Source organism: Pituophis catenifer, unplaced genomic scaffold (genome assembly GCF_029215685.1).
Source record: "Pituophis catenifer annectens isolate HBS135680 unplaced genomic scaffold, rPitCat1.0.hap2 SCAF_8, whole genome shotgun sequence".
NCBI classification, from domain to species: domain Eukaryota; kingdom Metazoa; phylum Chordata; class Lepidosauria; order Squamata; family Colubridae; genus Pituophis; species Pituophis catenifer.
The window spans coordinates 70,304,713-70,376,801 of NW_027256888.1; the positions used below are offsets into that span (position 1 = coordinate 70,304,713).

The following is a 72,089-nucleotide window of genomic DNA, read 5'->3' on the forward strand; positions in this document are numbered from 1 at the left end:
CTCTGCAAGCAGTTAAAAGCCTGGTAGACCAGTACCTCTGCTAAATCCTAAAGAATTGTCACATGACCATCAAGCTACGCCCACAGAACCGGTAGTAAAAAAAATTAGAACCCACGCCTGGGTTGTTTCCTTGTTATTTACACTTTCCCAAGCTGAAACTTGGCACTGACAACAGTACTCAAGTAACAACACCCATTCATTTTAATAAGATCAATAAGATAGTATGAATTTAAATTTGAAGAGGCATCTCAGGATAAATTGAAAAGTGTTTCTTCCATAAGATTAGGTGAGATGCCAAGTTTCTGCAAAGATAATTAACCCCCACAAAATTCACCTGGCAGCTCAGCAATATGAACTGTATGTGGGAGGCGAAATGGTATATTTGTCTGAAATGGTATAAGGTCTCCTGCTTGAGCAGGGGTTGGACTAGAAGACCTCCAAGGTCCCATCCAACTCTGTTATTCTGAATGTGAATGCTTGTGCACGATCCTATTTCATGTGATATGGAATTTCTCACACACACCCCTTTTTTATTTCTGCTTTCCTCTAGGTTCCAGCACCTGCTCAGGTAAGACCAATATTCTTCATTCAGTCATCTTTCAATTGTTAAGTTCTGAAGGCCATTTCAATGGGAGTCCCAAAGCCTGGTTGTCTTTTTTCTTTTAATTTTTTTTTTAAAGACAAACAAACATTTAATACATCAATCTTCCCTTCCCTGTGACGCCTCGGTGTTATCTTCTAGGCTTCTTCTCCATCTTCCATAAGTTTCCTCTATCTTCATATTCCTCCAAACCTTTCTAACATTTCATTTCTAAATCAATATTATAATCATCATTTGTGCACAATTATAGTATCAGTCATTTATATCTCTTTTCCAACCAACTATAAAAATAAATCCATGTTTTAAAATATTCTGATTCCTCCTTATCTTTAATCATCAAAGTTAATCTATTCATTTCTGCACAGCCTAAAAATTTTTTTATTACTTCTTCTTCCAACGGAATTTTCTCTGATTTCCAATTTTGAGCATACACAATTCTTGCAGCTGTTATTACATGTATAATCAAATATATAGTTTCCTTACTAATTTTTTTTAAAAAAATATTTTTAAAAAGCCTGGTTGTCTTTTTCAGAACAGTATGACAGTGTGACATCTAATTGTCAAAACACTACTGTGTATATTTTAAAAAATTAGATTTCTCAGGCAGCTGAGGACCATCTATTGGGGGGCGGGGGAGCAGGAGCATAGTATCTCCTGGCCCATATGCAGGGGTGAAATGCTCCTGGTTCAGACCGGATCACCCGATCTGGTAGCGACGGCAGCGGGTGGTTCAGAGAACCAGTAGCAAAAATCCCTGCGCCCCTCCCCACATGCCCAGCTGAGCCGCACGATCATCAGAGGCTTTTTTTTTTTTTTACTTTTAAAAGCATTTTTTCTACAACCTCTTCCACCGAAAAAATGCTTTTAAAAGTTTTTAAAAAAAAGCCTCTGATGATCACGTGGCTCAGCTGGGATCGTCAGAGGCTTTTCAAAGCATTTTTTTCTGCCACCTCTTCGGCCAAAGAGGTCGTAAAAAAATGCTTTGAAAAGCCTCTGACGATCCTAGCTGAGCCGCATGATCATCAGAGGCTTTTCAAAGCATTTTTTGGCAACCTCTTCAGCCGAAGAGGTTGTAGAAAAGATGCTTTGAAAAGTTAAAAAACAAAAGTTGGCCACGCCCACCCAGTCACATTACACCCACCCACCCACCCACCAAGCCACAGAACCCACAGAACCGGTAGTAACAAATTTTACATTTCACCCCTGCCCATATGCCAAAGTATCCTCAGAGATTTTTCTGTGCTAGAGATCCAGTTGTATAGGGTGGATCCAGGGGTATTTGCTGTACCAGCTAAGCTTGTCTGAAACTCTCTCATATATTACAGGATCCTTGCAGTGCCATTCAAAGCAGTGACTAGTTTGTGCTGTTATTATTGTTGTATTACGTTTATAGCTTGTCTACCCTGACAGGCCGAACCAAATTTCATGGGTGTGGGTGGGTGTGTCTTCCTTCTACAATGTAGTTATTGTGGCCCACCAGTGGCCAGCAGAGCTGGCAGCAGATTCGGACAGTGAGGAGATTGGGAAGGAACATGACAACCTTGCTTGGAGTTTCTCCGATTTGAGGCTAGTTTACAGCTAATCCTCGATTTACACTATTTAGATCATTCTAAATGTTACAATAGCACTGGAAAAAAAAAACTGATTTAGGACCATTTTTCACATTTACGACTGTTGCACCATCCCCATGGTTACACCATCAAAATTCAGATGCTTGGCCACTGACTCATAGTTATGACAGTTGCAGTGTCCCGATCACGTGTCATGTGATCATCTTTTGCAATCTTCTTCAAGTGGAGTCAATGGGGAAGCCAGATTCATTTAACAACCATGTTACTAACTTAACAATTGCAGCACTTCACTTAACCACTATGACAACAAAGGTCGTAAAATGGGGAAAACTCACATAACAAACATCTTGCTTAGCAACTTAGTTCAGTTGCGGTCGTATGTCGAGGACTACCTGTATTATGAATATAAGCAATACTCCCATTTTGGAAAATTCTAGATATCGATATAATTGCCATAGACCGAGACATCAATGGTTGAGTTTTCCATGCTTAAAGCCACTGAGCTGGGGGCACAGCCTTTACACACGAAAGGGACTTCGGACTATTAATTAAACCCTGTTATGGGAATTCAAAGTACTATACTGATTTTATGTTTCTTATCTTCCTTTGTCCTTCTGTCTCTTTTTAGTTTTATCCTGGATTTCCCGGAATGGCGGTAAGATCTGCATTCCAGCATACTCAGGTTACTAAGATGCAAGATTCTACTCAGACAATATCATATCATCCATTAGTTCAATGAGTAGGACCGACTTTTTAGTTAGGAATGAAAGATATCCAACAAAGATATGGAGAAAGGAAGGCATTTTTTTAAAAAAACAAAACCACGAGATAACTAAATTTCTAAAGTGCGTAAGTTTTAGGGCCTATATCCAGCCAAACAGCTGCACTGGAAGACCACCGGGAGCTACACTGGCTCCCGATGGTCTTCCGAGTGCGATTCAAGGTGTTGGTTACCACCTTTAAAGCGCTCCATGGCTTAGGACCAGGGTATATACGAGATCACCTTCTACCACGAATAGCCTACCACCGGCCAATACACTCCCACAGAGAGGGGCTCCTCAGGGTGCTGTCAGCCAAACAATGTTGACTGGCGACACGCAGGGGGAGAGCCTTCTCTGTGGGGGCACCAGCCCTCTGGAATGAGCTACCCCTAGAGGTTCGTATGATCCCCAACCTGCGTACCTTTCGCCGTGCCCTGAAGACTCTTTTATTCCAACCAGCCGGGCTGGCCTAACAGGAATTTTAAATGGGGTGTCTGTTAGCTTTTAATTTTGTGGGCCAAATTTTTATATATATTTTATATATTTTATATATTTTAATATTTTATATATTTGTTTTTAAATTGTTTTTAAATTTTGTAAGTATATGTGTAAATTTTGTATATGTGTTTTAAGATGGCTGTACACCGCCCTGAGTCTTTTGGGAGAAGGGCGGTATAGAAGTGTAATACAACCTAAACCTAAACCTAAAAAGACATTTGGTCCAACACTACAGAGCCTCATTTCCAGATTAATGGTAATCCTTTCAGACCACGTGGCCATTTGTCACATAGTGGGCCTTGACATCGTTTCCTGCTCTCCTAAATATACCTAGAGTTTGGTGAGAGCTGATTGGCCTTTTAAAAAATTATTTCTGGTGTCCTCAGGACCTCCAGATGGTTCAAATGCAGGGGTGAAATGCTCCCGGTTTGGACCGGTTCGCCCAATCCGGTAGCGATGGGGTGGCGGGTGGTTCGGAGAACCGGTAGCAAAAATCCCTCCCCCCCCCCATGCCCAGCTGAGCCGCACGATCATCAGAGGCTTTTTTTTTTACTTTTAAAAGCATTTTTTCTACAATCTCTTCGGCTGAAAAAATGCTTTTAAAAGTTAAAAAAAAAAAATCACCTGATGATCGTGCGGCTCAGCTGGGATCGTCAGAGGCTTTTAAAAGCATTTTTTTCTGCAACCTCTTAAGGTTGTAGAAAAAATGCTTTTAAAAGTAAAAAAAAAAAAAAAGTTGGCCATGCCCATCATCACATTAACGCCCCCTACCAAGCTATGCCCACAGAACCAGTAGTAACAAATTTTACATTTCACCACTATTCAAATGGTATGGCACCCTAATTCTTTCCTTAGTACTAGTCATATGTGTAAAACAGATGGAGGAGGTTTTCAGTGATATGATGAGGAAAGTATTTAATTAGAAGGGACTTTCACAAGGAGAAAACCATGAGAAATGCAAGGTACATAGTGGTTGAAAACAGCCACTCCCAGTGGAATGATCTGGAATGCAGATCAACCACATTAATTAATTTACTATTAAAGACTTGCTGAAATAATCTAATATTTACTCTGTTCCTAGGGTTTTCCACCTTTCCTAGGGGTAAGTAATTCATGTTATTTATTTATACATAAAACTCACCTTCTTGTCCTTATCCAGCTTAAACCGTGCTAGAAATGCAGATTCCTGACCATGTAATCATTCTACCCCATCTCCTACTCCACCTACTACTGAAGCAAGTGCTCTCCATGCAACTTTATCTTATGGTACAGATAGTCCTCTACTTATGCCCACAATTGGGTCAGTTGCCTAAGCAAGGTGATTGTTAAGTGAGCTCTGCCCAATTTTAGTATTTTTTTTTACCATTGCTTTTAAACACATACGGCAGTTGTTAAGTGAATCACATGGTTCTTATGTGGATCCAGCTTTGCCCATTGATTGTACTTGTTGGAAACCAACTAGGGAGGCTTCAAATGGCGATCACAGTTCTCCAGGATATTTCAACCGTCATAAACACGTGCTAATTGCCAAGCACTCAAATTTTAATCACATGACCGTGGGGATGTTGTGACGGTCATACGTGCAAGGACAGTCATAAATCACTTTTTCAGTGCTGTCGTAACTTTGGACACTGGCTGAATGAATAAACAGTTCTGGTAGCAGAATGACAATATCATCCCAGCATTACCCATTTTCAGTGGAAATTTGTATGCAGGAAAAGTGATGTCTGGAAGGCCAATAATTTTGCCCTTGTACCAACAGCCGAGACTTTTCTAGACCATGGCCAGACAGAGATTTGGAAAGGACCTAGGAGTGTGATGGTGAACCTATGGCACGCGTGCCACAGGTGGCACACGTAGCCATTTTGGTGGGCACCCAAGCTCAGCTCCGATGCGCATGCGCATGCCGGCCAGCTGATTTTCGGGCCTTCTGGGCCCACCAGAAGTAGGGAAACAGGCTGTTTCCTGCCTCCAGAGGATCTCAGGAGGTGGGTGGTGGGGAAGGCCCATTTTGCTCTCTCCCCAGCCTCCAGAGCCTTTCTAGGAGTTTGGGGAGGGCAAAAACCGCCTTCCTCACCCATCCCGCAGAGACCTGGCCTGTTTGCCAACTGGGGAAAGCAAAAAACGGGCCTACCGTGCCATCGTGTGCCATGAGGGGGGAGCGTGGAGGGGTCACGCACACATGCATGGGGGCAGGGTGCATAGGATTATAGGTATTGGCACACACGCACGTGAACCCCTCCCTGCTCCTGGCACGTGATGGCAAAAAGGTTAGCCATCACTGATTTAGGAGATCTTCTAGTCCAGCCCCCTGCTCAGGCAGGAAATAGGATGGGGTTAGAAGCTAGCAACGTATTCCTCTGAAAGTATGAAGCAAGAGAATTTTAGTACTAGTTCTGACTTAATGGCTATATGGACACTCTTGGCCTAGGAGCAATGATTGGTGCTTGGTTTTCCTTACCAACGCTCTGAGATAAGGAGGGGCATTCCTTGGGGGAGGGAAGGAGGTCTGGGAAATGAAAATGAGGGCAATGCCCCAATTTTGCAAACATCCTTTTAGTTCTTAGGGCACTTTTGTAGAATATTGTAATAATACAACCACTCACAGCTTAATTTCTAAAGTCTCAGACAGGAGAGGATTAGACCTGTAGACTATTAGGGCATGTAACCCGAGCTCTTGCTTAGTAACATTTCCATAGCGTCTTTCCATAAATGCAAAATGCAAACCGGCCTTCTCCAACCAGGTGTCTTCCCAAATGGCTTGGATGAGAAACCCTAACTGTCCCACAGAGCATCCCGGCTTGGGGAAAGCTAACCGCTTGGAAGATCTTCCTGGACCTCATCAGCTATGACCGTAGAATCCAGGTGAAGCTCTACCAGTCCCCCCTCCACCCCCCCACCTACCTACCATCTCAAATAGGGAGCTGTGGTTTCAGTTTTCAAAAAAAGACAGAGATTATTAGTAAGGATTGTGGTACATAAAGATAGGATGTTGTTTTACCTAAGACAAAGAGCAACTATTTAAGACAGTGAAAGATAATCTATATATTGACCTTATGAGAAATTTAAAAATACTTTTTTTTTCAACAGAAATAGAATCCTTATAGATTCTCTCGGTATGTATCAAATGCTTTTTGGTATTCTATTCTATTCTTTGGTTATTCTATTAAACGTTTGGGGCCCACAAGATTTGACACAAAACTTATAATTGGGGAAGGTGTCATTTTTATGACTCTACAGTATTTATCTTTTATCTATGAGTTATATCTACCTACCTACCTATTTACCTATCTACCTTATCTGTTTGTCTGTCTTCTGTCTGTCTGTCTGTCTGTCTGTCTATCTGTCTGTCTATCTATCTATCTATCTATCTATCTATCTATCTATCATCTATCATCTATCTATCTATCTATCTTTATCATCATCTATCAACCATAGTATTTTACCTTCACCAGGACAATACTTACATTTTTCAGAGACTTATTAGTGCATAACCAATTAGTAACATCCATGCCTAAATGACTGTTGTGAAGGCAATCAAAGCATATAGCATTAGATCCCAAGAATTTGCTTCAATACAGTACTCCACTGCATGTAAATATGTAATATGAAGATACTTTGAGTGGCCCCAGAAATTTTGTCCAACTCTAATTGTAGATGCCAGAAATCGAACCTGGTATCTTGTCCACGCTCCATATTGACTAGTACTCCTGCCATATAATGGCTAGGCTTGTAACCCACCCTGCTTCTTCACCTTCACCCCATTGCCTACCACTGCTTCTGTCAACTGCAGTGAAGTTATAGCTAAATGTCTGAGCGTTCAGTTCTCATAATCCATTAGTCAATTTTGGAATTTGAAGTCCAATCCATTTAAAAAACACTAGATCAGTGATGGCGAACCTTTTTGCCATCATGTGCCAACAGCGGGGGAGCGCGGGGGTGGTGGTGGTGGTCGCGCGCATGCCCACACCCATAATTCAATGCACCTTGCCCCCGCGCACCCCCTTATCTGTGGGCACGCGAGCACCCCCCCGCACTCCCCCTGCTTTTGTCACGCAATGGCACAGTGGGCCCAGTAGGCCCGTTTTTCACCCTCCTCAGGCTCCAGAGCCTTTCTAGGAGCCTGGGGAGGCCAAAAACGGCCTTCCCCACCCCCCTGGAGGCCCTCGTTTCCTGACTTCTGGAAGGCCCGAAAATCAGCTGGCCGGTGCGCTGGAGCTGAGCTAGGGCAATGCTCGCGTGCCCACAGCTATGGCTCCACGTGCCACCTGTGGCATCTGTGCCATAGGTTCGCCATCATGGCACTAGATGATGGAAGATTAGATTACAAGTAAAATTATTCGAGAATTGCTTATTCGTTGTACATATTATATGTATCATGTGTCACAGGGAAACTCTACCTGTAATTTGGAACTGTGTGCACAAAAACTACCTAGATGCGGCATTACAAAACTCAACAGTTCCTCAACTATAAAATCTTTTTTTTTATTATTTCTAAAGGTGACAATGCAATTGTGAGAGATCATCCAAGAAGACTTACCTATTTCTAATTTCCTGCTACAGTTGTCAAACCACAGCTTTAGTGCATTCTAAATGTCGTATTTACTCTAAATGTTTTTAAGAAACTCTTCATTTCATTGATAACAATGTACGTTTCTACGGTGAAGTTAGGTTCTGAATGATATGAAAAACCATCTAATATAAGGCAATGATAACTTTGGTAAAGTACTGTATTCTCTTGCTCATGCTTAAACTTACGGAGTTTTTAAAATAAACCATAAGCTTTGATTTGCCAATTTACCTGATTTCATTTTACTGAAATGACTCATAGTTTCCAAGCTAATATATTTTGTTGGGTTTATTGCACAAATGCATTACCTCTCTAATAAAAAAGTCACCTGAGTAAATTATACAAACCAGTGTACTACATCTACATGTTTCTGGAACTGAAATGAGCCTCATTTATTCTCTCTGACGCAAAGTTGCACAAGTTTAGTTTACATATTTTTACTGCTCCTGTTCATTGCATCATTGCACAGCAACTCACAAAAGCATAACTGCAACATAATGCCAAGTCAGTAAGGTGGAGAGATATTTTTATTTTCAAAAGGCACACATTTAAGCTGTTCAGTGAGCTGACAACTACAGAGATTTTTGGCAGATGTAAATATCTTTCAGCCATATTACGGGTGGACCACAAAAAACTCCATTTTATTCATTTATTTTCTGTACAAAACAGGTACACAACAGATAACACCCAATACTTCAGTAGAATTACGTGATTAAAAAGGGATAATGTAACCCACACTAAACATTTTTACGTTCCAATGATTTCAACCCAAGAATGTCAGAAAATGTGTGAAATCTTGCATCTTTAAATCATGCGCCAACAATGCCCTAAAAAAGCATTTTCTTCCCATTCTCCTACTACATTACCATCTGAAATGATAGGACTTGGTTTATACTTTAATGTTAGTCCCATCATGGCAACAAAAGTCAGTCTTCCTTCCAGTGAGCTCCTCGTTTCTCTGCTACTCGTCGGACAAAGTCAGAGTGGCTGGCATACAATGTAAGTTTTTCGCTAATATCCACCCATTTCACTTTCCCAGCGTCGTCTCCTGCTTCCAGGTGTAAATTCTTCATGGCTTCACCTATTAATATAAAGAGAGAGCAGAGGTGAAATCTACTTATGTTCCTTACCGGTTCAGAAGTGCATATGCCGCACGCGGGCGCTCGCTGTGCTCGCGCGTCACATGCATGCGCAGACCCACTGTGCATGTGTGAAACCCTCTGCGCATGTGCAAAATCTGTGCATGCACAGAGGGTAAAAAACACACTACTTCCTGGTTAAAACCAGGAAGTAACGACAACCGGGCAAGTGGGCGGAACCTTGTACCGCCATCGCTACCAGTTCTCCGAATGACCTGCCACAATCGCTACCGGATCGCCCGATCTGGTCCGAACCAGGAGCATTTCATGCCTGAGAGAGAGATTATGGAATTCATCTGATTTCTTGCCTCTTTCTATTCTACAAAATGGGCTGGCATTTCATTTCCTTCTCCTTCCAATCTGGACCAGCTTCTACCAAAAAGCATGAAACCAAAGCATTATGGCTGCTGAATTTTCTGTTGGGACTGAAATCTCTTAGAGCAGGGGTGAGGATGCTGGCTCAGGGATTCTGGGAGTTGAAACCCACAAGTCATAAAGGGGCCAGAATTCCCTACCTGTGTCTTAGAGCTAGTAGGGATTTTTTGATGATGGATTGCCTGTCAATTATCCCCCAAAATCGGACTCAGTACGAAGAGCCATAGCCCTGTGGTATAGCATATGCTTTGGAACAAGAGATCCTGAATTCAGTCTCTGACATCCTAACCTGGATTAGGGTCCTAGCTAAAATACAGGACAGTCACTACTTACAGCTACTTGTTTAGTGACCATTTGAAGTTACAACAGCATTGACAAAAATGACTTATGTGTTGTGATCCGCCAGCAGCCTGCGGAGCTGGCAGCAGAGTCGGACAGTGAGGAGGCTGGGGAGGAACATGGGTCAATCCTGGAGTCTGGGGAAGGCTCAGACGAGGGCTCTGCATCGGAGGCAGAGAAAGGGCCATCTGGGAGGTACGTGCTGCCTCTGAAGCCTCCAGAGTTGGACCTCAGCGAGGCAGAGGAACAGGGGGAGGCTGTTCCCAGTACGCGCATGCGCAGAGCTGCCAGAAGGCAAGAACAGCTAAAAACAAAAGGGACGACTCGGGAGTAGGGCTGGGAGATGATTGGCCTGTCCCATAAGACTTAAAAGAGGAGCAAAGGGATGTGGGCCTTTGCAGGAAGCAACGTTATTCTGTGCAGTTTTGAAGCTCTGTTTGATTCTGGACTCCGTGTGGCTTTGCCAATTAGGTCTTTGGCAGTGTGTCAAGGGAGATAAAGGTGGGTGATTATCCCAAAGGACTTCTTCCAAAGGACTCTTTAGAACTAGTTGAGACTCATCTGTGAATGAACAGAATTCACAGTTGTTGCAATAAAAGAGGTTTTTGGGACTATTTGTGTGTTTTAATGATTCAGGAAGCCTAGGTCAGAACATTATGACTGTTTTTCACATTTACAACTGTTGTAACGTCCTCATGGCCATGTAATCAAAATTCAGATGCTTGGCAACTGGCATGCATTTATGATGGTGGCAGTGTCCCGGGATCATGCCATAACCTTTTGCAACCTTCTGACAAGCAAAGTCAATGGGAAAGCCAGATTCATTTAACAAACATATTGCTAACTTAAAAACTGTAGTTGTTAAGTGAATAACAACGGTGGCAAGAAAGGTCATAAAATGGGGCTAAAATCCAGAATGGGACCACTCGCCATGGCCAATTCGCCATGGCCGATTCATCGCGGGGCGATCCAACAATTCAATTTAATTACTCAAAATAATTTTAAAAGTATTTCAATTTTTGTTATTCACGTTACATTTTGTCCCTCCTTTGGCACTCTTTTTTTAATGGTTCTGTTCCACCATTTCTTCAAGTTGGCCATGGCGAGTTGTCCTAGAACCCACAAAAGTCACTGTCTCATTTAGCCATGGAAATTTTGGGCTCAATGTTGGTTATAAGTCGAGGATTACCTGTATCAATATGGCCAATACAGATCTAGATGGAAGAAAGTCTTAACTTGAAGCAGAACTAGGCCAGAGGTGGGCAACTATGGCCCTTTTATGACTTGTGGACTTCCAATTCCCAGAATTCCTGAGCTAAAATGGCTGGCTCAGGAATTCTGGGAGTTGAAGTCTACAAGTCATAAAAGGGCCATATTTGCCTACCCCAGAACTAGGGCGAGAACTCTTTGTGTCTCAATCTAATATAAAACATGACATCAAAAGCCTGTTCCCTGAACTGTCTTACCATTAATAGAAAAATAGAACTAAGTCAGTACAGCGGTATTGTGTGATATTATAATCAACACTGCTGAATTACGGTCAAGGTTTTTATTACAAAGGCCTCGCTTCTCACCAGATTCATCATGATAGTTTATTGCTTCTGTTTCCATCCAAGCATTGTCAGTATTGCGAGGATCATCCACATACCCTTTATAAGCCTAAATTTTTTTTTAAAAAAAGCAAAATACAGAATCTTTAGGACAAGGTGTTACATTTTATTTACTGCCATATTTGCTTATTAATCAGATTTATATCCCACCAACCACATCATCTCGGCAACTCACAAATAAGAATAACAATATAATGATCTCTAATGAAAAAAAAAAAATCCGATATAGACAACATCTGGCATCAACCCGCATATACCTTCCGAAAAAACTCAGTTTTCAGCTGCTTCCAGAAGGTGGTTAATGTTGGAGCCAAATGAACTCCCTATGGGAGGCTATTCCAGAACAAGATATGGCTTCCAAAGTTTCCTAATCTGAAAATGCACAACAGCCAGTTTCTTCTGATAACATCAAAGTAGTTGGACTTGGGCTGATTCCAACAAAGTGCAGATAACCCGGCATCTAGTCATAATAGCTTTATACTTTAAATCACCAAATGATCCCGTGCCCAAAACTTCATGTTAGATGTTAAATAACTGAGGGGGCAAGTGGGAAACTGAGCCAAGCCAGGCTCTCCTTCATAACATCACAGACGGGAATAAAACCACTGTAAAACGGGGCGTCCAATTTCAAGCCAGTTTAACTATCTAAACCTGTCGTGCTGAGTGAGCTAAATGTTGCCATTTTACCTGCTATTCGGGGTTTATAAGCGGAGAAATAAACAAACGTCCCAGAGATTTGTTTATTTCTCTTGCTGAGGTCTCTCAGCAATCTTTCCATTTAATATTTAAAGAGCTTAAAAACACAAGAAGGATCACTTACCACAAAGTGATCCTGACTGAAGAGTCTATTCAGGTGTTTCTCCATCTCTTCTTTCTCAACCTTAGTTTTCTGCAAAGAGTTCAAGGCCTCTTCACTGAATTCTCGCTTCAGAGCAGCAGATAATCTCTCCCCTGGGTCTACCATTCCCTAAAGGAGGATCATAATCTGTTATGTAATGTTCAGGCAATAGCTATTGGGAAAGGATAGGTGGGGTGATGCTTTTATGTACTGTGAGATCAACACAAAGATAAGAACTCTCATAAACTGAACATCAAAGGCTAATGTGATAGATAGGTAATTAGCATCACTTGCAGAATGTTGACATGAGATACATGATGTTATTTCGAAGACTTTGTGGCAGTGGTGAAATCTAAAATTTGTTACTACCTGTTCTGTGGGCATGGCTTGGTGGTGGTGGGGGGGGGGGTAATGTGACTGGGTGGGCGTGGCCAATTTTTTTTTTTATTTATTTTTTTACTTTTAAAACCATTTTCAGCGAAGTGGTTGTAAAAAAATGCTTTCAAAAGGCTCTGACGATCCCAGCTGAGTTGCCTGATCGGCAGAGGCTTTTTTTCTTTTAAAAGCCTCTGCCGATCAGGCAATTGAGCTTGGATTGTCAGAGGCTTTTAAAAGAAAAAAAGCCTCTGCCGATCAGGCAACTCAGCTGGGATCATCAGAGGCTTTTAAAAGCATTTGACGATCCCAGCTGAGCTGCACAATCATCAAAGGCTTTTTTTTTTACTTTTAAAAGCATTTTTTCGGCCTAAGAGGTTGTAGAAAAAATGCTTTTAAATTTTTTTAAAAATAGCCTCTGATGATTGTGCAGCTCAGCTGGGCATTGGGGGGGGGGGGTGTAGGGATTTTTGCTACCAGTTCTCCGAACCACCCGCCTTCATCGCTACCGGATTGGGTCATCCGGTCCGAACCGGGAGCATTTCACCCCTGCTTTGTGGCTCCTCTGGGATGCCTATGTTCAGGAAATACTTTGATTAGTTACAGTATATATTTTCCCTTGCAGGACCGTCTATAGGTTTGTAGAAGAGGGTGATTTACATATTCGTTATTTATAACAAATTTATAATTGGAGGCTGATTATTCCAGAATGAAAGGGGGATGTTGTTTATTTGGTTTGAGAAATTGCACCTCTCTCTTCCAAACTGCAATTTCACAGGGCAGCTTGTGACTGTTTCTGACAAATGTCATTAAAACCATTAAACTCCTGCATCCTTGTTCGCAAATTATTACCACAAAGAGGATTGTCTTTTTGCAAATCACTTTTGCAAATTGTGCTGAGCTAATAAACAAACGGGAACACACGGAAACATATATTGTACACACATTTTTCAGACGTGCGGATATTTTTTTCTGAAAACAAATTAACTCGTCATTTTTCTTCTCACCCCAGGAATGGCCCATTCTCCACAGTCCTTCCTTTTGATTGCAATAAACTGTAAGATGTTTTTACCAGATACTGGATGAGCTGTTTTATTGCCACTGCCATCTCTTTTCCATCTGAAAGTTGCACCAAGAAGATTGTTAAGCCCTCAAAATTCAAGAAGAAATGCAGCATGTTGCAACTGAGAAAGAGCACATAGGTCCAGAGAGCACATGTTGACATAGTCTTCTACCCACCACAAGGTCAAATTCATTGCATAAAGTTGCAACTACAGCGTGTAAATAAAGGAAGAGTTGAAGAGGACAGAGGGGAGTGAATATATGATTCAAAGTTCATTCCCTTAACATTAAACCATGATTGGGAATTAGCACGTGTACAAATCCAGAACACTAGATTTGAACTGGCAGGAAACCTAAACCAGATATGATGTCAGTGTTGACACAATCATCATGCTAAAGGTGTCTAAAAGTTGAATCATGGCAACTGGACCAAACTTGGTTAATCTGAGACGTTTCGTTGCTCATCCAAGCAACTTCATCAGTCAGAGCAAAAATTAGTTAGGCAAAGAGTCAGAGAATTACTGGAAAGTGCCAATTTTTGCCACACCAACCTCAAGGGTCTCTCCACAAAATTAAAGCTTCAGGCTTTAAACCAGCCATATGAAATTTCATCACAAAGTACAGTTATAGTTTCAATTTCTTTTAAAAAAAACATTTTAAAGTAGAACTAAAAGTCCATGTTGGCAAAGGAATCATGATTTTTTTTTTACAGATAGAATATTTGTAGCTCAGGACTGAACAGATGCTCTGTGAGCGTGGTTGGTTTTTTTGCAGACACTTCATTACCCAACTAGATAGCATCATCAGTGCTAGTAAGGCAGTACGGTTTGCTCTCGTTTTATTTACTAATGGCTTGCCCTGTCAGTGTTGGTGGATCCTATAGTTTTACATGCTCCTTCTAAGACTGCAAAGAATGCTAGATCAGCATTAATATCAAGTTTAGTACTAGATGAACAATCAAGAAACAATTATCAAGCGCTAGGGAAATCAGGAGGTTCAGACTGTTCAAATGTGTATAAAGATTTGTGTATCAAGAGCCTTGATAGTACAGTGGTTTAGTGCACCCTGTCATTAACACAGCTGCCTGCAATTTCTGCTGGTTCAAATCTCTCCAAGGCTCAAGGTTGACTCAGCCTTCCATCCTTTCTAAGGTAGGTGAAATGAGGACCCAGTTTGTGGGGGCAATAAGCTGACTTTGTATAAAATATACAAAAGTATTAAGGCTATTGCTTAACGCATTGTAAACCGCCCTGAATCTCCGGAGAAGGGCGGCATATAAATCAAATTTAAAAAAAAAAAAAAAAAAAGATTTATTGCAAGCAGGGTGGATAAAAATCAATGATTTTTTTAAAAAAATCAGATTTTTTTTATTTAAATCGGATTTTTTTGATTTAAATCGGATTTTTTTTAATTAAATCAGATTTTTTTTATTTTTATTGAATTTATTTTAATAAAAACTTTTGGGGTAAAAATCTATCGTAAGATAGTTTTCTATTTAAGATACATAAATAATTTAGTTTATTCAGCATGAAATGGAGTTTAGTTATGTAGCACAAGGCTGTATATTCTGCAACACTGGGACTATCGGTGAGTCAACAGGGGGTCAAAGGAGTAGCAGAGATGACAGTTGCTCTTTAAAAATTATGATTTAAATCGAGTTGATTTAAATCAAGTCTTTTTACTAGTGATTTAAATCATGATTTAAATCGACTCAATTTAAATCAAATCCACCCTGATTGCAAGCTTAAGTTCTCCACAAAAATCTGACCTACTAATGGTCAAGGGAAATGAGAGGGTATTAAGAAGGCATTCAAGGTGGACTGGACTTAGATCTCTGGTAGGCACACAGGCACTCTTGACTGATTACGCACTTGACCCCTCCCTCAGGCTCAGCCTGGTCATCTCCTACAACAATATCACAATCAATCAAATTAGGTGAGAAATGAAACATCCTTGGTGGACATATATTGCCTGCATCGTGTTTTTTTACCTTGTTATTAAAGGATCAGCAGCATGATTGGGTCCCCATCGCCCCAGCAGACCTCGTCCCACTAATCCTGTCCTGCCGACAGGATTCCTGAAAATGACAAGAGGTCTAGCTGTAATCCAGTGCTATTCAAATTTGGCAATTTTAAGATGTGTGGACTTCCACCCCAGAATTCTCTAGCCGGGATAAAGAAAGCACAATGAAAATACAAATTAACAATGCTGACACACCATGATGGCCCAATTTCTCTAAGCTACAGAAAAAGAAACTAACTGCAGGCCAGGCTACAGATCTTCATGCATAAAGGCTAAATTCATATATCACGCTAAATTAAAATATGGATTCACTGATTGTCACTTTACATACTGATGAATACCTTAGTGGTATTTTGATTTATATGTGGTTTATGATGCCAGTGAGCTGTAGTTTATTCAATAATAATGTTGAGCCTGGATAGCTCAACAGACAGAGCTCTGTAATTTAAAACCAGCTGTCTGCAATTAAAGTAAGATCGAATCTCAGCAGACTAATGCATTGTAATTTAACTCCAGCTGTCTGCAATTAGTAAGTTTGAATCTTGCCAGGCTCAAGGTTGACTCAGCCTTCCATCCTTTCTAAGGTAGGTAAACTGAGGACCCAGTTTGTGGGGGCAATAAGCTGACTTTGTATAAATATACAAAAGTATGAAGGCTATTGCTTAACGTATTGTAAGCTGCCCTGAGTCTCTGGAGAAGGGCGGCATATAAATCAAAATTTAAAAAAATTTTTTTAAAAATCTACTTATTAAGCCATTGCTTAGTTTGAAGTGTCTACTTAGCTAAAGACTGCCACGTACCTGGGCCTCCCATTTTCCACGTCATATAAGCCACTGTGGCTTCTCCTTTCCACTTGCCCATCCTTCTCGTTGAACTTTGGGAAAAAGTTTTTGGCTCTTTTCAGAAGAGAAAGAAACGAAAACAGTGAAAAGATTAGATAAAATATCTCATGAAAGCTGTGAACATTGTTAATTCAAAACACAATTTTGAATGTATTGAAAAACATTTAATCCCAAATAAGCCTTTTGTCAGCTGAATGTTTCATTCCTCTTCGAAAATTTAGACCTATATTTAAAACCTCTTATCAGTTCTTCATTCTGTAATAGACTTCAGGCTTGCAGTAGTGATTGGCCTATGCAGTTCCTCAATGACACTTTTTACTACCATATATTTGTGAAATCTACTTCCATAATTTGATAACTATGTGCTACCTCTTTGGGAATATTTCTGTTGTTGATGGTATGTGGGTTAATGAATGCATGCTGGTTTGCATGCATTTCTAATTTTGCAGTTTTGGATGGAACTGAAAGCAGGATCAAGTTTGGTCTTACTCAAACAATCTTACACACCAAGGTGACTGTATCAGACCATTGTCTCTAAACAATTTGGCAGCCAGAATCTGGTAACAAAACACTTAGAGTAAACTAGTACAAATCTTTTACCACTGGTATATAACTCTGGTGTTGATTGGTAAAACAAACAGTTCTTTTTCTAAAAATTGTTGGAAATATAACTATCTGATTAGATTATTATTTTTTCCATGTTCGATGGCAATATGTAATATTTACAAATTGTTGCAAATGGTGATAATTTTGGCAAATTATTTATAAAATGATAAAAAAACCCTCTAAAACCTGAATTTCCTTTCCAACCTGCAATTTTCAAACTAAATGATATTACAGCCACACAAAGTAAAATGCATCTTTTGATATATGTTGTTTTGTTTTAATTGTAAATGTCCAGAGTTGTTAAGGAGTCAGATGACCTCAGAATCAGGGGTGAAATCCAGCAGGTTCTGAAAGATTCTAGAGACTGGTAGTGGAAATTTTGAGGAGTTCGGAGAACTGGCAGCGGAAATTTTGAGTAGTTTGGAGAACTGGCAAATGCCATCTCTGGCTGGGTCCAGAGTGGGGTGGGAATGGAGATTTTGCAATATCCTTCCCCCAGGAGTGGGGAGAGAATGGTGATTTTGCAGTATCCTTCCCCTGGAGTGGGGTGGGAATGGAGATTTTGCAGTATCCTTCCCCTGCCACACCCACCAAGCCACACCATGCCCACCAAGCCACACCACGCCCACCAAGCCATGCCTACAGAACTTTATTACAGAACTGGTAATAAAAAAAATTCAATTTCACCACTGCTCAGAATGGAATTAATTAAATAAGTATGACAAATTAGCTTTGCAAAGAAACTTTATTATTCTTATTATGAATAAAGTAGGATCAAATCATTCTGAAAAATAATGGAGAATTAACTTGCAGGAGTATGGCTTAAAGTCCCCCCAAAAAACTGTCCCAAAAAACCTCTGTAGAGTTTAGTTTTAAAACTAAACGAGACACAGAATTTTAATTCAAATTGGGATTGGGACTTCTATAGTTGAGTGACTCACCCAATTTCTGGGTCTGCCCACTTAGGACCCGAGAAAACACTTGGTGCCGTATAGTCCACAGGACTGTAGTTCTTCCAGTCGATCAACCAATCCACTTTATCATCGGGTACTTGTGTGCGTTCAACTTTTGATCCTGGATATGGGGACGTTCTGGCTTTCCTATGCAGATTTTCTTTTGGCCCCTTAGAGTCTGCCATTGTAGTTGTGCCTCTGTGGAACCAGTGGTGTGAAGATAGGCTGCAGAAATATAAGTACACTTAGATAGAGAGGGGGAAAAAAGGAAATCTATGATGCTTTGTTCTTTATACAATCTGATCTTCTATTAGGAAAATCTTGCCTGCTCATCTATTACACTTAGAATAAAGACAATATCTAGCACCATGATGGCGAACCTATGGCACGCATGCCACAGGTGGCACACGGAGCCATATTGTTGGGCACGTGAGCGTTGCCCAAGCTCAGCTCCAGCATGCATGTGCGCGCTGGCCAGCTGATTTTTGGGCCTTCTGGGCCCACTGGAAGTTGGCAAACGGGCTGTTTGTGGCCTCTGGAAGGCCTCCGGTGGGGTGGGGAAGGCTGTTTTCACCCTCCCCAGGCTCCTAGAAAGCCTCTGGAGTCTGGGGAGGGCAAAAAAAACGGGCCTACCATGACCGTTTTGGCTGTCACATGCCAAAAGTGGGAGGGAGCATGGGATCGCGCGTGCATGCATGGGGGGGCAAGGCACCTAGAATTATGGGTATGGGCACGCGCACACATGCCTACCCCACATTCCCCCAGCTTTTGGCACGCGATGGCAAAAAGATTAGCCATCACTGATCTAGCATTTAATGCAGGGGTCTTCACCATTCAGCTAGAAGCAGAGTGGCTTATGTAGGCACTTTTCTCCCATTTCCCCCCACAACATTTTTATGTACTGTAAGTTTGCCTTGAGAAAATGACTTTGCTCAAAATCAAAAAAACATGTGTGCTCCCAGGGCCAGTCAAACATCCTAACTGCAATGGTTCTCTGACACGGAGATTTGTACAGAAAGTAAATTAGACCATGGAATAAATACCTGTAAGCAAGATTCCTTGTTGTCTGGAATACTGGAGAAAAATTGGTGCAGGGTTTTTTAATAACAACTGAAAGAGTTACAGAAAGAGAAACTACAGTAATGGTTTGGGCTAGGAAACTTCTTGCCATTCCATGAAGTGAATTCATAAGAAGCTGGCTTCTTCAGAATGAAACACCAAGTGCGTGTAGAAAAACATGGACACCAAACCAGAAAAAAAATGGATGTGATATATGCTGTCTTCACTTCTTCATCGCCTACAAGATAAAATGATTATCACTATAATGTATATATTACAAGTCTGGATGCAAGCTGCCTATTCTGTTCAGCTGCAGACCCTAATTCAGAGTTTCTCCCCTTTGCTGATCATTTGTCAATTTGCTTCCCAAATTCATAGTTTTATACATCTGAAGATATTGCAATACATATGAATTAATGACAACTGTTTCTTTTTTATATTTTAATATCGTACTGTCAATTTAGTTAAGAAACACAGCTGGTTTTTGAAAATACTTACCAAATTTTAAAAAAATCCCTGATTCCTCAATATTTAATATACCTCAATAAAATGTATGAATTAAGAAAATAGATAACTATAGCGATACTAGAGAAGTAATAATATGTTCCAAAATTTTCTAGTAACAATATATTAGGAATACTATTCTTTTGCTTCAAAGTTCAATGGTGTATTTCTCCATGGTTCAATACAATATTTCTTTACATTCAACTACTCCTTTTACCTGGTAATATCAATCATTACCAGGTAGGAGAATCAAATTAAAATAATATTAATACAGTATGGTTAAAATAAATGAACAAGATATAATACATGAAATTATGGTCAGTTTTACAGCTGTCCATTCCTATGATAATCCTGAAAATTAAATGGCGGTTACACCTCCAACCCATTTTAGCCTTTTTTTTCAAGAAACGTATTATCTCACTTGCATTTTACTTATATTTGCTTTGCTTACATTTCTTATACTTTGCCACCTCTATTGAATGTTCCTAAATAAACAAGATCATCATTTTATCCTGACTTTTCACTCATCACCTCTATAAGTAAGCAGACTATTATTTATATTTTACTTATGTGGGGTAAGAATACTCAGCTATGCTGCTTTAAATCACCTGGGTAGGAAGCATGCTGGATAACCTAAGGAAACTATTACGTCCAGTATAATCTACCTGACAAGGCTGTTGTGAAGTAAAAACTGGAGAGAGAAAAAGGAACTAGATGGCCATCACCTTAAAAGACTTAGAAAAAGTGGGATATAACAAGGGCCGAGTTCAGGCAACATAATGTGGGTTGGGGTTTTTTGGCCGAATGCATTGTGCAAACCTAACGATAGTTATTCGACAAGCAGACGCGGCTTAGCACTATGTAATATATAGACATAAACATCTCTGTGTGTGATATATATATGTATATATGTATGCATGTATATGTATGTGTGTGTGTGTATCTATATCTATAGATAGATAGATAGATAGATAGATAGATAGATAGATAGATAGATAGATATCTCCCTCAAAACTTTAATCTTAAACTGTCTACTGTTGACCTCACCCCATTCCTAAGAGATCTGTAAGGAGCGTACATAAGTGCACCAGCGTGCCTACTGTCCCTGTCCTAATATTCCTTTTTACTTACTCTTTTCATGTATTCAAATTATATTTATACTTTTACCTGTTATCTCATATATGCTTGACAAATAAACTTATGATTATGATGTGTGTGTGTATGTATGTATATGTATGTACATGTACACACACATATATATATGTACATATACATACATATACACAGTATACATATACATACACACACACACACACATATATATATGAGATTGGATAATATATTCATATAATATGTTTATCATTCCATAAACAAGGTAATTATAATGGGGGGGGAGAATGAATGAATTTTCCAGCCCACTCCTTCCTTCCTCCAAACTCACCGTCCAATTTCCTTCCTTTTCCTTGTCACGTTGATCCCGCCTTCAAACAAACCGCTGTCCCGTGATTGGTTAATGCTTGAGCGCCTTCTCTTACCCAGTGGCTTTACTTCCCTACACTTGATGAGGCGGAGCTATAAAAGACACCGATTCTCGCCAATAAGACGAAAGATATCATCCTCCGACTCTCTTTAGTCCCGGCCCACCCACTTGCAATCGTAATTAAAAACGCCCCAGTGGTCCGTCTCACTTCGAGCCTCGTCGCAAAACGTTACGTCACGGGGGATGAGATTTCTGATTGGACGGAGGAGGAGCACGTGACTGCCTGTAGGAGAGCCGATCTTTTCATGCCTCCGTCTCAATTTTCTTCCTCAGCCATAGAGATAGAAAAGAAATAGAGTCGCGCCTTAATGACGTTATGTTGGAGAAAATGCCGTTTTGAAATTATTTTCTATACAAAAAATATGCAAAGAGAAGAGAAGGAGACATCTATGCAACCCGCGGAGATAGAAACGTTTTGACGTTTCCTGGACTTATAAATTCAGACTTTATTCCTGAAAGCCATCATTTCTGATCGTAAAAATCCGTATTTTTTTATTTAAAAAAAAATCCACTGAGGCGATTCGTGTTTCTTCTAATTGGCTTCAAATTGGACTCCATTGATTCATTTATTTCAACTTTTTTTAAAAATGCTCCTCAGTTTTTATTATAATCTAGTACAATCTTTAAGTATATAAGTAAAATATAAGTATTTTACTTATATAAATAAGTAACTTATACTTACATAAGTATAAATATAAGTAAAAAGTATAATCCTTTTTTATATTTTTTTATTAAAAATAATTTTTTTATGGACTAGAAGACCTCCAAGCTCTCTTCCAGCTCTATTCTATTCTAAATTCTATTCTTAAAAAAATAAATAAATACTATAACTGTTTTTCAGACTCGGCGATGTGTTTTCAAACTTGTTAAGAAATGTGGACTTCAACTCCCAGGATTCCCCAGCGATATTAAAAGATTGTAATTTGGAGCAATTCAACTGTCAAATCAAACTTCTGCTTTGCCAGTAAGGGATGCCTGGCCATCAAAACCAGTGTAGCCCTTTGGACACCTGCCTGGAAACTTGAATTTCTTTTCCTCAGATTGCTACTGAATGAATTTTTGACCTGTTGCTGTTATTGGGCCTTCGGATTTCCCCAAGAATTTTCTGTAGGAGGCTTACCTGGAATCATGAGCTACTGGGCTGCATAATCAAAGTGCATATCCAAACCAAATCAAACTACTTGAGGAAGGTGTACAAAAATGAATTAGGGCAGGATGAAATAAGTTTTGCGTCATACCAGAAGGGAGACAATTAGAGCTTTATAACTTTGAATTTGACCCAGAAATCTAATGGTAACCAAGGCAGTGATTTCAGAATGAGGGTTATTCTGCAGGGGCAGGGCTGATCTGCTAGTAGACAAAGTGCCTCCTTCTGAATCACTTGCTGTTCCAAATTGTGAATATTTGCTAAAGCACAGCAATTTTGGAATTTTTGTTGTTGTTGTTCCATCCAGATCGTGATGGGTTCTAAGGACAGTTAAATCCACTATTCATTTCCCACTTGCATCAAACCGTGGCATAGATATGGTCTGGTGGCATTTTTGTTTGGACCACGTCTTCAGGATGTGGTCTTATTTTCTGACGCACCTTTAAATTATTCCAATAGTAAATTAGTTTATCCTCTTCATGCTGTTTCTATCCAAAAACAGCCTGAAGGGGCATAACGCATGTTGGGTTTTCAACCAGTTATATGGAAGGAAGTTAGAAGTCTGACCGGATCCAAGAACAGAGACAATAAAGGCAGGATCAGGATCAATAATGGAAATAGCAGGTTTTATCCTTAGTTATTTGCCAACTTAAGGATGGGTAGGGACATTTCCACTGAATATCAGAAAAAAGTCCCACGAAAGGGGTGAAAGCACCATTAAGGAGAGGAAAAGGGAAAAAATTCTGTGTGATTCTATATTACTGTTACGATTAGTTGTCATTATTTTTAAAAAATCTGTTTGATTAATCCTGTTTTACAAACAACTGCCATCTCTCCATTTTATGCAAATACGTTCTCTTGGTTTATTTATTTATTCGTTTGTTTATATCCCGCCTTTTATTGTTTTTAAAAACAACTCAAGGTGACAAATACAGTATACAGAACAACTTCCTCCTTTTTTAAAAAATCCTAAACATATTACTGTTCAGTTTTACCCAACAGCTGCTATTCCTTCTAATTCAAAAACTACTGTGCAGCTATTCTGTATTTTTTTTTTAATGGAAGAAGGAATGGAAAAATTGAATAATATTATCCTGTATCCTATTATAAAATTCTGTGCGTCAGGACTGCTGAAAGAAAAAGGATTGCTTGAAAAGGATACCTAGTGACATCTCTCTGCCAACAGGCTTGTTATTATAAACTTCAAAGAGCGGATGTATTTACTCCCCTGCTTCATTTTGTAAGTGGATCTGCATAGGGTGGAGTTTTCCATGAACTCTACTTGGCAGGTGTATAGCCTACTGCAGATTATTCCAAAGTTCTCCCAACAGTCTTGTCAAATCACATTTGTAGAAGAAAGCAAGAATGCATACCGTACTCCATTTCCTCTGGTTTGCAGTCTTTGCAACCTATTGTTATATTGAAGCTTTGGTGAAATGTTTTATTCCTGTGAAGAGAAAATCTGTGGCTGGTGAAATTGTCCTTGTCACTGGAGCTGCAAGCGGCATCGGAAGACTCATCGCCTTTGAATTTGGCAAACATGGAAGCCGATTGGTCCTCTGGGACGTAAACAAGGTATGGCAATGATTCTATGTTAGAATTAGTGAATAAACAAGATAGGAAAAAAGGGGGGGGAAGGGAGGGAGAGAAAGAAGAATAAGCAAAAAGCTTATTCTATAGATATCTAAAGATATCTGTGGGACCAGTTTCAACGGAAATACAGTACACTTTCTGTTACGTTTGGAAAATAGGAAAGCAGCTTGTAGAAATAAGGGTGTCTAATTCGCAGAAATAATACTGGTTTTATTTCAAACTTTAAATAAACGGCATAAAATATGTTTACCTAGTATTCGGCACAGTTTAGTAAAAAGTATAAATCAAGTAACCATCCTCACATTAATCAGCACTAAGAAAAATATATCTGGACCTGTGTCAGGTTGCTTTCTATTTTATAAAAAGTCTGGAGGGAGGGAGGGATTGTAAAAAATAATGTAGAGACCATACAAAAAGGTCCCCCAAAACTTGGATTGATGCTCCAAGAAGAAATAATAAAGAAAATCTTGACATGTGCAGACATGGACAGGCTGACACTAGAACTCAAAAACAAGGATGAGACAGAATACTATAAAATTTGGAACAAAGTGTACCAATGGTTGGAAAGGAGAAAAGGAGTTGGAACAAAAATAAGATTAAGGGTTCGTAGAACTGGACAATAGTTAGACAAATATGTAAATGAGGACAAGGGATATATGTTTATAAGAACAAAGTAGCAACGTATGTTAAATAGTAATTATATTTGTTATGTTAAAAATATGTATGGATGTGACAAGACCAGGATGGTTACACTGTGTCCAATGTTTTTAATGTTTACTTAATAAAAAACTGTTTAATAATAATAAAAAAAAGAAGAGACTGGACAGCCACGTGTCTGAAATTTTATATAGCCGTGTTGGTGAACTATGGCATGCGTGCAGTGGTGGGATTCAAGTAATTTAACAACCGGTTCTCTGCCCTAATGATTTCTTCCAACAACCAGTTTGCCAAACTGCTCTGAAAGTTAACAACCGGTTCTCCCGAAGTGGTGCAAACTGGCTGAATCCCACCACTGCACACGTGCCACGGGTGGCACGTGGAGCCATATCTGTGGGCATGTGAGCGTTGTCCCAGCTCAGCTCCAGCACGCATGTGCACGTCGGGCAACTGATTTTCAGGCTTTCCAGGCCCACCAGAAATCAGGAAATGGGTTGTTTCCGGCCTCCGGAGGGCCTCCGGGTAGAGAAGGCTGTTTTCGCCCTCCCCAGGCTCCAAAAAAGCCTCTGGAGCCTGGGGAGGGTGAAAAACAGGCCTACTGGACCATTATGTGCCAAAAGCCTGTAGTACAGTGGACTAAAGCACTGTTATTAACATCTGCTGCTTGCAATTTCTGCAAGTTCAAATCTCACCAGGCTCAAGGCTGACTCAGCCTTCCATCCTTTCAAAGGTAGGTGAAATGAGGATCCAGATTGTGGGGGCAATAAGCTGACTTTGTATAAATATACAAAAGGATGAAGGCTATTGCTTAACGCATTGTAAGCTGCCCTGAGTCTCCGGAGAAGGGCGGCATATAAATTAAAGCAAAAAAAAAAAAAAAAAAGCGTGGGGAGCGTGGGAGGGTCAAACGTGCATGTGCGGGGGGGGCCGGGGTGCATTGAATTATGGGTGTGGGAACCTGCATGCGTGATCCTCTGCACTCGCCCCGTTTTTGGCATGCGATGGCAAAAAGATTAGCCATCACTGGCATATAGGATCTCCTTCCTGAAGTCTAAAGGTCTCTTCCAACTCTGATATTCTGTTATTACATGCAATAAAGACTTTGAACCAGCTCATCCAGTACTAATGCAACCTTTGTCTCTATTCAGGAAAACATTTCTGTGGTGTTCTTATATTCTTGATTTTAATTCTTTACAAGAAGCAGTATGCCGTGTTGTTGCATTTTGTTTGTACATGCTCTTTTTTTTTAAAGTAAATCAAGAATTTACATTCAAACATAAAGTGCACCCAAGCTCCTCATTTCAGATATTTCACAAGGCTGTGAAAATACAGATAATCCTCAATTTACAACCACAATTGAGTCCAACATTTACGCTGCTAAATGAAAATACAGATAATCCTCAATTTACAACCACAATTGAGTCCAACATTTACGCTGCTAAATGAGAAATTTGTTAAGTCAGCTTTGCCCCACGTGAAGACTTTTCTTGCCACATTTGTTAAGTGAATCCCTCCAGCTGTTAAATTAGTCACACGATTGTTTAGTGAATCTAGTTTCCCCCTTGACTGTGCTTGTCTGAAGGTCACAAAAAGGGATCACAGGACCCCAGGACACCGCAACCGTCATAAATGTGAGTCAGTTGTCCAGCTGACACAAATGTAAATCACGTGACCATGGGGACGCTGTAACAGTCATAAGTGTGAATAACGGTCCTAAGTCACTTTTTTCACTGCGGTTGTAGCTTCGAACGGTCACTAAGCGAACTGTTGTAAGTCAAGGACTACCTGTACTTTCATTCAGGCAGGCTTTTGAAGCACAGGAGTGACTGGACTGCTGCTGTTTGTTCTTAATGTACGTCTGTAGCAGTGATGAAATCTGAACCGGTTTGCTGGCTGTGCATGCGCGCTGCGTGCCAAACTTGCACTGCGTGCGCATGTGCAATGCACACCAAAAGGAGGCACACCAAAAGCGAGGGGGGGATCAGCTGTGCCACGCGATTCAGCTTCACTAGAAAGCAGGATTTCTTGCTTTCTAGCAAAACTAAACCCCGCGGCACAGCTGATCGTCGAAAATACCGCTTCGTAGGAACCAGTAGCTTTTTTAAACTACCAGTCAACTGAACTGGTAACTTTTTAAACTACTGGTTCAACCAAACCTGTAGCTATTGCCCCAGGTCAGATCTCTGTGGAGTTTCTTTCGTGAGCTTTTGTTTCTCGAAGGACCTCATGGATTTATATCTTGAAGGACCTCTCATGGACTACGAATGCTAACATGCTTGTGAAGAAGACAAAGAAGAAGCTGTACTTCCTGAGAATGCTCAGGAAGATAAATCTATCTCAGCATCTACTTCTGTCCTACTATCACAGCATCATTGAGAGTGTCCTGACATACGGCATTCTAGCATTGGTATGGGAGAAGCTCTGTAGCGGACAAAAAAGCTCTACAGAGAATCATTAAAACTGCCCAGAATATCATCGGACTTCAGCTACCAGCCCTGGACGACATCTTCAAATCTCGCTGTTTGAGAAAGTTGCATAACATTCTCAGAGACTCTTCCCATCCTGCTTACAATCTTTTTGGACTGTTGCCTTCTGGCAGAAGATACAGAACAATTAAAACTCGGACCACACGTTTTCTGAATAGTTTTTATCCCAGAGTTATAATTGCACTCAACAATGAACTAAAGGGCCACCATCAGTGAGCTGTTGGACAGCATTACTTGGTCTGTTGTGTGGATGTTTGGGTGGTTTAGGAGTGGGGTGTTGTGGTGGGTGGGAGTGTGTTTGGGGATTGTTATGTGTGTTGGACCTGGTCTTTGGGTGTTAAGTGAATTTCGTTGTATGGGTATACTGTGTATACACATACAATGACAGTAAAGTTATTATTATGACAATAAAGTTATTATTTCCCTGCAAATGATGAAACAGAAGCTCACAAAAGAAAAAGATATTATCTCTTGCCATGCTGTTGGTGTTGGGATGCCCCAACACCTCTATTATTCTATGTTCTAACCTGAATGGTGTCTTCACCTCTAAGTCAAATATTACCTTCTAGAACTACTGATTAGTGGGCTGTAAGAAGCCAGAGAAAATAAAATATTTAGACAATGTAGTATTCAGTGAGCAAAAGGTGTTAATTAAATAGATTAAATACATATGTGGGTCCCTGGCTTCCTGCTACATGCTTAACAAGAACACTTAGAATGCCTTGTGTTGTTCAACATTATGAACTAGTTTGAGACATTCCAAGATTACAATCACACTGAAACAGGAAACAAATGATTTTATTGATGGTACTTTTATTACTGATCTCAAGGGATGACTCAGTTCCTTCCAATAGAAGCTATTCAGGCCAGGCACATCTGTGGAAACTTGAGATGAGTCTCAATGCTCCATACATTAGAATAGAATTTTATAGGTGATCATACTAAGACTACATGATCCTAAATCTGGGGTTCCCAACTCCCAGTCTGTGGACCAGCCAGATCCGAGGCATGCCAGCAACTGGGCCGCTCAAACAAGCGAAGTCCCCATCCGTGGGACACAGGCAGCATGCAAAACCACACCCCTTCCATTCCACGGAAAAAAAACCCTCTCCACGGAACCAGTCCCTGGTGCCCAAAAGGTTGGGGCACCATTGCTCTAAATCATCCTTGTGTCCCAAGACACAATGAATCCCCTGATGAAAATGGAACATGCATAGTGGCCAACAGAATGGGACCTTTAGGCTCCCACCATTGGCCGCGCCAGTTCTCCTCCAGCCACATCCTCAGCCCATTCACAGCCAGCTTTCCTCCGCTGGCCTTCCCCTGGCGATTCTCCCTGGCCAATGGGCCTCTGGCCCTCCACCCCTCACCCTTCAACCTGGCCCATTTGCTGAGACACTGTTTGTCCCGGTGTTTCGCCCCAAGGAACCACCAGCCAATCGGGTGGCAGGTGGCAATGATGGTGCTGGGAAGGGTGACTGAGGGGACTGGGAGGAGGATGTTATTGGTGACAGGTTACGGAAGAGAGCAAGATTTGGGGTGGGGGGCAGACAAACACTGCCTGCGCGTAGCTTGTGGTGGTGCAGGGATGGAGCATTGGCCAGGGAGAATCGCCAGGAGAGGGTCAGCGGAGGAGGAAAGCTGCCTGTGAATGGACTGAGGCGGGTGGCTGGAGACAAACTGGGCATGGCCAATGGTGGGAGCCTAAAGGTTCTACACATGTGGCCAACTAGTGTTGTGGTCTGCCAGCAGCCTGCAGAGTTGGCAGCGGAGTCGGACAGCGATGAGGCTGAGGAAGAACATGGGCCAGTCCTGGAGGCTGGGGAATGCCTGGATGAGGGTTCTGCGTCGGAGGCAGAGATGGGGTCAGGGCCATCAGGGAGTGAGGTGCGGACTCCAGAGCCTCCAGACTGATAGTGAGGCAGAGGAACAGGAGGAGCCTGTTCCTAATGCACGCATGAGAAGAGCTGCCAGAAGGCAAAAGCAGCTCAAGCAAAGAGGACAAGTCAGGAGTAGGGCCAAGAGATTAGTGGCCCTTCCCATAAGTCTTAAAACAGACCAGCAACGGCATTTGGGCTTTGTCAGAAAACAATGTTGGTAGCTTTGTCTTCTTCATCTACATCTTGCATTTATTTTTGTATCTGTGACTTCTGAATGTTTGCCAAAAAAAGGCCTTTGGCAGTTTGCCTAATTGGACCAAGGTTTGCGATAGGACTGAGGAATTTGTGTTGGAAGGAATTTGCTTTAATTTAGTTGAAAGACGCTGGGAATGAAGTAATTCTCAGCTGTTTGAATAAAGTTTGTTTGTTTTTTCACTGCCTGATTTTCCTACTACTTACTTGGGCCTGGGTCACAAGAACTAGTTCCAACTACTCATTGGACAGGGTAAAGTGGAGATGGCTCTCCCGTTGATTCAATTAACACGCTAGTCCCGTGATGGCAAACCTATGGCATGCGTGCCAGAGGTGGACACAGAGCCCTCTCAGTGGGCACGTGTGCCGTTGTCGGCTGCTCTGCTGGTTTCCAGCATGCACATGTGTGTCGACCAGCTGGTCTTTGCGGGCACTGGAGCGCCAGAAAACGACATGAAAAACAGCCAAAAATAGGCATGCACGCGCCGGCCAGGTGGTGTTTGGGTTTCCGATGCTCCGGCACGCACAAAGACCAGCTTGGCCAGCGCACGCATGCGTGCTGGCCAGCTCTCCTTGTTTTCAGCGCTCCAGCACGCGCACATGCATACACGTTGCAGTTTGGGCACTCGGTGCCGAAAAGGTTCACCATCACTGCTCTAGTCCATGTAGAAGGCAAGCATCCTTTCAGTGAAGCCAATCCGTGACCCTTCAGAATATTTGAATACTGGTCAATTCAGAATACTGGTCATAGATAAACTTTAACTTCTGGAACTATGATCTTGCTGAGACTGTAATAACCTTTTCCCCCCTTCTTTGATTCAGTAATATTTTGTTAGCAGACCGCAAAGAAGCGAATTATATTTATCCTTTTTACTGTTTGTAGAGTTGCCTAGAGGAAACAGCTGAAGACTGCAGAAAGCTGGGAATCGAAGCATATCCTTATGTGGTGGACTGCAGTTTGAAAGAGGAAATCTACAGTGCGGCTGAGAAAGTGAGAAATCTGTACAGTAAATGTCTGTGTTTTTCCCCCTGGTTTTTATAAAGTTTTGGAAAACAAGCTTTAAGAAAAAAGATGATCACATTCTAAGGAGCATAGAGACTGCTTTTTTCCCTCCTATTCAGTATGATATAGTTACAATAACAAATAATAGTGATCAAAGTTTTTCCAAATTGGGTATTGGTATTTTTTCATTTTTTACTTAGTATAGATCAGGGGTGAAATGCTCCTGGTTCGGACCGGATCATCCGATCCGGTAGCGATGGAGGTGGGTGGTTCGGAGAACCGGTAGCAAAAATCCCCGCCTCCCTGCCCCCCCCCCCATGCCCAGCTGAGCCGCACAATCATCAAAAGCTTTTTTTTTTTAACTTTTAAAAGCATTTTTTCTACAACTACGGCTGAAAAAATGCTTTTAAAAGTAAAAAAAAAAAAGCTTCTGATGATCGTGTGGCTCGTCAAAGGCATTTAAAAGGAAAAAAACCTTTTTTTCTTTTAAATGCTCTGACGATCCCAGCTGAGTTCCCTGATCGGCAGAGGCTTTTTTTTAAAGCTGATCAGGGATCTCAGCTGGGATCGTCAGAGCCGTTTGAAAACATTTTTTTACAACCTCTTAGCCGAAGAGATTATAGAAAAAAATGGTTTTAAAAGTTTTTTTAAAAAAATTGGCCATGCCCACCCAGTCACATTACCCCACCACCACCAAGCCACGCCCACAGAACCGGTAGTAAGAAATTTTAGATTTCACCCCTGGTATAGATATATATTAATATTTCAAAAATCTTATAGATGGGTGCAAACTATATCGTGTGAATGGAGAGTTCCAGCACTGGCTAGATTTGCTGTTCATCATGTGGAGGGAGGAGTTGCTTTTGTGCCTACAAACACTTTCCATGACCCTCACCGCATGCCTTACAAATTCTTTTAATTAAAAAGGAAATAGTTGTCATGCTGCAACGTAAAATGCCAGCCACAAGCATAATCTTTACTCTGAGGAAGGCTTTTTGTCCTGGTTGTTCCCAACCCCCAGTCCATGGACCGGTACCGAGCCACAACATGCCAGAAACCAGGCCACCCAAACAAGCGAACCCCCATTTGCAGGATGCAGGCAAAATCCAATTTTTTATTTTTTTTTAGTTTGTCAAACATGGACGAGAAAACATATATAAACATGGACATGAACACATGAACATGTATAAACATGGACATGAACACAGGAAATGAGTACGAATAAATGGGGACAGTAGGACAGGGACGGTAGGCACTCTGGTGTGCTTATGCACGCCCTTTACAGACCTCTTAGGAATGGGGTGAGGTCGACAGTAGACAGTTTAAGGTTAAAGTTTTAGGGGTTTGGGGAAGAAACCACAGAGTCAGGTAGTACATTCCAGCCATTGACCACTCTGTTGCTGAAGTCGTATTTTCTGCAATCGAGTTTGGAGCGGTTTACCTTGAATTTGTATCTATTGTTTGTATCTATTATTGCGGTTGAATAATAAGTAATTAAATAATAAGTAATTAATAAGTAATACCTAGCACACATTCCCATCAGGGGTGGGTTCTACTTACCTTTACTACCGGTTTGCAATGGGATCTGTGCGCATGCACAGATCGCCGATGACTACATCTGGGGTGGTGGACTGGGCCTCCCGACGGTTTTACTACCGATTCTTGTGAACCGGTCCAAACCAGGGGCAACCCACCACTGATTCCCATATACATATACATGTACACCGCTCAGAAAAATAAAGGGAACACAAGCAGAAGACATCCGAGATCTGAATGAATGAAATAGCCTTATTAAATACTTTGTTCTTTACATACAGTAGTTTATACACTGCTCAAACACCTAAAGGGACCACAAAACTACTATATGTAACGAACAAAGTATTTAATAAGGCTATTTCATTCATTCAGATCTCGGGTGTCTTCTGCTTGTGTTCCCTTTATTTTTTTGAGCAGTATATATAACATTATACTATATTACATCGGTATGAACATGTTGCACTGGTCCTGCAAGACTATCATATTAAACCTAATTATGATGTTACGTTGCGTTCAGAAGTCTGACAGCCCACAGATAAAAGCTATTTTTCAGCCTATTCATTCGTCTGGCTATGCTTCTATATCTCCTGCCCGATGGTAGGAAAGTAAAGAAGTGCTGACCAGGGTGCGAATCATCCCTGAGTATTTTCCTCAGTCTGCTAAGGCAGCAGGTCCTGGCAATTAGTTCAAGTCCAGCAAGGAGCCAACAAAATTTTAAAACAAAAAAAAAAAAAGGGCTTTGGTTTTACAAATATAGTTTCTTCATATAATCGTTGTACGTATGGGCTGATTGTGTCGCTTGCCCTCTAAATCAGATTGACATGACTATCCAGATGTGTCGAGACTTCAGCTCCCAAAATTCTAGTGCCAACATACTGAATTACAGCACATCTGTAGAATGCCAATGTAAATGTGCAGGGTTTTTTTCTTTTAAAATATTCAGTCTGTGCAAGATCTGTATGGCAGCACCAAAAAAAAAAAGGGGGGGGGAAGAAAACCAAATTTAACCAGTGCAAAATTTAATAATTTCTGTTTCTTAACTTAAAGGTAAAAAAAGATGTTGGAGATGTTACTATTTTAGTGAATAATGCCGGTGTGGCAGCAACAGGAGAACTGCTTTCCACCCCAGACAAGCAAATACAAAAAATACATGATACCAACATTCTAGGTCATTACTGGGTAAGTATCACTGAGAACTTATATTTTACTATTTAGTTAATATTAGGAATTCAGTGCTCAAGCTTAATTGAGCTTACAGTACCTTAAAGCATGATCCTAACTAAAAATATGTTGGGGAAGGTTAAAATGAGGGTCATCTGCCAGTTCAGCACAGCAGTACTATAATAGAGGGCAGCGGTGAAATCCACTTACCTTTGCTACCGGTTTGGGAACGGGACCGTGCGGGAGCGCAAACGCACCGTGCGCATGCACCTCTTCTGTACACGCACAGAGTCTTCTGCGCATGCGCAGAGAGTCAAAAACGGGACATAATGATGTCCCGGCAGGTGGACAGAGCCTCCCACTGCCGGCACTACCGGTTCGTGTGAGCCGGATAGATCCGACCAGATTTCACCGCTGATGGAGGGGTTCCCAGCCCCCCGTCAGGGGACCAGCACTGGGTTGCGGCATGCCAGAAACCGGGCCACAAAAAAAAAGCAAAGTCCCATCCGCGGGATGCAGGAAGAATGCAAAACCACGTCCCCTCCAGTCTGCAAAAAAAAACCCCTCTCTCCACGGAACCAATCCCCGGTGCCCAAAAGATTGGGGGCCACTGCTACAATGTCTCTTGAAAGCCCTTCATCATCTGTATTACCATACTTTAGGCCAATGGCTGTATCCAATCTCTTTTTGAGGGCTGTCTCAAAGATCTCAATGTACTATTCTAACCTTGAGATTATTATCTCAAGAGCCGAGGTGGCGCAGTGGTTAGTGTGCAGCACTGCAGGCTACTTCAGTGACTGCTAGTTGCAGTTCAGCAGTTCAAATCTCACCGGCTCAAGGTTGACTCTGCCTTCCATCCTCCCAAGGTCGGTAAAATGAGAACCCAGATTGTTGGGGGCAACGTGCTAATTCTGTAAACCGCTTAGAGAGGGCTTTAAAAGCACTATGAAGCGGTATATAAGTCTAAGTGTTATTGCTATTGCTATTATGGTGGTCTCACTGTGCAAAAACCGAGTCTGAACTTGGATGGGAGAAGACCCAGTATAATTAAACCTCAAAGCCAGATAATTCCAGATCAAGTTAGTATCAAAGAAATAGCCTATGACTGACGTTAAATATTTCCTATTACTAATAAACGAGAATATTTGTGTTCTGACCTACTTCCTTAGAAAGTAAACAGCACAAACTTAGTCCCGGCAAACCTCTTTAATTCATACGGCTGTAAATTACTTTCATTTACAGTCCGCAAGGCTTGACAAACAGTCTTTCAGAGGAAGTTATCAACACCCACCTATCTCACATGGAACGCTGCCAAAGAGCCAATTGCAGACGCAAGGCAAGGCCAAACTTGGCACAGAGTCACAAACAGAATTTTCAAATCTTGAATCAGCCAGATGAACTAATTGCTTCCTGCAAAAGCTCATGTCCCATTCGCTTCTCTTTTATGTCTAATGGGAAGGGCCAATCATCTCCAAACCTTACTCCCAAGTCGACCCTGTTTCCTTAATTGTTCCTGTCTCCTGGCAGCTCTGCGCATGTGCACACTGGGAACAGGCTCACACTGTTTTTCTGCTTCGCTGATGTCAGACTCCGGAGACTCCATGTTGCAGAGCTGGCAGCAGAGTCGGACAGTGAGGAGGCTGGGGAGGATCATGGGCCAATCCTGGAGTCTGGGGAAGGCTCAGACGAGGGCTCTGCATCAGAGGCAGAGAAAGGGCCATCTGAGAAGTATGTGCTGCCTCCGGAGCCTCCAGAGTCAGACCTCAGCAAGGAAGAGGAACCTGTTCCCAGTGCGCGCATGCACAGAGCTGCCAGAAGGCAAGAACAGCTAAAACAAAGGGGACAACTCGGGAGTAGGGCTGGGAGATGATTGGCCCCTCCCATAAGACTTAAAAGAGAAGCAAAGGCACATGGGCCTTTGCAGGAAGTAACGTTTGTTCATTCAGTTCAGTTTAAAGCCTGAAGCTCTGATTCTGGATTCCCTGAGGCTTTGCCAATTAGGTCTTTGGCAGCATGTCAAGGGAGATAAAGGTGGGTGATTATCCCGAAGGACTTCTTCCGAAGGACTCTTTATAACTAATTGGGACTCAGCTGTGAATTTCATTTTTTCATTTCATTTTATTAGATTTCTATACCGCCCTACTCCCGAAGGACTCAGGGCGGTGCACAGCCAAACAATAAAAACACATACAATACAAAATTTAAAAATAGAATAAAATCAAATTAAATAATTTTGGCCCCGACAAATTTAAAACCCCAAACTTTTAAAACCAATTTAAAATTGAATATATAAATACTAAAAGATATTTAAAATTTTAAAAATCTTTTATAAAAGAGGGGGAAATTTAGGCCAGGCCGGCCTGGTGAAATAGTAAGGTCTTTAAGGCGCGGCGGAAGGTGCGCAGATCCGGGATCCTCCGTATCTCTGGGGGGAGCTCGTTCCAGATAGTAGGTGCCCCCACAGAGAAGGCTCTCCCCCTGGGGGCCGCCAGTCGGCATTGTTTGGCTGACGGCACCCGGAGGAGCCCCTCTCTATGGGAGCGTACCGGCCAGTGGGAGGCTATTGGTGGTAGTAGGCAGTCCCGCAAGTACCCGGGTCCTAAGCCATGGAGCGCTTTAAAGGTGGTAACCAAAACCTTGAAGCGCACCCGGAAGACCACCGGGAGCCAGTGCAGCTCGCGCAGAAGAGGTGTTACATGGGAACGCCATGTCGCTCCCATAACCACCCGCGCGGCCGCACTCTGCGCCAGTTGGAGCCTCCGGGTGCTCCTCAAGGGGAGCCCCATGTAGAGAGCATTGCAATAGTCCAGGCGGGAGGTGACAAGGGCATGAGTGACCGTGCGTAACGAGTCCCGATCCAGAAAGGGACGCAACTGGCGAATCAGGCGAACCTGATGAAAAATCCTCCCGGTCACGGCCGTCAAGTGCTCTTCTAAAGACAGCCGTGAATCCAGGAGGACGCCCAAGTTGCGAGCCCTCTCCGTGGGGGCCAATGATTCGCCCCCAATAGTCAGTGATGGCGTCAACTGACTATATCGGGACGTCGGAAACCACAGCCACTCAGTCTTGGATGGGTTGAGCCTGAATGAACAGAATTCACAGTTGTTGCAATAAAAGAGGTTTTTGTGATTACTCTTGTGTTTTAATGACTCAGGAAGCCTAGGTCAGAGCACACCGGAGGCAGGAAAGAACTACCAGATGGCCTTGGCCCCCTCTCTGCCTCTGACTCAAAGCCATTGTCCAAGCTTTCTCCAGACTCCAGGACTGGCCCACGTTCCTCCCCAACCTCCTCACTATCCGAATCTGCTGGCTGCTGGCAGGCCACAACAATTTGTAGCTCAGGGTTGAAATGTGGGTCCTTGATGCTCTCTGAGCTTGTTTTCTTGCAGATGTTTCATTACCCAAACCAGTTAACATCATCAGTGCTAGTCAATCCAATTACTGCATACGAAAAAATAGTATATTTTAAGAAAGTTAATTCGTATGTATTCATCAATGCTCCTGTATCACATACACCATGGTATGTATAAAACTGCTTCCAATGATTATTGAAGGGGGAGAAATCATCTACTTATAAATAGCTTGCATGTGAATTATTCAGTTTAAGAGTATGTGTGCTTTTGAATGAAAAAATGCAGAAATGTAACCATCTGACAATGTGAGATGTTGTACTTTCTTTTTTTTTCTTTTCTTTCTTTTTTTTTGGTCACATGTGAAATCTTCATTACAGACAATAAAAGCTTTTCTGCCAGCTATGATGAAAACTAACCATGGTCATATTGTCACTGTTGCATCAACTGCTGGGCTAGTGTCGATTCCTTTTCTGTTGCCTTATTGGTAAGTATAAGAGTTGTGTTTTTTTCCTATTAAAATAAAAAAAATAGCTTGTTTTGGAAGAAAAATGCCCTTAAGAGCTTTAAAGAGAAAGAAGGTTTTTTTTTTTAGAAACTGTGTCAATATTAATATGGCTCTTTTGTGCCATTTTTGCTTCATGCTAGTTCCGAGAATAGAATTGGGAGGCAAATTATACTGACCTCCCTCTGACGTGCAGGAAATGCTGGCATAATGGCAGACTAATAAAACAGGATTTTGTAATGGGAGTATTTACCATATTTTTTGGAGTATAGGAGCACCTTTTTCCCCCAGAAAAGAGGGTGAAAATCTAGGTGTGTCTTATACTCCGAATATAGCCTCTCAAATGGAGGTTTCAAAGGCTGAAAAAAGCATCAGAAACGAAGCTTCAGAAAAAAAGCCTCCGAAATGAAGCTTCTGAAAAAAAGCCTCTGAAAGGAAGTTTCAGAGGCTTTTTTACTGAAGCTTTGTTTTGGAGGCTTTCAGAGGCAGTAAAATAAGCAAGGCACAGAGCTCACAACCAACGAAACTGCTGCTAAATTTCACCTTTGGGAACAGCTGATTGGGGGTATTCCGGGAAACCAATCCACCCACCAATCAGCTTTTTTCTTATTTTCCTCTCCAAAAACTAAGGTGCGTCTTATACTCCGGTGCGTCTTATACTCCGAAAAATACGGTATATGGGGTATTTTTAAAAAGAGACATGCAAGACAAGATAGAAAGTATCCCCATGGCCAATATTCGGATGCTTGACACCTGACTCACATTTATGACAGTTGCAGTGTCCCGGGGTCAGGTGATCCCCTTTTGCAACCTTCTGACAAGCAAAGTCAACAAGAAAGCCAGATTCACTTAACAACTGTGTTACTCATTTAACAACTGCAGTGATTCACTTAACAAATGTGGCAAGGAAAGTTGTAAAATGGGGCAAAACTCACTTGACAAATTTCTCACTTAGCAACATAAATGTTGGGCTCAATTGTGGTCATACGTTGAGGACTACCTGTAGATTATAAACAGAGATTAAACCCCACACCCTTCTAGCACTAAAAATATTACCTCGCTGGGTAATGAAACATCTTCAAGAAAACAACGAAGCTCAGGGACCACCAAGGACTCCACAGTTCAACCCTGACCTACATATATTTTCTTTTATTGCTGAAGTTCCTGAGAGAAAAAAGCCATCAGATCAGAGTTACATAAAACTCTGGTCCATATTCTGTTGCTTCACTTTGTAAGCTTGTTCATAAGTTTCTTGAAGGACTTATTGCATTTATTTAAGTCAGGGGTGTCAAACTCGCGACCCGTGGGCCAGATGCGTCACGTGCTGGCCACACCCACGCCTGCTTTAGCAAAGGGGAAAAAAGTCACGATATGTCACGCGAGTTTGACACCCCTGATCTAAGTGATGGTGATTTATACATTCCCACCAGGGGTGAAATGCTACCAGTTCGCTCTAGGTTCAGGCGAACCAGTAATGATAAAAACTACTGGTTCGAGGAAACTGGTAGTTAAAAAAAGCTACCAGTTTAGACAAACCAGTATTTCCGACAATCAGCTGTGCTGTGGAGTTGAGGAAATCCTGCTTTCTAGTGAAGCTAAATCGCGCGGCACAGCTGATTCCCCCCCTCGCTGTTCTACTTACCTTCCCAAGCCTCCGTTTGGTGCGCACTTAGCATGCGCATGCAGTGCGCATTTGGTGGGGGACCCATTCTTTGGAGTATCGTTTCCCCTGAGGTGAGGTTGGCCTCAAATCTGTTGGCCTTCTGGAAAACCCTCAGAATTTTGGGCCTGGGAAGCCCATGAAGGGCCTGTATAGGTTTAATTGCATTCTTTCCTATCTTTTTGTTGTTGTTCTGACCTAGGCTTCCCCAAACCACGAAGCAGACTCCTTGTCCCGACAAAAACCCCTTTTTATTAAGTTATTGTGAATTCTTCTCATTCACATCCAGCAAAGTCTATCAAGACTGTGATTTACAGTCACAGACCTTATCTGGCTTGGGGAGCTGCCAGGCCGATATCTTCAAAACTTGGCAAGGTTTCATGGAGAGTTACGAACCAATTAAGCGAACGAATTGCCTCCTGCAAACTCCACTCCCCTTTCGCTCTTTTATTCCCTCTGGGAGGGGCCCTTCATCATCCACCTGTGGCCTTACTCCCAAGTCGATCCTTGTTCTTTAGCTGTTCCCTTCGTCTGGCCCCTCTGTGCATGCACACACTGGGAACAGGCTCCAGTTGTTTGTCTGCCTCACTGATGTCTGACTCCGAAGGCAGCTGATAACTGGCATCCAGCCCTGGCCCCCTCTCTGCCTCCGACGCAGAGCCCTCATCAGAGCCTTCCCCAGACTCCAGGACTGGCCCATTTGCCTCCCCAACCTCCTCACTGTTCGAATCTGCTGCCAGCTCCGCTGGCCACTGGCGGGCCACAACAGTTGTTACAGTTTTGAATTGGTTTTAACTGCTTTAATAGAAGGATTAAGATTCTTTTCTCCCCTAATTCTCCTCTCCTGTTTAGTTCAAGCAAGTTTGCTGCTGTAGGGCTTCACAAAGGCTTTACCAAAGAATTATCTGCTTTGGGAAAAAATGGGATCAAGACTACCTACATATGTCCATATTTTATAAGCACGGGGCTTGTAAAAAACCCACGGTCAAGGTAAGAGACAAGATGGGTCTAGTTAGCATAGAACAGCTTCCCAACCTTGGCAACTTTAAGTCATGTGTCTATGGAGATTCTCAATCATCCAGGTCATGGTTGTCCCAAAGGTGCTTTTTCAAAAGGTAGCTGGACTTTCTGGTTTTTCTTTGAAGACATTTCGCTTCTCATCCAAGAAGCTTCTTCAGCTCTGACTGGATGGTGGGGAATGGAAGGATTTATACTCCTTGCAGACAGCTGGTCAATTCCATTCCTTTCAGAGGGCCGTTAAAGCCACCTGGAAGTTTATCTGAGTCATCAGGGTCACCTGAGTAGTGCGAATGGGTGCGGAGCCTTCTTGGAACGGTTGAGAGACATTAAGACATGTAGACTTCAACTTCAACATGCTGGCTGGGGAATTCTGGGAGTTGAAGTCAAGATGTCTTCAAGTTGCCAAGGTTGAGAAACACTGGTTTAGATGCACATTGCTAACCATTTGAAACCAACAGAATCTGGAGAGCATATTTTTGAGTTTCTTCCAAAATGGCTGCCGTGGGAAAGAGTAAACCTCAGTGACCAGAGGAAAGTTGATGAACTTTCATGACCAGAAGCTTCTTCCCTCCATCTTGCAACTTTATTTTTCTGGACAATGTATGCAGACTTCTGAACTAGGCGCTGGACTATCATTCTCTCTCCCTTCCCCTTTTTTTTCCTCTTTCATAAACGCTTTCAAGGCCAAAAGTATTCCTATAAATAAAAATAAGTTATCGTGGCAGCTGCAAAAGAGGAACTGGTGTTCATGCGCCTTTGGGGCCATGGGTTTGTCATAGTGGTGAAATCCAAATTTTCTTACTGCCGGTTCTGTGGGCGTGGCTTGGTGGGTGTGGTGTGGCCTGGTGGGCATTGCTTGGTGGGCGTGGCAGGATACTGCAAAATGTCCATTCCCAACCCACTCCAGGGGAAGGATATTGTAAAATCTCCATTCCAACCCCACTCTGGGGCCAGCCAGAGGTGGTATTTGCCGGTTCTCTGAACTGTTCAAAATTTCTGCAACCTGTTCTCCAGAACCTGTCAGAACCTGCTGGATTTCACCCCTGGTTTGTCACCACCGTATTTGAGCAGATAGAATCAGTATCACTGATAACTGTAGTCCACAAAACCCAGCAGTCACTTGTTTTAAAATATAATAAACTAATTGCTCACTATTAATAACATCAACAATTATAATTCCAGAATATTACCTATTCTGAAACCTGAGGCGGTTGCAAAGAGGCTCATGGATGGGGTACTCTGCAATCAAAAGAGGATCGTTATGCCATCCCCAGTTACACTGTTCTCTCTGATGGAAATGTATGTATGCAGGGTTCTTAAGGACTGAATTTCTGCACTGACAATTAGTTTTAAAATACATGTTGTGGCATATAAAAAAAAAAAAAACCCAAGCAGTGACATCAGGGTATTGCATTGAAGTACCGTGTTTCCCCGAAAATAAGACCTCCCCTGAAAATAAGACCTCCCTGAAAATATTTAAATGCATGCACAGCCGGTTCCCGCCATTTCCTCTGGTTAGGGTGAGGGAGACAGAGTTGGAAATCAGGTAAGATGGCAAGAGAAGCCCCACCTCGCTTCATGTGCCCCAAAATAATAAGACCTCCCTGAAAATAAGGCCAAGCGCTTATTTCGGGGTTCAAAAAAAATATAAGACAGGGTCTTATTTTCGGGGAAACACAGTAGATTTTGAGATTTTTATTTAATGTTCCTGTATTTTTATTTTCAGAATTCTTCCTGAACATGCTATGGTGGCTTTCGAAAAGATTTTGAATATCAGTTTTGATATGGAGAAAAGAGAATGACAAAGTATCAAATCTTTCCAAATTTGCAATCGCATTTTTTTTTAATTTTAAAAAAACAAACTTTATTTCATTTAAAAATATTAACAAGAAAAAAAAGAGAAAATATACAAATTTTCTCACTCATAAAATTTACATTTTCAATCCACAGTTACACTAACATACTAAATACATGTGATTATATTAACATATATATACAAATATACAAACAGTGACTTATTTACCTGTTCTATCTATCTGACGGTGCTTTTTTTTTTTATTACTTGCATTTCCCCTAATTCTTATCTTTACCCTTTTTTCCTTTGGTTTATCCATTTATACCATCTATTTCATACTATAAAATATTTTGAGTCTTCCTTGTCTTTAAATTCTAGAGTTAATTTATTGTAAGGTTGTAAGGATTTTGGTAGAAACTCATCCAGGTTTCTTCACCTAAAGAAATCTCTTGAGAACCATCTCATGAGTTATGTCTATACTTATATATGTTATCTAATACATGCTTGACAAAATTAAATAAATAAATAAATAACAGTGATCCACCCAAAGCAAGGAGCAAGAAATTAATTGCAAGGATGGTTGGAACATCACATGTTTTCCAGGTACGAAATTGTATAGGTAGAAACAAAATATAGACATGTCCTAAGCAGTCATGCATTTGACATACTATATCACTTCATCCCACATTCCTCTGTTTCTGAAGTGAAGAAATACCAATTTTCTATTCTTTGCATTCATATTTGGACAATAAATGCTTTCCCACTGGAGCTGCATGTTAACCGAAATTAAACACTGTAAAGGGCACATTCACACACACATCGCAAAGGACCACCTCTTCTATAACTATTACCAGCCAACTTGTAGCTATCTCCAGTGCTGTTTCTGTGCTCTCGAATAAACTCTTCAAGCAGCTGAGTCCCATGTCATTCTTATGCAATCCCGGCTTGGATTTAAACCAGAATAATTGGATTGGACAGGTACAGGGGTGAAATGCTCCCGGTTCGGACTGGATCGCCTGATCCGGTAGTGATGGGGGTGGGTGGTTCGGAGAACCGGTAGCAAAAATCCCTGCCCCCCCCATGCCCAGCTGAGCCGCATGATCATCAAAGGCTTTTTTTTTATACTTTTAAAAGCATTTTTTCTACAACCTTTTCCAAAGAAAAAATGCTTTTAAAAGTAAAAAAAAAAAAGCCTCTGATGATTGCACGGCTCAGCTGGGATCATCAAAGGCTTTTCAAAGCATTTTTTTCTGCAACCTCTTGTCCGAAGAGGTGGTAAAACAATGCTTTGAAAAGTCTCTGGCAACTCCCAGCTGAGTTGCCTGATCAGCAGAGAGGTATTTTTTAAAAAGCCTCTCTGACGATCCCAGCTGAGTTGCCTGATTGGCAGAGGCTTTTCAAAGCATTAGAAAAAATGCTTTGAAAAGTTAAAAAAAAAAAAAGTTGGCCACGCCTACCCAGTCACATTACCCCCCCAAGCCACACCCACAGAACCGGTAGTAACAAATTTTACATTTCACCCCTGGATAGGTACATGAAGTTTTAACACCCTAATTTCTCAGTGCAAATAGATAAAACTCATATGCAGCATGCAGCAGTATCTACTAACGGTTATGACTTAAGAGGCACACATGGAATGATTGTGAATCAAAGAAAAGATGACATAAATGTGTAATAGCAACTGTATCAAGGTTTGGAAAAATCTTAAATCTAGGGAAGAATAATTTCCATGGTATGTCTGGAAAAATGATTTGTCCCATTCATTTGGTTAGATCTTTTGACATGGAAATTCCAATGTCAGCGTTGAATGATCGGTACAAAATAAATCTATCCATGGATGATTTATTCTAATAAAAATGTATTTTTATGATTTGCCTACTTAAATGAAGCTAAATTGCATCCTAGGGCTAGATGAAGAAGATGCTGCTGATTAAAAAGATTTTGTGTCATGCACAAGCAACCAGACTCACAAGTGTAGAGTTCAAACTTATTATTTTATTGTATTCCGCCTATTATACAGGAATCTCCCCCAAAGCCAGCCTAGTCCTGGAAACAGGTAGATAAGGCTTTATGGAGATTAAGGGGGGTTAGTTCTGAATCTCTTGTGGCTGCATAAGGATTCCAGGCTAGTTCCACATTTGAGGCCTCCCCTCTGCATACCTAGGTGTTTCCCAACAGTTTGTGGTCTTATTACTAGGAAAAAGAGCCTTGGTAGTACAGTGGTCTAAAGCACCCTGTTATTAACACAGCTGCCTGCAATTACTGCAGGTTCGAATCTTACCAGGCTCAAGGTTGACTCAGCCTTCCATCCTTTCTAAGGTAGGTTAAATGAGGACCCAGTTTGTGGGGGCAATAAGCTGACTTTGTATAAATATACAAAAGTATGAAGGCTATTGCTTAACGCATTGTAAGCCGCCCTGAGTCTCTGGAGATGGGAGGCATATAAATCAAATTTAAAAAAAAAAAAAAAGGGAACCAAAACCAAATGATGGTTAGGCGTAGGTGTGTTTTGGAAAGCATTTAACATATCTGAAGGATATTTATCCTGGCTTTGTTATTTGTTATTTATTTTATATTGTTTTCTCTTGCTTTTATTTTCTGTTAGCTGGCTGACACTGGCAGACATGTGAATGAATGAATGAATGAATGAATGAATGAATGAATGAATGAATGAATGAATGACCACCAAATAACTTGGGCTGGAATTGTGAGCATTTTATTTTCCCCTGAAACGGATGAATTGCGAACTATTGCAATGCTATTGGTTGCAATAATCCAGCGTAAATCATAAAATAAACGTCAGTATCAATGCAATCATAAAATATATAATCACGAATAAAAAAGGAGAGCATTTTTTAAAAGAAATTGTGAGCAGAAATTATTTTTTTGAACATTTCATAATGGTTTGGTATAAAATTCTCCCATTTATTTTAAGATATTCAGCCTTTTGGCTTGCCTAGGCCACATTGAGTGAAGAGGAATTGTCTTCATAAAACATATAATGTAGTTAATGTTTATAAATAATAAACAACAGAATAACAGAAAGCATAAATTCTTGATTTGTTTTTAAAAAAGACAGTGTACCAACAATTGCAACAATACAACCCACTGATCATTGTAAACAATTAAAATCAGGAATATAAGAACACCACAGGAATTAATGGCCTCCCTGGGCTTATCTAAAGTCACCTCTGATCATGTGGTTGGTCATATTTTTTATGTGTCCCAGTTGCCAAGGAACTGATCTGGAAGTGAAAGGGTTCTCTTATCTCATTGCTATAGTTAAATCATGCCCTGATACATTAGTGAAGAAAAGCTACCAGTGATTCCAGGTACCTGCCATTTCCCAGGTAAGAGAGGTCATCTGACAATATGGGGCATATCATCAGTATGGTGAAGATACCCAACAATGCATGGATGTCCTGAGTTGTGGAAGAGATATTGCTGCTGTTCTACAATAATGTCTGGAGGCTGTGAGGGTCTAGATGTAAACTGAACCCAAGTAAGACTGAGTCACAGGGACTTGGTGGATCAGTGACTAAGATGCTGAGCTTGTCGATTGAAAGGTCAGCAGTTCAGCGGTTCGAATCCTTAGTGCCGCGTAACAGGGTGAGCTCCCGTTACTTGTCCCAGCTTCTGCCAACCTAGCAGTTTGAAAGCACGTAAAAAATGCAAGTAGAAAAATAGGGACCCCCTTTGGTGGGAAGGTAACAGCATTCCGTGCGCCTTTGGCATTTAGTCATGCTGGCCACATGACCACGGAGACGTCTTCAGACAGCGCTGGCTCTTCAGCTTTGAAACGGAGGTGAGCACCGCGCCCTAGAGTCGGGAACGACTAGAACATATGTGCGAGGAGAACCTTTACTTTTACCTTTTTAAGACCAAGTTGCAATTTATACATTGAGGTTCTCCTTTGGGGCCATTACGACCCCTGGATGGACAGGCACTGCTCATGTAGGAGCAGGTTGTTGATTTGGAGGTCTTTCTAGATGCATAGCTTCTTAAACAGCAAGTGGAGGCTGTGGTTGATGGGTTCTTTGCCTAGCTTTGGCTGATACACAATTGGGACCTTGCCTAATACAGGAGGATTTAGCAGCTGTAATTCACACTTTCATCGTCACCTGCACTGACTACCCTGTTTCCCCCAAAATAAGACCTCCCCTGATAATAAGCCCAATCGGGCTTTTGAGCGCATGGCAATAAGGCCAAGCGCTTATTTCAGGGTTCAAAAAAAATATAAAACAGGGTCTTATTTTCGAGGAAACACGGTGCTGCAACACACTTTTTTTTTTTAAATTTGATTTATATGCCGCCCTTCTCCGGAGACTCAGGGCGGCTTACAATGCGTTAAGCACTTTATATGGGACAGCCTTTAAAGGTTCCCCTGCAAATTAGTAATACAAGTCATACAACTAGTCGAGATCACAACTTGTTCCCATCATTAAGGACCATATGATGCCAACACAGAGTCGCTCTGAGAATGAGATGAACAACCTCTAAATTTGATAAATGAATTAAATGAAGATCGCAGACTCCCCACTACTGGTAATTACTACTTTAGTTCCAAATGCAAAATGTTCTCCTGAGTTATATGACTCAGCCTGGCAATCAAGCACATTCAGAAAAACAACCAAGATCAGAGAACACCAAAAAAAACCCCAACCATTTGTAAATAGTCAAGCTCAATCTCTTTTATCATGCTCAGCAGGCTCTGACAGGAATAACTCGTCTCTTTTGCCACTCAAAGAATTGTATAAGTCCCTGGATAATTATTTTCACAGCAGTAACTATGTAAGTAGCTGTGGCTTATTGGGTCAAATTGTTATGTCCTTATAAGGACATCCGCCCTGATTGGCTGCTAGCCATCGGGCGGGAGATTTGAATCCCTGTCAAGGGGCGGTGCGTCTGCCGGGAGCGAATATAAGGAGAGCTCCGGCAGCGCGCCAGCAGTCTTGTCTTGCTACTTTGTAACTAATAAAGTTATTAAATGTATCGAGCTGGTCACGTCTTCTGTCCCTGCGCCTGATCTAACACTGGCGACGAAGGATTAGAGAAGAGAACCGAGAAAGACTCACGGCACGATCGCCCACCGAGCTGAAGTCACTACACCACAGCGACTTCCAGAATGGCTACCCCGCAAGCCCCGACGACCGCGCTGAACCCATTCGACCCATCCCGGGAGAAGTGGAGGTCGTACATGGTCCGATTCCGACAGTTCCTGTGAGGTAATGGCTACCAGAACCTCGACGATGAGCGGAAAAGAGCCCTCTTCCTGGCTCATTGCGGATCGGACGTCCTGGAGATGGCGATTGACCTCGTGGCACCCAGGGACATCGAGGAGATGTCCTGGAACGACCTGCAGGAAGTCCTACAGGAGCACTACGCACCTACAGGCACCCCCATCGCAAACAGGTTCACCTTCCAGCAAAGAAGCCAGCGGGAAGGTGAATCCATCAAGGAATTCGTGGCAGCGCTTCGCCAAATCGCTGCCAACTGCGAGTTCGACAACGTGGATAATGCCATCCGAGACCGTGTTGTTTTTGGAATGCGAGATGTGGGGCTGCAAAAGAAATTCCTCAGCCGAAAGAGGATCCCGCTCAAAGACGTCCTCGACGAGGCAACAGCAGCCGAAACATCTGAGCAAGCAGCCGCCGCGATGATAAAGGCAAGAGGGATCCATAAGATCCACAAGTCGGGCCTGACCTCATCAGACGAGGCAACCACACAATCCGAGTCAGATGAGGAAATGGCCGTCCACAAGGTCTCCCGCCCCCCCAGGCGGGAAAACCCACAGCATGGCGACCGGGGAGAACGATGCGGCAGCTGCAGAGGCGACCACCCCAGGGCAACCTGCAGATGGAGGGACGCGACCACATCGCAGAGGCCTGCAGAGCCACAGATCCAGCCCCGGAACCGCCCAGACCACGATTCCGGGAGAATCGCAAAGACAACCAGAGGACATCCAAACGGTCCTCAAACCGTGGGGAGGAGGACCATCCCCGAAATAGAACGGTGCACCAGACCACCATCGCTCACACAAGCGACGAGGGGACCACCAAGTTCCACGTGACGCTGCTGGCAGAGGGGTCACCGTGCAAGATGGAGGTAGACTCCGGATCCGCCTACTGGCAGCACCTACAGCAGCTGAAGCCATCCTACAAAAAGGCCCAGCTGAAAACCCCAAAGTCGAGGCTTGTGGACTTCAACGGAAACCCCATCGGAATCCTGGGCAGAGCCACCATCCACGTAAAGTACAACAACTTCAACGGAGAGCTGCCCATCACCATCGTGGAGCACAGCCGACCGAACCTGTTAGGTGTGGAGTGGTTTAAGCCGCTGGGGCTTTCCATCGAGGGCATCCACGAAATCCACAGGGACGAACTCGACACCATCATCGAAGAGTTCAAGGAAGTCTTCGATGGTAAGCTGGGGAGATTTGTGGGGAGGCCAATTTCCTTCAATCTGGACAAGGGAATCACCCCAATTAGGCTCAAGCCCCGCCGAGTTCCGTTTGCCCTGCGGCCTAAGGTAGACGAGCAGCTGGATAAGCTGATCGCCCAGGGCGTCCTGGAACCGATTGATCATGCCTCATGGGAGACCCCCATTGTGACCCCACTGAAGCATGATGGGTCTGTGCGCATCTGCACCGACTACCGTTGTACCATCAACAAGGCATTGGCACAGAGCGCATACCCAGTCCCAGTTGTGCAACACCTGCTGCATTCTCTGGGATCTGGCTCAATTTTCGCGAAACTGGACCTGGCCCAGGCTTACCAGCAACTGCCAGTGGATGAAAAAACGGCGGAGGCACAAACAATTGTCACGCACAGGGGGGCATTCAAATGTAACCGCCTCCAATTTGGAGTCAGCGCTGCCCCCGGCATCTTCCAATCTATGATGGAACGCCTTCTCCAAGGCGTTCCAGGGGTGGTGCCTTATTTCGATGATGTGCTCATCTCCGGTGACTCAAGAGCCCAACTCCTTGAGAGGCTCAGGCTCGTCCTACAACGGTTCAAGGCCAAGGGCTTGAGAGTCAGGCGGGACAAGTGCATCATCGGAGTACAGGAAGTCGAGTTCCTGGGCTACCTCATTGATAGCACGGGCATCCACCCCACCAAATCAAAAGTGGAAGCAATCCATGAAGCTCCAAGCCCAAAAAACAAAACGGAGCTTCAGGCTTTCCTTGGGTTGCTCAACTTCTATGCCATTTTCTTAAAACAGAAAGCCACAGTTGCTGAGCCACTCCACCGCCTGCTTGGGAAATCGGCTTCCTGGAAGTGGGGCCAGGAAGAGGAAGCAGCATTCCGGGCCATCAAAGGACTATTGACGTCCAAAAGCGTCCTCATCCAATACAGCGAGACGCTGCCCATCAAGCTGACTTGTGATGCGTCGCCATATGGGGTGGGGGCAGTCCTCAGCCACGAACTGCCCAACGGCATGGAAGCCCCAATCGCCTACTTCTCGAAGACCATGTCCGGCACAGAACGGAACTACAGTCAGCTGGACAAAGAAGCCCTGGCCATCGTGGCTGGAGTGAAGCGCTTCCACAAATACCTCTATGGAAGACGCTTCACCATAGTCACCAACCACAAGCCACTCCTGGGACTCCTCGCAGGCGACCAACCCACCCCGACCTTCATGTCCCCACGGATGACGAGATGGACCATCTTCCTAGCCGGCTACTCCTACAGGCTCGTGCACCAGCCAGGCACAGCCATAGGAAACGCCGACGCGCTCAGCAGATGCCCGTCAAAGAATCCAGTCGAAGACCCAGCCCCCACGCTCCACCTATTCCATATAGATGACGACGCCAGCTGTCCAGTGTCATCCGCGGATGTGGCCGTTCACACCCAAAAGGACCCCACACTCTGCCAAGTGAAGTCCTGGATCCTCAGAGGGTGGCCATCGGAAAAGACAGAGGAGAGGTTCAGCCCGTTCGCCAGGAAACAGAAGGAGCTGTCCACCATAAAGGGCTGTCTGCTATGGGGAGACAGGGTGCTGATTCCAAGCACTCTGCAATGGCGAACGTTAGAGACTCTGCACAAAGGGCATCCGGGCATCGTCCGCATGAAGGCCCTGGCACGGAGTTACGTCTGGTGGCCCTCCATGGACAGAGACATTGAGCAATGGGTCTCCAGATGTGACCCGTGCCAAGAAGTTCGCCCAGCACCGCCGCAATCCGAAGTCGCAAAGTGGGAGACCCCCAGCAACCCCTGGTCGAGGATCCACATCGACTTCGCGGGTCCGATGCAGGGGCGACACCTCCTCATCGTGGTAGATGCCTTCTCCAAGTGGCTCGAGGTGGTACCCATGGCATCTACCACAACAGAAGCGACGATCCGAGCCCTGCGCCGTCTGTTCGCCACATGGACTACCGGACGTGCTGGTCTCGGACAACGGCCCCCAGCTCACATCCCTGGCCATGGAGTCCTTCCTGGCAGGACTGGGCATCCGCCACGCCCTATCCGCCCCCTACAGGCCGGCCGGAAACGGACAAGCGGAACGCATGGTCAGACTGACCAAAGAAGCCCTCACCAAGATGGGCCCGGGAGACTGGCAAGAACGCATAGATAACTTCCTCCTCACCCAGCACATCACGCCACATGCCACCACCCACAAGAGCCCGGCCGAACTGCTGATGGGCAGAAGGTTGAGGTCACCCTTGGACCGGCTGCACCCCCAATACAGCCCGGAAGTGACTGCAACCACCAGCCGCCCGCTTCGCGCCTTCAGCAAGGGAGATTCAGTTTTCGCGCTGAATTTCAACGGCTCTCCTAAGTGGCTGAAGGGGAAGATTGCCAGCACAACCGGCCCCAAATCCTACACCGTCGAGTTGGAAGATGGACAGGTCTGTAGACGTCACATCGACCAACTCCGGAAAAGGTGGGGGGGAGCACACGAAAACCAGCCTGACGAGGGAGGCCTACAACACCCAGACGAGGTAGGCCTCCAACACCCCGGCAAGGTAGACCTACCACACCCAGATGAGGTAGGCCTACAACACCCCGGCGAGGTAGGCCTACGACACCCCGACGAGGTAGGCCTACCACACCCCTGCGAGGCAGAGCAACGCCATCCCGACGAGGTCGGCCCGGCACACTACCAGGTACTGTCACGTCGGCAGTCCAGCGAGGTAGACCGGGGCCAACCGCACGGGGGATGGCAACACCAACCCAGCCAGGTGGGCACCCGGCACAACAGGGCCAGGGACTACCAACCCAGCCCGCAAGTAGACCGGGACCTGCCCAGAGGAGGAGCAGCGCACCCCACCAGTGACGGCAGCCGATGCCAGCCCAGCCAGGGAGACCGCAGTTCCAGGCGAGTAGACCGGGACCCAGCCAAGACGGGCACCCCACTACCCATGGGCGAGAGTGGCACACGACTCCCCGGCGAGAGGGACCCCCGCCCATCGCAGAAGACAGCCAGGAAACAACAACCCGACCCGGATGACCCCAGGCACCACCCGACGGTAGACCAGGGACTAGGGGGAAGGGAAAGCCAACAACAACCCGGCCGGGGAGACCTACACCACCCCGGCAGGGGAGACCTCCGCCGCTCCGCAGAGGTAGTCCCGCAACAATGTCCCGACCAGGTCGACCACCACCAACCAGACGGGGTAGACCAACACCAGCCCAACCGAGGGGACCAACGCCACCCCTGCGAGGTTGGACAGCACAACGATAGCCAGCACCACCCGCAGCCGGTGGACCGGACCCGAGGGCACCGAGCGGAACCACCACCCAACCGGCAGCAGGCCGGACCGCGACCGAACCGCAGCGCCCGGGAGACCAGGGAGGAGCAAGCGACAGACTTACCGAGACTCAGACGCTCTTCCCGGGTCGGAACCGAGCAACCGAGATGAGGCGATAGATCCACAGGCCAGGAGGAAGACCAACAGAACCAGCCATCTAAGGTCTGCGGTCCGGCCGGAGGCGCTGGGGGTGACCCCGCTCACTCGACAGTCGAACCGAGCCCGGTTCCGGAGAGGGAACCAGGAGACGAAGGAGCCCCGTCCATCCAGGCCGGAGACGGAGAAGAAGTGAGACTGCGCAGGTCAGCTAGGGTGCCGAGGCATCCTACGTACCTGCGCGATTACGTGACTTTTGTGGACGAGATTTGACAGTTCGGACTAAGGGGGGAGGAGTGTTATGTCCTTATAAGGACATCCGCCCTGATTGGCTGCTAGCCATCGGGCGGGAGATTTGAATCCCTGTCAAGGGGCGGTGCGTCTGCCGGGAGCGAATATAAGGAGAGCTCCGGCAGCGCGCCAGCAGTCTTGTCTTGCTACTTTGTAACTAATAAAGTTATTAAATGTATCGAGCTGGTCACGTCTTCTGTCCCTGCGCCTGATCTAACACAAATCACAATTGTTTTATAAAACTTGAAACCCAAAGCAAACAAATCAAGTTCTAGTTTAGCACAAAGTATGGCCCCACCCTGTGGCCGCACTCACTTCTTCAGCCATCTCCCTGCTTAGGGAATGCATAGAACCATTATAATGTTACAGGTCCAATCCTATGGTTCTAAGCTACTCTCTTCCTCTCATTCCCAACTGATGAATCAACCAACCCTAATTCATTATTTAGGCAATATAAAGACTGTATTTTCCCGATAAAAGTTTACCTCAGCGTCAAGGTATGCAAAATCTGCAACCTTCTGGCACCTGGGCAGTGATATGAATAAATATGATAAATGGTGAGAGGAGGCCTTTAATTTAAGGGAGAAGAGGCGAGACAGCTCAGAGGTGAGAGCCATGAGAAGGAGGTGTTTGAAAGAAATTCTGCCTTAAGTAACCTCCTAGGAGTTTATACTTAAAATATTTCAACATTTTTGTTTTTACACTCACACGTTATATATTTAATTTAATTTAATTTAATTTATATGCCACCCCTCTCCGAAGACTCAGGGCGGCTCACAATACATTTTAAAAAATCATTATAAAAAAAAAACATTGAAAAATTTAAAACATTAAAAAATTCATTCACATCTTTCATAACCGGATCTCGCCAGATCACATTTGAGATATATTTATCTAAAATGTGTGATTCTCGTATCTTTGGTTTGCCAGTTAAATGGCCTTGACAAATAGGTGTGACCACACAGAGGAGTATTTAAGGAATATTAGGAGTCATTATTCCCACTTCCCTTGGTTAGGAACCAGTCTTCGTTGCAACCATTTCACTCCCAGCATTTGGCTCCTCTGTTCATTTTCCTAAATTCTTTCCATATTAGTTCTACCCACCCTACTTCTGTTCCAAGCTTGCAAGAAGGTAAAAGAGAGCAGAAGTCCATTATTTATCTGGGAGGCAAAAGCGAATCTATTAATTCCCTATTAATGGAGATTCCTTAGAAATGAGGAAACATAAGCAACTGTGATTGGCTAATGTGAAAAAGTGGCCGCCTCTCAATGATAGGCAGTCCTGGAGCAAATAGTTGATCAACTTCACATTTTTTCAAGATGGGCCAATCTTGAGAGTTGTTTCGGTTGCCTGATGGATGATCTTTTTCTTGGGTTAAGAAGAATATGTCTCTGTTGATTTGGAAGAGGGAGGGGCTTCTTAGCAACTTTACCATTGGCCATAATATCTTCTGAATTGCCTGAGAGATTTGGAAATAAGAGATATGCAATAGTTTTATATCTATTTCTTGGTGTTAGACAACAAAGAGTACAATCACCATGTGCTTTATTGCTCAGCTGTTTAACTATAACAGGAAACTACTTGGAACAGAAGAGCACAGAATATATACCATAGATCCAAACTTGTAAACACTGCCATCTACTGGCTGAATACTATTGTAGTTGTTGCATAGAAATACATTCCATCAATGAATGCCAACTCCTGGATATATTTTAGATGCTTTGGGAGCAGTCCAGAGGTGAGTTTCAGCAGGTTCTGACCAGTTCTGGAGAACCGGTAGCGGAAATTTTGAGTAGTTCGGAGAACCGGTAGTAAAAATTCTGACTGGCCCCGCCCTCATCTATTCTCTGCCTCCCAAGTCCCAGCTGATTATTATTATTAGGACTTTTGGAGACAGCATCATTTTTATACAGCCATGAACTTCTTGATCACTGGGCAAAGGGTGAGAGATAGATAAGGGGAATGGTTCAGTTCCTCATTTAACCCTATTAGTTAAGTATGATTGAGGAACAAGGGAAATTCCTATCTTTCTCTCCCATAGCTTCCTTTTCTTCAAGGAAAGAAGAGAGAAAGGAGTTGTTTAGAGAGAAGGGAGATTTTTTGATATGCATGTGTTTCTTAATGAATTCAAATTTTAATTCAAATATAATGCATTCCCATTAACATTGACTGAGAGAAGCCTACACCCAGCTTATAAAATAATATGGTACTTTAAAAAAATAAAATAAAATAGAGCATTTGACTCAGTGGTGATTTGCTCCCGGTTCTGTCCGGTTCTATAGAACCGGTAGTAAAACCGGTGGGAGGCTCCGCCCACCTGGCACGTCATTATTGGTGATCTGCGCATACGCAGAAGCTTCACTCATGCGCGCGCGCGATCCCGCTACAAACCAGTAGTAAAGGTAAGTGGAACCCACCCCTGATTCCACTGGAGTATTTAATAACTCTGTGTTCTTTTAGCACCCTGCTTCTGCTCAGCACCATATCTCACATCTTTAACAAGCTTCCATCTCACTTTATCTTAGCAATCTTTCTCTGAACAGATTAGGGACATTTCCAAACAAACCAATAACATCCACACACCCAGCACAGACGTTATTTGCCATTGTCTGTTTCCTAGGGTCCAAGGTCACCTTCCTAACTTTTATTAAAGCTTTGAAAACTTGGCTGTTTCCCCAGATGCTAGGCGAGCAATAGCAATAGTAATTGCACTTAGACTTACAGTATATATCACCCCGTAGTGATTTTTGGTACCCTCTGACCCATTTAAAAATGTCAGTATATTGCCCCCAACCATCTGGGTCCTCATTTTATCGACCTTGGAAGAATGGAAGGCTGAATCAACTTTGAGCCGGTCAGGATCGAACTCCAGGTTATGGACAGAGTTTTCCTGCAATGCTGCATTCTAACCACAACGCCACCAACCTGGATGAGGTTGGATAACTGTGCATTAGAAGTCGACTTGGCTCCAGAGCTTTGTATATTTAATGTTTTAATCTGTTTAGTTTCATATGGTTTTGTATGTTGTTTTAACTCTTGACTGGGAGCCGCCCAGAGTTGGATACATTTTAAATGCATTAAATAAATATTTATAGCCTAATTTTGAACCTTTGAGAATTGGCAGGAGTTGGAAAGTTGCTAGAATCCTGATCCTAGATTAAGAGTTGGAGGAGGACCAGAGAGATCTGACTCAAGTTCCCCTTTATCTAGGAAAGTTCATTGGATGTTCATTCTAGGGAAGACATTGGATCAGTCACTTTTTTTTCAATTCAAGCTGCCCCACAGGGAGACTCTTATGTGGGTGAAGAGGAGAAAGGAATCTTGAAAAAACCTTGGGCAGCAGTAGAATCGGATGAAAGCCTTGGATATTTAATAGTTACAACGTATTTATGAAGTGGAAGATATTTGAGGAGCACAAGAAGGGCAGGTTTTCATTATAAAACTTGAGTGATCCTTTCTTCAAGATCATACTCCGAAGCAGTGGTGAAATCCAAATTTTTTTACTACCAGTTCTGTGGGCGTGGCTTGGTGGGCATGGTGTGGCTTGGTGGGTGTGGCAGGGAAAGAATACTGCAAAATCTCCATTCCCACCCCACTCCAGGGGAAGGATGCTGCAAAATCCCCATACCCACCTCACTCTGGGGCCAGCCAGAGGTGGTATTTGCCAATTCTCCGAACTGCTCAAAATTTCCACTACCGGTTCTCCAGAACCTACTGGATTTTACCCCAGCTCTGAAGTCCCATGTGAAGAGGTGGGAATAAAGAAGAAGATTGTAAAATCATTATGAGCAGAGTCACATTTCTTGATTGACTGATTGTGTGGATTCTTGCTTCATCTTGGTCTTGCACAATCTCCCAAATCTAGTTTCATATATATGTTAATCTAGCTCATCTTTGAAACTCCAGTGTGTTAAGGATATTGTTGTTGTGTTACCAACCAGCAGAGTGTAGAGCACAGAGAAACGTTGCTGAGAGCAATGAATAAGAGATGTGCAAACTGGTTTATCAAAAGTTTACTTTATAGTGAAAAAACAATCTCATAGTCTTTAAATCAATCCAAGTCTTTGCCAGTTAAATCAGTCCAGTGATACAAAATCTTCTTACCACACAAACAGTAGCTGGTTAGAATAACAAACTCACTCTGGTTCACAAACCACGATGGTAGCAGATCCATCCAACCGATGATAGCACAATGGATAGCAACTCCTCACACAATGGTAGCTTATCATCAACTGAATACTTTACAGTACCTTTCTTAAATACGCTCACAACCAGTGATTATCTAATTACAGCATGACTCAGCATTACAATGAATCAGCAGAAAAACTTTAAAGTCACACAATATATATTCATATTAAAGTCACAGAACGCATATATTGCCTGGACAACTTGTTAGGCTCAAACCATATCCTAACACAGTGAACCAGGAAGAAAATGTTTTTCTCGTGCAATTGCAAGCACTTTTTCTGGCATTGTGTGATTATTTATTTATTTATTTATTTATTTATTTATTTATTTATTTATTATATTTCTATACTGCCTTTCTCCTGTAGGACTCAAGGCGGTGTACAGTCAAGAAAAATATAGACACACAAACATCATAAAATTGATTAACTGGGGGAGAGGAAAATAAAGCCTCTAACCCAGAGGTGTCAAACTCAAGGCTTGCGGGCCAAATCCAACTTACGGGGTGCTTAGATCTGGCCCGTGGGACCACCCTGAAACAGCAAAGGACCAACCTGCGGGGCCTCTGCCAATGGAAACAGAGCTCAGGAGGGCCACATGCGGCCCTCCCAGGCTCCGTTTTTGGCTGTGATGGGGGGGGGGTGTTAGGGTTAGGGTTAGGGTTGCACATTTTTGCTGGCAGACTGCTCGGGACACCACAAATGCCTCTGACATGAGTGACATCAAGCTGGCCACGCCCCCGGCCACGGCCACACCTCACAAGATCAAACACAACCCTGATGCAGCCTTCAATGAATTAGAGTTTGACACCCTTGCTCTAGCTCTACAAGGACGTCCATTTAGAACAGGGATGGGAAATTAATTTTCCCAAGGTGCCGCATGAGAAACTGGAACTGTTGTGGAGGGCTGAACCAATAGAACCAACAATCACTCTGAAGGTACATAGGCCTGTACACGTGTACATCAGAGGTGGGTTTTAGCAGGTTCTGACCAGTTCTGGAAGGAATGGTTTGGTGGGCATGGCTTGGTGGGCATGGCAGGGAAAGGATACTGTAAAATCTCCATTCCCAGCCCAATCCAGGGGAAGGTTACTGCAAAATCCCCATTTCCTCCCGATCAGCTGGGACTCGGGAGGCAGACAATAGATGGGGGCGGGGCCAGTCAGAATTTTTACTACCGGTTCTCCGGACTACTCAAAATTTCCGCTACCGGTTCTCCAGAACTGGTCAGAACCTGCTGAAACCCACCTCTGCCGTGGACTATTAATATGAATTTTTAAAAAAAATAAATAGTATTTAGTGCAATATAAAAAATGCAAATGATTTTTCTGCGGACCACCAAAATTTTCTCGTGGGCCACCAGTGGTCCGTGGACCACTGGTTGATGACCGGTGTATTCTAGATTGTATTCCCAGCAAAAGCTCTGTTCGGAGAAGAAAATACTTGAAAACAGCTAAAGAAGAGTTGAAATCCGTATTTCTCAACTTTTCTTGACAACGTTAAGATGTGTGGAGTTCAACTCCTATAGTTACTCAGCCAGTTCTGGGAACTGAAGTCCACAGGTCTTAAATGGTCAAGGTTGAGCTACACTAATCACTAATCTTGAGTATGGATTAGGGATAAGATAAAGACAGTGAAGGATACGTATATATATAAAAAGGGCAGTTACCAAGGCAAATACATACTGCAAAAGGTAACATGAGGATAAGTCCAAAGTGTTAGGTTGCTACCCAGCTGAATTGCCCTACTGATTCTATTGTTTTGAACTGATTGAGCCTGTTTTACTGCTCTTCTAGTTTTACAAGCTGTCAAGTCACCAAGTCTAATCTGTTTTTTTATTTACCATCTGCTAATGATAACTATCCACATACTGTAGACTACGAAACCCCACATGCTTGTGAAAACAAAAGGTAGAGAATGTACAGTAATCACCTTGCTGGTGACTTGAGCACCCTCTGTTGGTGAAAAGGCAGAATGTAAATCCCAAGGAGAAGGAATAATTTAATAAATTATTAAATTTATATTATTAAACTTATTTAATAATAAGTTTATTAAGTCTTTGCTTGTTTTGTGTGAGGACAAGATAGCAAAGCAGCCATTGGGTTCGTGCTCGCTTTATAGAAATATGTAAACATGTTTTCTTTACAGAAATATATAGAATTATTGCTTTACAGAAATGTGAACAAGATGGCAAAGAGCTGTGGTGGCGCAGTGGTTAGACTGTAGTATTGCAAGCTACTTCTGCTGACTGCCGGCTGCCAGCAGTTCGGCAGTTCGAATCTCACCAGGCTCAAGGTTGATTCAGCCTTCCATCCTTCCCAGGTGGGTAAAAAGAGGATCCAGATTGTTGGGGGCAATGTGCGCTTAGAGAAGGCTGTAAAGAACTGTGAAGCAGTATATAAGTCTAAGTGCTATAGCTATTGCTACTGCAGGTAGTCCTTGACTTATGATTGGTTACTGAGTGACTGGTCAAAGTTATAACAGACCTCACTGGGTATACTTACAACCCAGTTCCAAAGTTCTGACAAAGGTTTGACTTATAACCCAGTTCCAAAGTTGAGACATATACATGCCTGTTGCCAAGTACCTCAGTTTTGATCACATGTCCATGGAGATGCTACAACAGTCATAAGTGCGAGGACCAGACCTAAGTAACTTTTTTCAGTTACGTTGTTACTTTGAATGGTTGCTGAACGAATGGTTGTAAGTTGAGGATTAGCATGCTAAACAAACCACATAGTTTTGTTAATTTCCATCCATTTTTTAAAATATTTCACATAAGATCAAGAGGGGGTTTTTTTTTGAGATAAAAGTCATTGGGGTTTTGGGGGGTTTTTTTTGCAGAAGGAGATGAAGAAGATTCCTTGCAATTTACATGTTTAAGAATTAATTTATGATTAAGATCTAATTTCCCCACAAATCGTTTGATGAGGATTCTCCTTCGGCTTCTCCTTTTCATGTAAGCAAATGTCCCAAAGGGGCTTTTTCAAGAGGCAACTGGACTTTCTGGTTTTTCTTTGAAGACGTTTTGCTTCTCATCCGAGAAGCTTCTTCAGCTCTGACTGGATGATGGGGAACGAAAGGATTCTTCCATACTTTTATTTTTCCAATAAATTCTTCCATTTATTCTTCCCAAAGCACCTTTGGGACAACCATGAACGGGATGACAGAGAATCTCTATAGACATTTAGCTCAGCAATCAGAACTGAAGAAGCTTCTTGGATGAGAAGCGAAACGTCTTCAAAGAAAAACCAAGGAAGTCCAGTTGCCTCTTGAAAAAAGCACCTTTGGAACAAACATGGCCTGGATGACTGAGAATCTCCATAGACACGCAAACAAATCTGCTGACACTGGATTTTATCAGGGTGGATTTGATTTAAATCGAGTTGATTTAAATCACGATTTAAATCATGATTTAAATCACTAGTAAAAAGGCCTGATTTAAATCAACTCAATTTAAATCATAACTTTTAAAGAGCAACTGTCATCTCTGCTACTCCTTTGACCCACTGTTGACTCACCGATAGTCCCAGTGTTGCAGAATATACAGCCTCATGCTACATAACTAAGCTCCATTTCATGCTGAATAAACTAAATTATTTATGTATCTTAAATAGAAAACTAGCTTATGATAGATTTTTACCCCCAAAGTTTTTTATTAAAATAAATTTGATTTAAATCAAAAAAATCTGATTTTTTTTATCCACCCTGGATTTTATGATAAACTGAAAGAAGAACAACGCATTTTGGAAAGGAATGGAATCAAAATGATATGTCTGTGCCTTGTTATTATGAATACTGATTGTATCATAGCTGAAGAAATGCAGCAAGTCAGGTATGGGCATTCCTTTGGGAGGCCTGATTTGTTGTAGAGTAGTGATGGGGATGGAATTGTATAACACAAATGCAGTTCTACACATGGGGGAGCAGTGAGAAAGAGAAAGAGATTGTCTCTTCCAAATGTAGTATTGTAGTAAAAGTGAGTACAGCTAGTCCTCGACTTATGACTACAGTTAAGCCCAACATTTCTGCTGTTAAGTGAGACATTTGTTAAGTGAGTTTTGCCCCATTTTACAACCTTTCTTGCCACAGCTGTTAAGTGAATCACTGCAGCTGATAAGTCAATAACATGGTTGTTAAGTGAATCTGGCTTCCCCACTTGATTTTGCTTGTCTGAAGGTTGCAAAAGGGGATCGCATGACATTGGGACACAGCAATGGTCATAAGTATGAGTTGTTTATACAGGTAGTCCCAGGGGTGAAATCCAGCAGGTTCTGAAAAGTTCTGGAGAACCGGTAGCGGAAATTTTGAGCAGTTCGGAGAACTGACAGACACAGACAGGAGCCTACATCTACACACACACACACACACACAAATACACACAAGGACATAATTACTGAATGAGTAAAATTCATCTAGGCTTGGTCAGACAGAACTGGCAAAGTTACTACTGTATAAAGAGAAGTTGCTCTATAAAGAAACCTGTTGAATTAGCAAATCGAAAATGACTCTCCGCTTATTTATTGAATTCCTTTTTTTCTTCACCCTTCCAGTCAAAGAGGCTTACAAAACAATGGCTTACAAAAACCTCTACTGTAATTAGGTTGTCCTGGCCCTCGGGCGTATACTCTAAAAACCTAACCCGTGAAGAAAGGGATTAGGGAGGAAGGGTGATGCTGGCTTGTTCAGGTGTTCATTCACTCTGAATCATCTTATGTATGGTAATACTACATCTGTTTGTTTGTTTGTTTATTTGTTTAGGAAATTTATATGTCTGCCTACTTGCTCACGGTGATGCTAGGTGGTTTACAAGCAGTAAAAACACAATATAGAAAAGAAAAGCAATAACCACCCCACCCCCCACCCCAACACAATATTAATGTAGGTAATGTGGGTCCAGCTAGATGATCACTGAAGGGCCCTCTTTATTCATAGTATTGTAAGAAAGAAAATGTGCTTGTTTGAGAAAAGCAAATTTATCCAGTAGAAATAGTACAAAGGCAGACAAATTCCTTTGAAGTAGAAACATTCTATAAGAGGGGCCCCTCAGTTGTCAGAGATAGAGACATTTGGTGATATACAGTTTGAAGGTTAAAGAGACCAAGGATGACCACATGAAGTATCAACAAGAGATAAATTGAATCTATGCTTCGGTGATTTACAAGAAGAATTATGACTGTTTGGCAAAGATAATGTAAAAAACTTAGTAATTAGAAAAATGTCATTTGATGTAACGAATGTCTGCAATGATAAAACTGCTGAGTTAACAGAATCCTTTGTTTGAAAATGTATAAATGTGGTCTCAGAATCATAAGTTTGTTCAAAGCTTCATGTACAAAACTGGCTCTGAACCTATTGCACAATACACTGTCTCTGACTAACCTAGAAAAGTTGTGTTGGTCTCATCATTCCACAACAATATAGAAAATAATTTTAAAAAATAAAAAGTTCCTTTATGCCTGGCTTCTTTTTTAATGGTTGGCTCTCCTTTCTTTTTTCTCCTCATCCCGTTTCAAGCTCTAGCAAATTGTTGAGCCCTGTAGGGTGGAATTCTCAAACCTCCTCTTTCACACTCTGGTCCCATTGCATTAGGGTATGTGCTTCATAACTTCTTCTGCCATCACTTAAATTCCAATGATGCCTCGCCTAGCACCCAATCCCAGGGTCTGCTGTGTAAGCGAATAGGGTTTTCACATCTTGGGCCGCCCTTCTGTTGATTAAAAAGTTCAAATACAATGTTTGTTGGGGAATGGAGCCCTCTTTTTGAGCCAATCATATAAGGAAGGGAAAGGGAAGGGAATGAAAAAGGGAAGGGAATGAAAAAGGGAAGGGAATGGAAGGAAAAAGGAAAGGGAAGGAAAAAGAAAAGGGAAGGGAAGAAAAAAGGGAAGGGAAGGGAAGGAAAAAGGAAAGGGAAGGGAAGGGAAGGAAAAAGGGAAGGGAAGGGAAGGAAAAAGGAAAGAGAAGGGAAGGGAAAGAAAGGGAAGGGAAGGAAAAAGGGAAGGGAAGGAAAAAGGGAAGGAAAGGGAAGGAAAAAGGGAAGGGAAGGAAAAAGGGAAGGGAAGGAAAAAGAAAAGGGAAGGGAAGGGAAGGGAAGGAAAAAGGAAAGGGAAGGGAAAGAAAAGGGAAGGGAAGGAAAAAGGGAAGGGAAGGGAAGGGAAGGGAAGGGAAGGGAAGGAAAGGAAAGGAAAGGAAAGGAAAGGAAAGGAAAGGAAAGGAAAGGAAAGGAAAGGAAAGGAAAGGCCTGAGACAATGGGCTTTCTCTATACTTGACCAAAAGCTACCCCTCAAACATGTGACTTAATTTATGAGTTTGAGCATGCAGACTATATTTACAAAACAATATTTAATATGCTCCTTTTAAAGCATTTCCCTAGAAAATCAGGTGGTGGGTATAAGATGTGGAGCACCACCAGAAGCTGGGCAAGGTAGCTTACTAAACTATGTCTGCAAAGCTTCTTTCACGTTTCTCAAAATAACGGGTGATTTAAGAGGATTAGCTTTTATTAGTACAGAAACATTGCTTGCGGCCCAGTTGTAGGAGACCAGGACATGGCAGTCATCCATGATAATGCCAGATGAAGCTCCCAGATGTACAGTAGCCTCAGCTTCATTGTTGTGAACTGAATTAACCACAGATTCCTGCCCTTCCTGAAAAGCAGACATTCCTGTCTGTCTCACTAGACGTTCCTTTTTTTCTCTACACTCTGGTACTCTTTCCAAGAATGACTAAATACAAAGAAATTCCAGTCCCAATAGCAGTGTCATAAGGTTTTTTTCCCTATAATTCTGAATGGTAGGCTTTTTCTCTCTAAACAAGAGCCCTGGGGACTAATCAAATGCCTAGCTAAATCTCCTGTAGCTCTGGAAGCTGTTGGTTGTTTCCTGGGATATTGGCGTTTTGCTTTGCTATTTGTTGATTATTGCTTTTATGCTAAAGTTTGTATTGTTTTTAGAGCACCCATAGGTAAAATCTTTGTTAGGTTATTTGCTGCATAACCACAGGTGAGAAAAAACATCAAAAGAGAGCAACGCTCTCTACATGGGGCTCCCCTTGAGGAGCACCCGGAGGCTCCAACTGGTCCAGAATGCAGCAGCGCGGGTAGTGACGGGAGCAGCCTGGCGCTCCCATGTAACACCGCTCCTGCGCGAGCTGCACTGGCTCCCAGTGGTCTTCCGGGTGCGCTTCAAGGTGTTGGTTATCACCTTTAAAGCGCTCCATGGCATAGGGCCTAGCTATCTTCGAGACCGCCTGCTGCCACTGACGATCTCCCATCGACCCGTGCGCTCCCACAGAGAGGGCCTCCTCGGGGTGCCATCAGCCAAACAGTGCAGGCTGGTGACCCCCAGGGGGAGGGCCTTCTCTGTGGGGGCACCTACCCTCTGGAATCAATTGCCTCCAGAGATAAGGAGAATCCAAGACCTCGGTGCCTTCCGCCGTGCCCTTAAAACTTTCCTTTTCCAGCAAGCCGGGCTGGCCTAATTTTTTAAGTGTTTTTAAGTGTTTTGTTTATTGTTTTTAATTAATGGGGCCAAATTTATATATGTATATTTTAACTGTATTTTAATATTTGTACTTGATGTTTTTACTTGGCTGTTCACCGCCCTGAGTCCTCAGGGAGAAGGGCGGTATACAAATTCAAAATAAAATAAAAAAAATGAGGGGAATTGTACAATAATTAAAGAGTCTGTCCATGGTGGTATTTAGTAGGCAAGAAAGGTCAATATGATATGACTAAAGCAAACTCAGCAGAGACTAAAGATTATTGTCTTAACTTTCTATAGATACCTCATAGAAGAACTGGGAACAAAGCAGTCAATAAATGCACAAGTGAATGAATAGAGGAAAAAACTGGATTTAACTGGTTATAGAGTATATTTGGCTGTTTCTGTTGGCCTTTACCACATCTAAAAATTTTGTAGACTTTTTATGTTGATTTTGCAACAGCCAATGAGTAATCACTAACTGTAGCAGATGGGAATCGTTGCGCATTAATGTTTTAATGACATCAAGATTCCAGAAGTGGCATGAGACAATCTAATTCCAAATATGGCACAAACTCAATCTTTAAATGGCTTCTAAGGAGTGCTAGGCAGGGGTGAAATCCAGCAGGTTCTGACAGGTTCTGGAGAACTGGTAGCGGAAATTTTGAGCAGTTCGGAGAACCAGCAAATACCACCTCTGGCTGGCCCCAGAGTGGGGTGGGAATGGAGATTTTGCAATATCCTTCCCTCAGAAGTGGGGAGGGAATGGGGATTTTGCAGTATCCTTCCCCTGGAATGGGGTGGGAATGGGGATTTTGCAGTATCCTTCCCCTGCCACGCCCACCAAGCCACACCACACCCACCAAGCCACACCCACAGAACCAGTAGTAAAAAAATTTGGATTTCACCACTGCTATGAGGTCTTCCAATAATCTCCAGTGAAGGCAGGGCATCCATCTGAGTGTACATGCTTGTCTATATAGAGAGTGAAAGGTATGATGAAAATATGTTAAGTATGGCAAAAGAAGATATAACTTTAAAAACTGTCTTTTTGGAGTCAAGGTGTACCTCAGCTAAACTAAGACTTTATCTGGACCCTGTGGAATAGCAGTCTGCTTGACAAAATTGCAGGCACCTATGCTGCCTTGTTGCCAATAGCACTGTAACTTTGACATAGATGCGGGGCAAGATGGGGCGAGATGTGTATTTTGGAAGAGAACAGAGCAATAGGTAATAATAATTGAACCGTAATAGCAGTGGTGAAATTCAAATTTTTTTACTACTGGTTCTGTGGGCATGGCTTGGTGGGCGTGGTGTGCGTGGCTTGGTGGGTGTGGCAGGGAAAGGGTACTGCAAAATCCCCATTCTCTCCCCACTCCTGGGGGAAGGATATTGCAAAATGTCCATTCCCACCCCCTCTGGGGCCAGCCAGAGGTGGTATTTGCCGGTTCTCCGAACTACTCAAAATTTCCGCTACCGGTTCACCAGAACCTGTCAGAACCTGCTGAATGTCACCTCTGAGTAATAGCTTATAGTACATGGAATAATAATATAATTTAGTGTAAACATTTGTCGTAGTAATTGAAAAATATATTATAGCAATGATTGTCATAGTAATGCAGCAATAGTATAGAATGTAGGAAGCAGTCACATATTATTTTATATGTTTATTTTAACAAAACATTTCTCCAACTCCATGGCATCTCTAGGTGACTTGCAAACTTCCTTCCTTCCAACAACCTTGGCATGCCCCTAGGATGCTGAATGACAGAGAAGCATCTTTCTATATTTACTTTCTCTGAAAAGCTGAAAGGTTGTGGAAAGACTGTAAAATACCCACAATGGAAGATTGGTTAGTGAAGTTGACGGAATTCACCGAGATGGCCAAATTTGTGTTTGATTAGGGAATGGACAATACAGGGGTGAAATCCAGCAGGTTCTGACAGGTTCTGGAGAACCGGTAGCGGAAATTTTGAGCAGTTCAGAGAACCAGCAAATACCACCTCTGGCTGGTCCCAGAGTGGGGTGGGATTGCGGATTTTGCAATATCCTTCTGCAACGCCCACCAAGCCATGCCCACAGAAGTAAAAAAAAAATGAATTTTACCACTGGGACAATAGCTACATATATTAGTGACCAGACCTCCTTTGTGGACTTTTTGCTGAAAATAGAGGGGGGGAAATGAACTTTTGATGTTTAGAAAGGTTAGAATATGGAAAGAAGAGTGTCACGATGTAAACTCAGAGAGAATAAAATGTAAATGCATTTATAACTGCTGTATAGAAGATTGGAATCTGCTCCTTTATGGGTGTTTTCTTTAATTTATCACTTTTGCTTTTCTTATTACTTTTCTTTTAAGTTATTTTTATTTTGCAGAAAGATCTGTGTGTGTGTGCTGTGTGTGTAAAAGGAGTCCAGCTGGCAGCTGTCATCATACGTTGAAATCCCGCCCGTTTATAATGGGAGCCACATAAAGGGATTTTATTACACAATTTTGGATACCATTTTGACCTTTAGGATTTCCCCAGCTCGGGGACCTGCCCCTTTTTCAGTAAACTTCAGATGATGGTGATGATGATTGCTATTGTGCATTACAATTCGAACTGCCCTGACAAGCGGCAGCCTTTCAAGGCTCCTGGCGCCTTTGAGGAGTTGTACTTTTGACAAGGTTGGAGAACGAGGCGCTTCATTTGCTTCGCCTCCGGACATTACTACGATTCCCATCATGCCTTATTATCCGAACTTTAAAACAATCCTTTGACCGTAACGCATGCGCAGAAGGGGAAACTCTCTTCTGGCGGTGATACCTCTCGTCTCTCTCTCTCTCTCTCTCTCTCTCTCTCTCTCTCTTAGAGCACGGTAAGGAGCCGCTAACGGTACCAAAAGAACCGCATGCGCAAACCAATCGTTTTAAGCTCTGGGCGCAGACGCGCTAACCCTGTCTTCCACCTTCCCTCAAGTTTGTTTCTTGTTTTCTGCGCCCCGCCCACTTCTCCCCGCGCCAAACCACGGCGCCTGCGCAATCCTCGTCGGCGTTTGACGGATGGGGAGAGCGCTTGGCGGTGGCGCGCGCGTGGACGGTAACGGTCCTCGGTGCGGCTGCCTGTGACTTGCGACGGAGGGAGGGAGGCTCGGCGAGGGGGCGACGGGGCTCCCTGCACCTGAAAAGGGGAGAGGGCTGGGCGTTTGGCTTTCCCGAAAAGCCAGGCTTCTGCCATCATATGTCTAAGGGCTTTTTTGCCTTCGCGAGAGGAAGGCACTCTGTACTTGTCCAGAGGCACTCTTCTCCTTCAAAAAGCACGCCTGACTACCGCATGCTGACTTTCCAAGCAGGCAAGGGAGCAATTGGATAAAAAATGGAGGAGTGAGGTGGGAATTAGGTTCGAGGGGAGGCAGCTGACAGTCTCCAGGTGGTCCTCCACTTACGACCACGATGGAGCCCAGAATTTGCGTGGCTAAGTGAGAAATTGATTGAGCTTGGTCCCATTTTACGGCTTTTCTTGGTGGTTAAATTAGGTTGTTAAGTGAATCTGTCTTCCCTATTGACTTTGCTGACCGGAAGGTCGCAAAAGGTGACCCACAAGTGACTCCGTGTGGAGATGCTGCGAGGGTCACAAGTATGAAAAATGGCCATAAGTCGCTTTTTCCCAGTGCCAGTTTGTAACTTCGAACAAACTGGCGTAAGTCGAGGACTGCCTGTATAGTGGTTGGGTGAAAAGACATGGGTCAGGTCAGGTTACAGCTACATTGTTGATCTTCGGTCGCGGTGGCTTGGTTTGGCATAATGGCTCAAGAACATCTGGAGCAGGGGTGCGTTCTACTTACCTTTACTACCGGTTTGTAATGGGGCCACGTGCTCTTCTGCGCATGCGCAGAACTACCCTGATGATGTCAGGGTAGGTGGTTGGAGCCTCCCGCCAGATTTACTACCGGTTCTATAGAACGGTCCGAAGCAGGGGCAACCCACTACTGATCTGGAGACCCAAGGTTGAGAAGGAAAGGCTGGAGGAGTTGTATTAAACCTAGGAGGGTTACTTTGTGTATTTTGTTTTATATATTTGGGGAGGGGAGGTGGGTTGTGTGTGGATGGCTAGAAAGTGTCTTTGGAAATAAGGTGGGGAGAATCTGCTTGGATAAAGGAGAAGATTTTGCTATTGGGTGTACGATCCAGTTCTCTTTGTAAGTGTATGCAGAAAACTTTTTAAAATTTCCCAAGATGACACAATGAAGGATATGAGGAAGAATGTATAAGAGTAAACCAACTGAGTAAGAGAGTGTTTCAGATACTGTATGTGTGAAGTATATATATGAGCTTTTAGAGAATGACAAAGTAATGGAAGAAGATTATAATTTCAAGATGGGTCATTATGAAAAAGGATGATGAATGCTAAGAGTGATGACCTTTGAATGAACAATAAAAGGGAGGAGTAAATTTTAATGTATTAGACACACACTGCTGACAGAAGTTTCATGTTACTAGCCCAACCGAATTGTTCCACTGTTAATTGCTTCCTGCTTATGGTTTCAGTGAAGTCTGTAAAACATTTATAGTTACTTGAACTAGGAACTCAGTAGAAGGAAGTTACACAGATGCTTATTACGATATGCCTTGGCTGGCTGGTTGAGAAAGGTATGGTGTTGGTATTTGAGCTATTATCTTATTTAGGAGTATTGGTTTTATATTAGCAATAGCTCCTGTGGGCAGGAATTTCATCAAACGTTACTGCTCCCAACATAAATGCTTCATTCTTGAGATCGTGCAACTGTAAGATATTTTCATTTCCATCAAAGCAGCATAGTTTACCAGTATATCTTATACTTTAAAAAGTATATTTTATTGTGAAAGATCACTTATTTTGAGTTGTAAAGTCAGTGTTGTACAGTATATAATACTTGAATTTTGTATCAGTTGTAGTGATTTATGATCAGTTTCTGGACTCAACTAATGATTTTTTAAAAATCTGACATGGTTTGAGAGCAGATTATGACATCAATTACATGCATGTAAACTTGCCTTTGTTTTTGTAATTGGCCTCCCAGGCATATTTCAGTCATATCTCTAGTATGATCACAGAGAAAACTACTTGATTCACCTATATTGCACAATTGATTGCCTAAAGAAATCAAGTCCTCTCTCGTTAATCCTCTGCGTGAAACCAAAGGATTAAAATCACAAAACTGATCTTTTTATGCTCAGGCATATATTATTATAGAAGCTGTGGTGGCATAGTGGTTGGAGTGCAGTACTGCAGGCTATTTCTGTTGACTGCTGGCTGCCTGCAATTTGACAGTTCAAATCTCACCAGGTTCAAGGTTGACTCAGCTTCCATCCTTCCGAGGTGGGTAAAATGAGGACCCAGATTGTTGGGGGCAAGATGCTGACTCTGTAAACCGCTTAGAGAGGGCTGTAAAGCACTGTGAAGCAGTATATAAGTCTAAGTGCTATTGCTATTTTATCTAATGTCACGTTCTAGTAAACATTGTTTTAAATTGGTAGAGATACATCATTTTTGTTACAGAGAATATGTTGATTAATATCTAATTCCATTGGCATATGTGCCATCAATCAAATTCAAACTATAAGAAAGTACTGTTCCGTTCATATGCATAGTATACACATTTTTCTCCATTCTTTCGACTTTGGTGTAGTATTGCCTTGAAATAGTGACTTGGTCTGCTGAGTTCTGGATCGTAGAATAGTGAAGTCAGGAAGCTCTTGTTCTGTCATCATGGTGCACATGTCAAAGGTTAGCTTTAGTTCAGGAATATGTAGAAGCTGGGAGTGAAGCAAGTGAATCAGTTTGTATGTGAAAAAATGTGCATTCCAACTCCAGGTCTGATTCCAAAGATAAAATCCTGAAATGAACATGTGCTCAAGCATTTAATTGCCTCCGTTTAACTGTTTAACTATTCAACTGTTTAACTGTTGTTCACCTAGATTTACAAGTTGTCGCCAACTTACAACCAGAACTGAGTCCCAAATTTCTCTTGCTAAGTAAGACAGTCGTTAAGTGGGTTGCATCCCATTTTATGATGTTTTGCCCACAGTTGTTAAGTGAATCATGCAGTTATTAAGTGAATCTGGCCCCATTGCCTTTGGTTGTCGGAAGCTAGCTGGGAAGATTACAAATGGTTGACCCTGGGACACTACAGTTGTGATAGCAATAGCAGTTAGACTTATATACTGCTTTACAGTGCTTTACAGCCCTCTGTAAGTGGTTTAGAGTCAGCCTATTGCCCCCAACAATCTGGGTCATTTTACCGACCTCGGAAGGATGGAAGGCTGAGTCAACCTTGAGCCTGGTGAGATTCGAACTGCCAAATTCCTGGCAGTCAGCAGAAGTAGCCTGCAGCACTGCGCTCTGACCACTGCGCCACCGCAGTTCTTAATACATGCCAATTGTCAAGCGCCCAAATTTTGATCATGTAATTATGGGGATGCTGCAACCGTTGTAAGTGTGAAATGGTCATAAGTCACTTTTTTCAGCGCTGTTGTAACTTCGAATAGTCACTTAACAAATGGTTGTAAGTTGAGGACCACCTCTGTTGAGCAACTATTCAAAAATTACAGTATTGCTGGCAAAAGGGACCCCTGATTGGATCTTAGCAACAATCACTGTGTCCCCATGGTCATCTGATTAACATTTGGGTATATGCCTGGCCTGTATTTATGACCGTGGTAGCATCTAGTCACTTTTTCCAGTCATGTGAGAACTTGGAGTGAGTTCTCTAATGCCCCCTCCTATTTTCCCCCTCTCCAACTTTTCCCTTTTGACAGAGACCACAATATTCTGCCTCTGCTGCTTCAGCACCCTAGAAATCCTTTTAGTAGAAGCTATGGAACCCACATTGGAGAAACCAGCAGCCATTAAAAAAAGCCAGCTCAGATGAGGCACCATCACCTCACCATCTCTGCCCATTTGGTTGCCCTGCACAGGATGGTAAAAATAGAAATCCCCCTCATTGCCTAGGATTCACCCCTCCATAGCACCTGCCTGTGATCCCTACTGGCCCGCCTGTGGCTCCCAGCAGCCGATCACCACCGATTCCCGATCACCACCGATTCCTTTGTGCTAGGAGAATCCAGTACTAATCAGGAGTCTGAACCTAGTGGCATATCCCACAGTAATAAGTTTGTGGATAGGAATTTCCCAGTAAGACCTTTTTTGTTTCCCCTACTCCGATTTCATTTGTTGAATATTGTGTATGTCTAGTTTAATGAACGGAAGGACTAGGGGAGACATGGTAGCAGTGTTCTGATGTCTCAGGGGCTGCCACAAGGAAGAGGGAGTCAAGCTATTCTCCAAAGCACCAGAAGGCAGGACTAAAAGCAGCAGATGGAAACTAATCAAGGAGAGAAGCAACCTAGAACTAAAGAGAAATTTCCTGACAGTTAAAACAATTAATCATTGAAACAACTTGCCTCCAGAAATTGTAAATGCTCCAAAACTGGAAGTTTTAAAGAAAAGATAGGACAACCATTTGTCTGAAATGGTATTGGATCTCCTGCCTGAGCAGGGGGTTGGACTAGAAGACCTCCAAGGTCCCTTCCAACTCTGTTATTCTATTCTATTCTATTCTATTCTATTCTATTCTATTCTATTCTATTCTATTCTATTCTATTCTATTCTACTCTACCAACAACGTCTTTTGAAGAAGCAGTTTCTCTCTTGCTTTATTAAAATATTGAGAAATGAAGGAAATCATTTCTTGAGTTGTTCCAAGTCACACTTAATAGGCGGCACTATTATTTTAAAACAATGTTTTAAAAATTAAAATATCCTTTTAAAAATGCACTATAAAATGGAACTAAATCGTGCCGTTTTCCACCTGTTCAGTTATAGCTTCATGCAATACCAGCAGTTTTACAAAGCAAGATGAGTTCGATCGTAGAATAAATCCTAAAATATTGTAGATAGTCATTCCAGACATTAATTCAGTACTCTTAAACCAAGAGGTTTGTATGGGAGGTATCTTTGCCTTCATTGTTAAGATTAGAGACTGTTATAAAAAAGAACAGGGCAAAAAGTATAAATGTCTCTGCTGATTATCTGCATGAGTATCTTTGAAGCCTTGGTTTGAAAATAAAATCTTCCCAGTGAAGTTTAACTCATTCTGTAAATTACAAACTAATTCTCTTCCTTTTCCCTTACCCTGTTTCCCCCCTTGTTTTTTTTCCTTGCTGCAAGAATGGACAGGATATGTGTGTCTTGTGAGACTAATTGGTACATAAAAGTGATACACAATTATTTTTATAAATGAGGTAGCTTAATTTAGAATAAATAAATTTTAATCAGCAATTAGTTTATGGATTTCAGTTTGGGTAAGGATATTTGTGTATATATGTGCATATACAGATATAATGCATGCACACATTTCTTGGGAAGGAAATCTCCAAATTTTGTTTAAGCTGACGGCTCTAATTTAAGAAGCTCCATAGGATCTTTATTTATCTAATTTTGGTTTTTGTTTATTCTTTCTTTGGAGGTCATCATTTTAAAGATAGGTTGCTTTCCTCTCAAGTAATATTGAGAGATGAAATTCTCCATAGATTCATTTCCAAATTTAGCAATGAAGAGAAGGGGAAGAGGCATCATTGCTTGTATTCTGTTGTGACTAGGATGGAACATTTTAACATTGTTAGAAGTACATTAGATTTGACATTTTCTGGTTTATTGTGGAACAGCTTCAGACATTTGAATCTTTAGGCTCTTGGATAAGTTGTGTGCCATTTCTATTATTTGAGAGTTATTTCTGTGAGTGAATACTGTTCATGGTTTTTTTTAACTTTGCAACAACTGCTGCTGCTTTGCTCACTTTGTGTTGCATAAATCACTGGGGTTCTCATGCAGAAGTGTCACCAGTAGCCATAACATTGATTTGACATATGATTTAGGTGCTTCATATGTCTTAAGATAAAGTTAAGAGGCTCCATTTTCATAGGGCTGAGGGCCTTACCAATTTTCATATG

General features: G+C 42.7%; 3 protein-coding genes across 3 annotated transcripts in view; 2 read left to right on the forward strand and 1 right to left on the reverse strand.

The window, feature by feature from the left end:
- Positions 1-8,547: 8,547 nt before the first annotated feature.
- On the reverse strand, positions 8,548-21,333 carry NUDT9 (nudix hydrolase 9). The gene is made up of 9 exons (XM_070948465.1): positions 21,167-21,333; positions 19,206-19,459; positions 18,151-18,387; positions 16,562-16,657; positions 15,730-15,816; positions 13,685-13,796; positions 12,285-12,431; positions 11,429-11,513; positions 8,548-9,082 (listed from the first exon to the last, which is right to left on the reverse strand). The coding sequence occupies exons 2-9, from the start codon at positions 19,349-19,351 to the stop codon at positions 8,928-8,930; spliced, it is 1,065 nt and encodes a 354-aa protein (XP_070804566.1). The 5' UTR covers positions 19,352-19,459; positions 21,167-21,333; the 3' UTR covers positions 8,548-8,927.
- A 2,403-nt stretch (positions 21,334-23,736) lies between these two features.
- Positions 23,737-42,210, forward strand: LOC139320192 (estradiol 17-beta-dehydrogenase 11-like). Its single transcript, XM_070948395.1, has 7 exons — positions 23,737-23,987; positions 30,164-30,271; positions 32,867-32,998; positions 36,711-36,817; positions 39,348-39,485; positions 40,698-40,814; positions 41,242-42,210. Exons 1-7 carry the CDS (start codon positions 23,778-23,780, stop codon positions 41,315-41,317), a joined length of 888 nt encoding a protein of 295 aa, XP_070804496.1. The 5' UTR covers positions 23,737-23,777; the 3' UTR covers positions 41,318-42,210.
- Positions 42,211-66,165: 23,955 nt separating this feature from the next.
- Positions 66,166-72,089, forward strand: part of KLHL8 (kelch like family member 8) — a 17,605-nt gene continuing 11,681 nt past the window's right edge. The window contains exon 1 of the mRNA XM_070948394.1: positions 66,166-66,211. The gene's annotated coding sequence lies outside the window, so the exon portion shown is untranslated. The remainder of the gene's footprint in view (positions 66,212-72,089) is intronic.

Coding starts and splice junctions, on each gene's coding strand:
- NUDT9 (XM_070948465.1), bottom strand. CDS start 19,351: ATGAATTCACTTCATGGAATGGCAAGAAGTTTCCTAGCCCAAACCATT. Junction 18,388..19,205: donor ACAAGGAATCTTGCTTACAG/GTATTTATTCCA, acceptor ATATTTCTGCAG/CCTATCTTCACACCACTGGT. Junction 15,817..16,561: donor GTGGAAAATGGGAGGCCCAG/GTACGTGGCAGT, acceptor TGTCATTTTCAG/GAATCCTGTCGGCAGGACAG.
- LOC139320192 (XM_070948395.1), top strand. CDS start 23,778: ATGCATACCGTACTCCATTTCCTCTGGTTTGCAGTCTTTGCAACCTAT. Junction 23,988..30,163: donor TCCTCTGGGACGTAAACAAG/GTATGGCAATGA, acceptor TACTGTTTGTAG/AGTTGCCTAGAGGAAACAGC. Junction 39,486..40,697: donor GTAAAAAACCCACGGTCAAG/GTAAGAGACAAG, acceptor TTATAATTCCAG/AATATTACCTATTCTGAAAC.